General features: G+C 44.4%; 3 protein-coding genes, 2 long non-coding RNA genes and 1 pseudogene across 9 annotated transcripts in view; 3 read left to right on the top strand and 3 right to left on the bottom strand.

The window, feature by feature from the left end:
• The window catches only part of LOC146760894 (uncharacterized), a 4,261-nt gene extending 1,961 nt beyond the window's left edge, over positions 1-2,300 (top strand). For 2 of the 4 annotated variants that reach the window (XR_014945044.1, XR_014945043.1), the window contains exons 2-4: positions 23-169; positions 484-569; positions 1,174-1,518. This is a non-coding gene — a long non-coding RNA (uncharacterized LOC146760894). Of the gene's footprint in view, positions 170-483; positions 570-1,173; positions 1,519-1,589 lie in introns of those variants that run through there. The other 2 variants (XR_014945042.1, XR_014945041.1) reach the window with 2 other exon arrangements.
• An 8,582-nt stretch (positions 2,301-10,882) lies between these two features.
• LOC146760893 (uncharacterized) lies at positions 10,883-14,199 on the bottom strand. The gene is made up of 2 exons (XM_085544367.1): positions 13,516-14,199; positions 10,883-13,097 (listed from the first exon to the last, which is right to left on the bottom strand). Exons 1-2 carry the CDS (start codon positions 14,158-14,160, stop codon positions 11,430-11,432), a joined length of 2,313 nt encoding a protein of 770 aa, XP_085400493.1. The 5' UTR covers positions 14,161-14,199; the 3' UTR covers positions 10,883-11,429.
• Positions 14,200-14,342: 143 nt separating this feature from the next.
• On the bottom strand, positions 14,343-32,792 carry LOC146760892 (nuclear pore complex protein Nup153-like; annotated as a pseudogene). Its single transcript, XR_014945595.1, has 15 exons — positions 32,579-32,792; positions 29,995-30,243; positions 29,225-29,364; positions 29,014-29,142; positions 27,268-27,381; positions 27,047-27,154; positions 25,773-25,919; positions 24,737-24,821; positions 21,729-22,058; positions 20,627-20,819; positions 19,284-20,123; positions 17,389-17,757; positions 15,813-16,076; positions 15,101-15,260; positions 14,343-14,557 (listed from the first exon to the last, which is right to left on the bottom strand). The product of XR_014945595.1 is annotated as a nuclear pore complex protein Nup153-like (transcript).
• Positions 32,793-35,925: 3,133 nt separating this feature from the next.
• LOC146760891 (uncharacterized) lies at positions 35,926-44,358 on the top strand. The gene is made up of 5 exons (XM_085545960.1): positions 35,926-35,958; positions 39,992-40,151; positions 41,303-41,383; positions 41,887-42,963; positions 43,583-44,358. Exons 1-5 carry the CDS (start codon positions 35,926-35,928, stop codon positions 43,588-43,590), a joined length of 1,359 nt encoding a protein of 452 aa, XP_085402086.1. The 3' UTR covers positions 43,591-44,358.
• Positions 44,359-51,147: 6,789 nt separating this feature from the next.
• On the bottom strand, positions 51,148-52,778 carry LOC146760890 (uncharacterized). The gene is made up of 3 exons (XR_014945025.1): positions 52,639-52,778; positions 51,524-51,616; positions 51,148-51,287 (listed from the first exon to the last, which is right to left on the bottom strand). It is a non-coding gene; the product is annotated as an uncharacterized LOC146760890 (long non-coding RNA).
• Positions 52,779-68,709: 15,931 nt separating this feature from the next.
• LOC146760889 (uncharacterized) lies at positions 68,710-69,915 on the top strand. The gene has a single exon (XM_085547724.1). The coding sequence runs from the start codon at positions 68,985-68,987 to the stop codon at positions 69,840-69,842; it is 858 nt and encodes a 285-aa protein (XP_085403850.1). The 5' UTR covers positions 68,710-68,984; the 3' UTR covers positions 69,843-69,915.
• Positions 69,916-71,144: the final 1,229 nt, after the last annotated feature.

Genomic DNA, 71,144 nt, shown 5'->3' with positions numbered 1-71,144 from the left:
TCCTGCTTTCTCTTTTCCCCAGGTGGCATTGTGCTTCCCAAGGAGCATATGGACCTTTTAGATGGGAGTGCGCAGCAAGGAACACATGGGGTCTCAGCTTCCTTCCTGCCCTGCACCTGAGTGAGAAACATTGTGACCTGCTCAGGAGGCAAGATGTCATGTCAGGGAGGTGTGTTTACCTTGTTGTTTTTTGTCATCTGTGCTTTGCTTTGCTGTGTTATTTTTTTTCCTTTGCAGTTCTATGGTTTTCTTTCCTATTTGGTGTTTTCTATGTCGTGTTTTTTTTTTGTTTTTTTGTTTTTTGTTTTTTTTATAAGTTTTTTTCTGTTTTTCCTTGTCTTAGTTTTTTTCTTTTGTTTGAGTTATTATATTTTCTTTGCTTTTATTATTATTATTTTTTTTTAATTCTGTGTTATTTCCTAAAATCCTTCATGGTTTATTTGTTGTTGTGTTTTTCATCTATGCTCTGCTATTTTTCTTTAGATACGCTGTATGAGAACTGTTGAATCACAGTCTGAGCCACTGATTATCACCTAGGGAAGGGACCTGGTCAGCCCTGGTTAGTGCAGGTGAGGCCAATGCAGCTGAGTGACTGGAAGGGATGGAGCCTGGCTGCACCTCTCTTACAGCTCATTTTTGAAGGCTGACTGCCCCTGGGTGGAATTTTTTTTGATGGTTTCTCCTCTGTGGAGTTTGTTCTGTGCACTTCCATCCTCAGTGGTGGGTGAGCCATTCTTTCCTTACCTTTGTAGTATATTCACACTGTCCTAGTCTTTCTGTTGTTACAGATAGTATGTGGTTTTTTTCTGTTTGTTTTCTGTGGTTTTTTAAACTTTGATTCCCTGGTTTTTGGCTTGCTTTTATTCTTTATATTTCTTTTTTTTTTTTTTTCTTTCTTTTTTTTTTTTTTTTGCTGTGTCTTATTCTGCTTTACGGTGACATTTGCAAGAGACTGTGAATTCTCCTGGTTCAAATTGCAGTTGGCTTAATCAAATGTGTAAGAAATATATAAGGGCTGCTGAGGCCAGGCTGGAGTTGCATTTCTTTATGAACTGGGGTGTTGCTGCGGATGCGTTTCTCTCCTGTTTTGTCTCTTTTATGGCTGTTCAAGAATATTTGAACGTGCTATGTCAGTGTTTGTTGCCATCCTGCTTTCTCTTCTCTGTCTTGCAGGTCAGCTCGTGCTGGAAGTTGACGGTATCACTGTATGAATGGAGGTCAGTTTAGGAGCAGCTGCTGATGGAAGGAATCAAGACCAGGCTAATAAATGGAAGCATCTCCTGGTAAGGTGTCAGAGGTGGCAGTAATGATGTCTGTCATCGTTAAAACCAGAGGGCAGGCTCATCCGAGTGCTTGCTGACTGATACTTGGGAGTATCTCGTTCTCCAGCTGAACGATAAGAAAGCTAAACATGTTGAGCCGTTACAGCTTGTGCTGAAGTTGTGAATGTGCCCCCAGATGTTTCCTTTAGTGGTAAATCATGTTCTGGCACTGTGGTAGTCCTATCTCTGTCATGATCTGGAGCACCGTGTCTTGTTGCGAGCCTTGTGTGCCTGTTTCCATGAACCTTGCTTTCTTTCTCTCTTCAGAGTAAGGGCAGGGTGCTTCCTTGCTTTTGGTGGATTCATCCAGGAGGCTGTTAGAAGGCCAAATGCAATGTTCATTACATGAAGGGACATGATGGGAATGGACTGTCGTTGCCACCAGGCAAAAGTGAGTTTCTTATGTCATGAATGATATAATTTTGATTATTCAGAGCAGTTGCAGTGTGGTAGAGGATGTCACGAAACCATTTATTTGGGAGCGCAGGGAAGAGTCATGAGAACCGAAACCGTAGTTTCTGTTTTGGCTGTCAAAATGGTGGAGTTTCTTTGGGAGGGCAATAGCTGGGCTTCCTGTTAGCAGGCCCCCTCTGAGAGATTGGTCTTTGCTTGCTGCTTTGCTGTGCCTACCTGCCTGCTCCCTGTGCTTGTTCCTTTTACCTTTCAGTGCTTCTTTTCCCTTGCTTTGATGCTTTTCCCATTCAGGGCTCCTTTTCTCTTTCAGTGCTGCCTTTGCCCTTTATGTACTCCTTTTTCCTATCAGTGTTACTTTATGCTGTTCCTTTCCCTTTCGGAGCTGCTTTTTCCTTTCAGGGCTGCTTTTTTTTGCTTATTTTCTTTTTCAGGGCTGCTTTTCCCTTTCAGGGCTGCTTTTCTTTATCAGTTCTGCTTCTCCCTTTCAGGGCTGCATTTTCTTGTTCTTTTTCCCTTTCACTGCTGCTTTTCCCTTTCACTGCTGCTCTTCCCTTTCACTGCTGCTCTTCCCTTTCACTGCTGCTCTTCCCTTTCACTGCTGCTCTTCCCTTTCACTGCTGCTCTTCCCTTTCACTGCTGCTCTTCCCTTTCACTGCTGCTCTTCCCTTTCACTGCTGCTCTTCCCTTTCACTGCTGCTCTTCCCTTTCACTGCTGCTCTTCCCTTTCACTGCTGCTCTTCCCTTTCACTGCTGCTCTTCCCTTTCACTGCTGCTCTTCCCTTTCACTGCTGCTCTTCCCTTTCACTGCTGCTCTTCCCTTTCACTGCTGCTCTTCCCTTTCACTGCTGCTCTTCCCTTTCACTGCTGCTCTTCCCTTTCACTGCTGCTCTTCCCTTTCACTGCTGCTCTTCCCTTTCACTGCTGCTCTTCCCTTTCACTGCTGCTCTTCCCTTTCACTGCTGCTCTTCCCTTTCACTGCTGCTCTTCCCTTTCACTGCTGCTCTTCCCTTTCACTGCTGCTCTTCCCTTTCACTGCTGCTCTTCCCTTTCACTGCTGCTCTTCCCTTTCACTGCTGCTCTTCCCTTTCACTGCTGCTCTTCCCTTTCACTGCTGCTCTTCCCTTTCACTGCTGCTCTTCCCTTTCACTGCTGCTCTTCCCTTTCACTGCTGCTCTTCCCTTTCACTGCTGCTCTTCCCTTTCACTGCTGCTCTTCCCTTTCACTGCTGCTCTTCCCTTTCACTGCTGCTCTTCCCTTTCACTGCTGCTCTTCCCTTTTCACTGCTGCTTTTGAACTGTAACGTGTCAGATTCCACTCTGTCACCCTGTCAGCCCTCTACATCTTCTTCACTTGGCATTGGCAATCCTGGACTGTCTCTAGTAAAAGAAATAAAAGATTCTACCTCTCAGCACGATGATGATAACATCTCAACAACTAGTGGCTTCTCCTGTAGAGCATCTGAGAAAGGTAATTTTCATATTTTTTTTAGGCTTTAGTGTAATTTTTACATCATGTGAAATACTTTGCATCCATTCATATTCCTCATCAACTTAGTAAATAAGTGAATGTCAACTTTGGAAGTGAGAATTGCATTTTATTTTTAGTGTTTTAGAAGTATTTGTTTCAGTCACCGTTTTAATGTAACTGTGTTCAGAAGTGCATTATGAGACCTTGGTATTACAAAAAAAATCAGTTCTGATTTACCCACTCTCAGCTAGTTGTATGTAAATATTGAACTGGGATGGTAGCAAGTGAAAGTGAATTGCTTTAGCTCAACAACTAGGTTTATTGCTTAGAAGGAAGAGCTACTGTCCAACAGACAGCTAGTGAGTAACTACAGGTGACAAATGGCAATGCAGGTTGTTTTCTTGTGTTTCACAAAGAGCCGATAAAGGAACTATTCTCACTGTGCAAGTTTTGAGCTGCTTTTCTGGCCTTTCTTGAAAGAAGGCTTCAGCTGTCAGTGCTGCCGTGTTTTATGCCGAGTTCACTAAGGAATGATTTTTGTATTAAAGAGCTTAGGTCAGTGTGATCCTTAATAACGGGAGTTCTTTTTGTCCTCGAGGCTTTTATATCCAGTGTTTGTCTTTTTGGCAGATACCGCAGTTTCAAAAAATAATTCAGCAGCACTGCTCTGGTCCGCAGAAGCTGAAAGATCTCATTCCCTCACCCAACATTCTGCGTCTAGTTCAAAGAAACCTGCATTCAATTTATCTGCTTTTGGAGCTCTCTCTCCTGTAAGTTCTGCACAGTATTTGTTTTAATCATTTGAAATGCATACCCATTTTACTGACCAGTTACCATGCTATGTTTCTACAGACGCTTGGAAACACTTCTGTCTTTAAGACAAGCCAGCTTGGAGACTCTCCATTTTACCCTGGAAAGACCACTTATGGTGGAAGGGCTGCAGCTGCAAGGCAGACAAAAGTGCGAGCTGCTCCTTATCAGGTAAGAGAAAAACAGTGTGGTAAGAAATTGTGGTTGAAATATTAAAGTAGCACTGTAGCTTTGAGAGGGGAGCCAAGAATGTGGCAACAGCTCCTATTCTTCCCTCTTTGCCTACAAAGAAGTTTAAATGGCAATTGTTATTCAAATTATTTTAATGGTTATTATGTAAGTATTTGTTGGAATGAAGGAGAATGACTGTTAAAGCTAGATGTTTGTAGTTGGGATTTCCTCTGTTAAGTCTTTAAAAATATTCCATTTGAGTGCTGTTGTATACCTCTAACTGTATCACGTTAAAATAACGTCATGCAATTAGAACAATGACAGCACAACACTGAAAACTTGTGCTTATAGTAGCAAAAGCTGCAGTGGTCAGACCTGTCTGATATTTATCTGTAGAAATTACACAATCGTATCTATGCTCATGCTATGAATAAATTGTATGAGGCTGTTAGCTCTTTACTGTATCTAGAATTAGCATTACAGATCCTTTGTTCTAATACTGAGAGGAGCATGCAGGACTAAATGCCAATCAATACAGGCTATTCAGAGGCTGTCGAGTCTCTTCCTTGGAGGTCTCCCTAAGATGTCTGGATGCAGGCAAGAGAGTAGTAGAACTAAAAACTCCTGGTTGTGGTTATATACACTGATTTAAAGATGGTATTGTACCATCACGAAACTCCTGAGGTCTGTGTTGTTAGTGAAAGCGCTGTCTGGATCACAAGCCTTTGCTTCAGTTCAGTTTTCCTAATTACTGCTTCAGAGACACCGGCAGTCATAACATCTTCCATCTTTACTTTCTACACATATGGGCTTCTTGTTTTTGTTTTATCCCGTGTGCAAGATGTATTGGAGACACAGTTAAACTGCTATAACTCAGAATGTTTTTTCATTGTCTTGAGCTCCCAGCGAATGCGTTTTTCTCTGTCATCGGAGAATATTGGTTATATTGTTCGTGTAGCCTGGGGCCATAAAATACACGTGTGTTTAACTCAAAATTGAACAGCATGACAATTACAATGTTGTTTTTCAGACACCAGTAAGGCAAATGAAAGCTAAACAAGCAAACGTGCAATCCTATGGTGTGACGAGTTCCACAGCACGGCGCATCCTGCAGTCACTAGAGAAGATGTCAAGTCCTCTGGCAGTAAGCAGCACTCCTTTTAATATATTAGTAAAACTTAGTAGATGTGCCAGTAAAGAATGAAAGTCTTCCCTATGTTGAGCCCTGTTTAATTTATTGCATTATTTTTTCCACAGGATGCTAAAAGAATTCCATCTTCTGTTCTCTTGTTTCTAAAGATACCACCACTGTAAACAGCATCAGCAATAAAAAGGAAGAAGAAGAAGAATATGATGGTCCCTTCAGACCTGCGAAGGTCTTAAAGGAAGGGAGTGTGTTAGACATTCTTAGAAACCCTGGTGAGATAATGAACTTCTTTTTAAAATATACTGCAAAAAGAAAAAAAATGCTAACGTGGATTTAGAAAAATTAGAAAAGCTTATGTGATGGTTAGTGCAGTATTAGCTGCAAATACAAATGTAAGGAAACATTATGTTAAGTCTGTTAGGATGAATCAGCCCATTCAAAGTGGCTTTTATTACTGAAAGTAAAACTGCAACTTCCCTCTGAATGGACAGTCACTTTTTTCATCACTTTAAGAGAAGCAGGATATACAGCCTTGCTACTCAGAGGCTTCATTGCTGATGAAAAAATAAGCCAGCAAGACAGTATTTGTTTTATCTTTACAAGCAACTTGAGCTGCTACTGAAGATGCGCTTTCTTTAGTGTTTGTTAGTAGCATCTGTTTTCTGTTAGAATTGGCAACTTGAAATAAGAAGTCAGCCTGTGTCCAGTGCACTTTGAAGAAAGATTATAAAATTGACAGTGTTTGCTGCCCCCACACCTCCGTCGCCCCGCACCGCACATCTGATGGAAGAGGCGTGGCGGAGGCAGCCCCGGGTGCATCTCAGATGCCTGGCACTGCCACCCGGGTGCATCTCCTGCCGGCTGGCAGACAAGGACAAGCAGCACGGGGACAGCAGCCAGCCGGCCAAGCACCCCGTGCCTCCTCTGATGCAAACTGGACAGCTCATGGAGGAGGCACAGCGAAGGCAGCCCCGAGTGCTTCTCACCCGCCTGGCACTGCCCACCCCCCTGGCTGCCCCCGCACCTCCGTCGCCCTGCACTGCACACCTGATGGAGGAGGCACGGCGCAGGCAGCCCCGGGTGCTGCTCAGCCGCCTTTGACTGCCACCCAGCTGCATCTCCTGCCAAATGGCAGACAAGCAGCACAGGGACAGCAGCCAGCCGGCCAAGTGCCCAGCAACCACCTGCACCACCACAAGAGGCCAGAGCAGCGGGCACAAGCAGCACACTGGCAGCCAGTGTCCCCGCCACAACCAGGAAGCCACTGCGCTGCCAGCATGTTCCAGGCCACAACCACCGGCGCCAGGCGGAGCTGCCTGTGTCAGCATGGCGGCCGGCAGGAGGACTCGGTGCCCATCACACCCCAACAGCAGCTCCAGCAGGAGCGGACCAAGAAACCGGCCCACTTGGTGGAGCAGGAGACGTGGCCGTAACCGACCAAGGCGCTTCCCTGTAGCCCTGGGCTCCTGGCCGGCCCCCACCACACCCAGAGAGCAGCGGCAGTGTTCCAGGGGCACCAGCACCGGCCCCAGCCCTACCCCTCCCAAACTGGGCTGTCCGCAAAATGGCATCTTGGACTGGGGCACTGCGGGGCTCTGAAGCTGATGGACCGACAAAGCGTTGCACTGTCAAAGCTCCGGGCTGGGAAATGCTGGGTGGGGGGTGGGAAATGGTTGGGGGGGAAGGGGTGGGAATTCTTGGGGTGGCCAATATTAGGGTGGGAATTGGGGGTGGCTGGTGGGTGGGAATTGGGGGTGGGGAATTTTTGGGGTGGGGGAGTGGTTGGGGGGCGGGAGTTTGGGGTGGGAATTCGTGGGAATTGGCGGTGGGACCTTTTTGGGGTGGGCAATGAAATGGCTGTACTCTGCTACTGGTGGGGTGGGAATCTGGGGGGGCGTTGTAATACCAGAAGAATTTTACAGAGCAGCAGCCATGCATCAAGAGAAGGGCTTCACAGAGCAGCAGCTGTGGAGGGAGAAACAGCATGAGAACCAAGGACACCTCTAGGAAAAGAATGAGTAGCTCACGGCTTTCAAGGGGGAGTTTTTGAAGGGGGGGTCGTTATTGCGGTAGCTTTCCTCCAATTGGTGTGTATGGTTTTAAACGCCCTCGTCTGTCTGCTATAAAAGCATGGCTTTTCGGGCAGTCGATGGACGCAGCCATATTTAACCATACTGCTGTCTGGCTGTTTGTCCTAGCACGCTGACCTTTTGCCTTCAGGTTTGCCAACTACTGTCTCAGGAACCAGAGTTATTAGGCATTATCCAGGTTATCATGTGCTTCTACTAATTTAATAGATTGGATGTGAATCCAATGGGGTCTGATGTTACAAATGGTGCTGGAATCTGCGGCAATAATCATTGAATGTATTAGTAATGCTCGGTTATGATGCTATTACCTCTCTTATATCCAACTAATTTGGATTTTTCAAATATGACCACGCATCACTTGAGTGGAAGGCACACGCTCATAGAACTGAATGGGAGAGTTGATTTCATTTTCCAAGCAGGCGTTCCACTTGGGCTCTGTATCACGCACTGGCCATGCGGATATGGAGTACAACTGGAAGAAATCCCTCAGACCCTGAATGCAGGAGAGAATGTGTGGTGGGTGAGAGAGGAAAGGTGCACTTTGAAGCAGGGGATGCCCTGCTGGCACTGCCTGTCGCATCCACCACCAACACGGTTTGCTCTTTATCCTGCTCCACAGCTGCTACTTTGTCAAGTCCTTCTCTTGATCCATGGCTGCTGCCATTCTTCTTGGATTACAACAGGGGGCTGGGAGGCTTTTGGCAGAGGGAGGGAAGTCGATTGGGGGTGGGAGTTTTAGGGGGTGGGATCAGAACGGATTGTTAGGGTGGGAAATGGTTGGGAATACTGTCATTTCTTGACTGTTTGCTATGTTCAATTATTAAATGTCTTTGCCATATTTCTGCCTGCCTGCGGCCGTTCCTTCAGTTACAAAGCCCACCTCCCCAGGCCCCCGGGCCCACCTTCAGGGCAATGTGAAAGGGCAGCAGAAAGGGCAGTGTCCCAGATCTGCCACCACCATTGGACCCATCCCTCCCCTCCTCAGTCAGTTCTGCGTGGGAATGGAGGGATGAGAAAGGGGGATGGACGGGAATTCTGGGAGAGCTGAGTGGCTCAGCCTGGAGTGGAGGAGGCTCACTGCCATCCCAGACACAGCCATCAGTCCCCAGGTGCAGAGAGGACTGAGCCAGGCTGCACCCTGCAGCACCCAGCAGCAGGATCCCAGTCTGAGGCCTGCCTAGGTCGTGTGGCTGCGCTGCAGGCTGAGCTATGGAGAAAGCCCCACTTGGAGATTTCTTCGCTCCCTGAATGTTCCCCCCTTTCTCCATCTTGCTCTGCTCCATCCCCAGCCGCAGCCCGGCGTCCCCGACATGTTGCTGTGCTTGCAGAGCTGGACTTGGCCCTTGACCTGTACAGGCCCCTGTCCCCACCTGTCGGATATCCACCTTGCCTTCTCACCCCTCTCTCTAGATCCAGTTCATGCCCCATCTATCTCACCTCCATGTCCCACCTACGTCCTCTCTACGTCTTTTGGTCTCCCCCAAACCACCCTCACGGTGCCTTACCTCCTGGCAGGCTCAGGGAAGGAGCACCCGGTGCCCTGAGCCCACAGGCCCAGCCCTGCACAGCACTGCACACAGCACTGTCATGGCGGCGCCCGGTGCTGCCGCACAGCATCCTGGGAGTGGTAGTTCCTGCGGGGCCTGCAGCTCCCAGCAGGCCCTGCAGCTCCCAGCAGGCCCGGGCGAGGGCAGAGGGGAGCAGTGCTGTCAGCCGGGAGCTCGCCCAGAGAGCCCGATGTTCGGAGCACTTCACACCAGGAACTTTGGACTCGGCTGCTTCTGTCCACAATGTCCCTGAGCTGCTCAGGAAGCACAACTGTCTCACCCTCTGAGAGCTGGGCTGTGCAAAGGAGGCTGCAGTTGCAGGCTCAGCTCTGCCCTGTTCCAGCAATGCACTTCCTTACAACTGGAGCACTGTCACGCTTGCTTCTTGCTTCAACGGAGCAATCGCCCACCGCTTTGCACACCTCTGTGCTCGTGCAAATGGCCACCACCCCATCCCTGCACACACACACACACACACACACACACACACGTACCACCCCATCCCTGCACACACACACACACACACACACACACACACACACACACGTACCACCCCATCCCTGCACACACACACACACACACACACACACATGTACCACCCCATCCCTGCACACACACACACACACACACACACACACACATGTACCACCCCATCCCTGCACACACACACACACACACACACACACACATACACACACGTACCACCCCATCCTCACACACACACACACACACACACACATGTACCACCCCATCCTCACACACACACACACACACACACACACACGTACCACCCCATCCTTGCACACACACACACACACACACACACGTACCACCCCATCCTTGCACACACGCACACACACACACACACATGTACCACCTCATCCTTGCACACCCTCCCACATGCGTGCACTAATAGACTCACCCGTGCACACACACATGTGTGCAACCCCAGCACTGTCCACAGCTCCGTGCACGCTCATTTGTGCATTAAGATGTGCACAGCCTTGCTCACAGCCATGTGCATACACACAAGTGGGCAAGAACAAACAGTCCACTGGCGTCCCTCTGCCTGAGTCTCACCAGCTGTGTCACCAGAAGAGAATTCAACTCTCAAGAATGAAGAACTCACATCTGGCTCCAAGGAATGTAACTCTCCTGTCTCCCAGAGATCTCCACTGTCTCACCTGGTCGTGAGCGTCCCTCACAGCCAGCCAGAAAAGCAAGCAGAGGCTGAGACCAAGGAACCCCTCCCTGATGTGCAGCTCTCTGACAGTTTCTCCTTACACAGAGTGCTGGCCGCAGCCGTGTGCATTATCACACATACTTGTATGGGCAGTTAGTGTCTAGACGTGAAGGAGACTTGCTAATTGCCCTGCTGACATATAGGGAAAAGAAAATTTCAAGCAGGAGCTGGAGCATGTATATAAAGGATGCATGGACCTACAGTTAAGGATGTGGATTTGCATCTGAGTCCATGCCTGCAGACGATGCAAGCGCTATGCATTGTCACCCAATGGAAATGATCAAACAGCTGCTTTGGGACAGACTGTTTGTAGGGCTCAGGAACAGAGGCAAGCAGTGATGATTCCTCTCTCTCTTGATTCTAATACTTGTAGGTAGAGTGCTTGAGAAAGACTTTGGAGGCTTTCCTCAGCCTCTACCTTTCCTTGTACCTTTACAAAAGCAGACAGTCTAAAAACAAGAAAACTGGACACACTTTTTGGGTTTGGTTATTTTTATTAGTATTTTTTAAATATTATAATATATATAATATAATATAATTTATTATTGTATTTATTATATTATATATATTATGTATATAATGTATATAATGTATATTATAATATATATTATATAATCATATATTATAATATATATAATATATAAATAATGTATAATATAATTTTTTTTAAAGTTGTTTTGGTGGTTTTGGTGTTTTTTGTTGTTTTTTGTTGTTTTAGTCCAGTCCAGTGTAATAAATTCTCAGTCTTACAAGGGATGAATTTTTAAGGCCTTCCTGCTGATGGACCACACTCCACTTGAACATCAAATGGAGCATGAGGTAGCCTTCATCCAGAAAGGTGGAATCTTGATGGGATGTTGCTGTCTTATGGAGAGGAATCTCGGCATCCCCCAGGCTGAGCCAACACACGGACACAGATTTCTGGATGGTGACCATCACTTTCTGCCCCTGCTCCTGCTGCCTGGTCTCTCTTCGTCATCGGTATCCAGCAGGAGATCACGAAGCCCTGGAGGCACGGTGGTATCCAGGTCATCATCTGAAACTTCTTCCACCAGATTGGAAGGGACCAGTCCTCTTGTGCCGTCCGTCAGCTCTCCCAGAAACCAGCCATCCTCATCCATGTCTCCACAGATGTAAACGTATTGTCCAGCTGTCAGTGGAAGCTCGTTTTCTGGGTCCTCATTAGGGCCCTCATAAGGATTTTGTAGCTGTGACGAGCTAAGAATCTTTGTTTTGGTGGTGATGGTCTGCGAAGATGTAGATGCAGATTGCCACTGGCCACACTTCTGACTCCCCCGGCTTTTCCTGGGGATTGGGGCATTCCTGTTTGGGATTTCTGTGCAGCCTCAGCTTCTTCCCCATCTCCTGGAGCTGTGTGCATTTTTCCTCCAGACGCTTGCTGAGCGCTCCAAGCTTGATGTCAGCCTGCTGGAGGTCTCTCAGCAGGTGGTTCTGGGCCTTCAGGGCCTGGCACTGCCTCTCCAGGTTGCTCAGGGCTTGTTGGAGGTAGCTGCACTGCTCCAGCAGCTTGCTGCTTGTGCTGCCTGGGAACCCCGGGTCTTCCTTGGCCGTCTCATTCTCCTTTTCCACATGCTGTCCCTGCAGCTGGTTGATGTCCTCTGCCTTCTCTGTGGCCTCTTTGGATGTGGAAGAGGCCTCCTTGAGCTGCCGGACTCTTTCCAACAGCTGCTGGGTACGGAGGCAGAGCGTACGCGTCTTGTCCTTGAGCCGCTCTACCTCCTCCCACATCTGCTGAGAGCTTCTGCTCCTCAGCAGGCAGCACTTCTCTCCAAGGAGGCTGCACTGTCTATGCAGCTCCTTCAGCTTCCTCAGCAGGTGGGTGTTCTGCTCCTGCTGCTCTCTGTGCTCAGGTGGGCAGGCCTCTTGTTGCTCTGCAGCCTCCTTTTCCAAATGCTTTCCCTGCAGCTGGTTGATGTCCTCTGCCTTCTCTGTGGCGTCTTTGGATGCGGAAGAGGCCTCCTTGAGCTGCCAGACTATTTCCAGCAGCTGCTGGGTACGGAGGCAGAGCGTACGCATCTTGTCCTTGAGCCACTCCACCTCCTCCCACATCTGCTGAGAGCTTCTGCTTTTCTCTTCAAGGAGGCTGCACCGTCTCTGCAGCTCCTTCAGCTTACTCAGCAGATGGGTGTTCTGCTCCTGCTGCTCCCTGCGCTCAGGTGGGCAGGCCTCTTGTTGCTCTGTAGCCTGAACACCCACCTCTGCTACAGCCCAATGGCAGGCCCTGGCCCTGTTGAAGAAGACGCGTGGCTGCCCCTCCACGTGCTCCAGGATGTACTGCAGGAAGCGTCTTCTCTGCTCCTGCAGCTCACACTGGAGGCGCTTGCTCTCCACGGCCTGCTCTGCACGGGACTTCCAGCAGAGCTGCCACTGGACTTCCTGCTGCATTCTGCGGTCCGCTCTGCTGCTGTCGCTCCTCAGCAGCACCTCCACCAGCTGCCGCTGCAGATGCCATGCCTGGCGGATGGTGTCGTTGCGCCGCTTCTGCAGCAGCTCCTGCATCTGGCGCAGCTGGGCCTCCTTCTCCTGCAGCAGTTGGCAGATCTCTGCTTGCCACTGCCTCAGGCTCTGCTCCCGCAGGCGCTGCAGCTTTGACACCCGCACCCGCTCCCACTTGGAGCGCAGTTTGTTGGCCAGCAGCTGCCGCTCCCGCTCTGCCGCCTCCTGCCGCTCACGTCTCTCAGCAGCGCAGCGGCGCTGCAGCTCCTGGGAGCAGAGCCGCTCACCCTCCAGCTGGGCCTGCAGTGCCTTCAGCTCCTGCCTCTTCTCCTCCCGCTGCGCAGGGCAGGTGGGGAGCTGTGCCGGGCCCCGGCGGGGAGAGGGCCGGCTGCCCGGGAGCCCCAGGTCTTCCTTGGCTGTCTCTGGCACCTAGAACCAGAAAATCATAGAATAACAGAATGGTTTGTGTAGGAAGGGGCCTTCAAGACTCTCCCGTTCCAAGCCCATGCCAAGGGCAGGGACAGCTTCCACTAGGTCAGGTTGCCCAAAGGTGCGTCCAGCCTGGCCTGGGGCACTGCCAGGCATGTGGCAACCACAGCCTCTCTGGGCAGCCTGTGCCAGCGCCTCTGCCCCCTCATGGTGTCCCGTCTTCTTATATCTCATCCAGATCTCTCCTCTTCTACTTTCAGGGCATTGTCCTTTGTTGTATCACTACCCTCCCTTACAACCAGTACATCTCCAGCTTTCCCCAGTTCTCCTTCAGGCACTGGATGGCCGCTCTGTGGTTTCTCCAGAGCCTCCCCTCCCCAGGCTGAACAATCCCCACTCTCTCAGTGTGTCATCTCACCTGGACATGAGCATCCTTCACGGCAAGTCGACTGGAGCCCTGCTCTGCACGGTGGCGGTGCAGAGCTCCCTGTTTTTCCTGGGAGCAGGACATTGCGTTACGGAGCATGTATGCCCAGCTCCCCACGATGTAAAAGGTGAAGAGCCTCCTCTCCAGCTCCAGCTGACGCTGGAGGTGGCGGATGCAGGCGGGCTGCTCACCATCCCAGCGCAGCTTGCTGAGGACGTCCTGCAGCTGGGCATGGGCCGCCTCGCTGCTGGGGGGGTTCCTCAGCACCTTGGCCAGCTGCTGCTGCAGCTCCCGAGCCTGGCGCAGGGCTGCATCGCAATCACGCTGCAGCTGCTCCTTTGTCGCGCGCAGCTCGGCCTCTTTCCAGAGCAGCAGCTGCCGGGTCCCCGTCGCCCGCTGCCGCTGCACCCACTCCTTCAGCTGCTGCTCTTCCTGGGCCTGCTGCTTCTCCCAGGCACAGCGCAGTTGGTCGGTCAGCAGCTGCAGCTGCCGCTCTGCCGCCTTCTGCAGTTCACATCTCTCGGCAGCCCAGCGGCGCTGCAGCTCCTGGCAGTGGAGCCGCTCGCCCTCCAGCTGGGCCTGCAGCACCTCCAGCTCCCAGCTGTTCTTCTCCTGCTGCACAGGATGAGCGCACATAGTGGTGCAGATGAAGAGGTATTGTACAAGCCATTCATTGTGCGGGCTATATTCATCTCTATAGCCGAACCATGCCAAGTCAGTGAAAGAAGTAACTTGCTGGATTCTAAAATAGTTTCGCTTGAGAACGGCGCTGTTGCCAACTCTACTTGTTACAAAATGAACTACACCAGAGAGAGAAGGAAAGGGCAGCAAAGTTTTATATTTCTTTAGGCAGATCTGACTTCAGCTAACCCAGCACGAGGTACGATCCCAACAACTGAACAATGCAGGGCAGCAGCTGCTTTGAAAGTTGCTTTACCAATCTGCCGATTACTTTTTACGTCTAATTGCAGTCTTTATCTTCCGACCGGGAACTGAAGATCCGGAGGCAGAGAAAATATTTTTTCCATTAGTCCTATGAATAGAAACCGGTAGCACAGAGTTAGGACAACGCAGAGTTAGCGCAACGACACATCATCAGTAGGGTAAAACTAACCTGTCTCACGACGGTCTAAACCCAGCTGACGTTCCCTACTGTTAGCTGACAGTTCAGTAGCAGCACTGAGCAGATATTCCAGAACAACTGTTTTATAATCTGGCTGCTCACTGCTCAGCAGCTGGCAACAGACAACGTATGATGAACGGGAAGAGAGTTCCAGAAACCAAAAGCAATGAAATCTCTCTCATTCAGCAGGTAAGCAGCAGCGTAACAGCTCAATTCAGATCTTATTTTTCAAGAACACTTCTCATGGCTGCATGATATTTCTGAGAGCTGTGCTGCTATAAAGCCATCGTTGCCTACTTAGCCAGTCACACTAACAGAGCGAGGAGAGATGCTGTCCTTAGACATAAATTCCGAAGTACATCTGAGCACCTCACAATTTAACATCAGTAGAGGCTGCCTGCGCTCCACAGATAGTACCAAAAGCTCAAGTGAAAATCTGATTTGGTCTCTTACCCCACTGTAAACGTTGCAGGTTGGCTGAATGAAAATCCTGAAGAGCTGGAAGGTTGTACCGATGCTGCTGGTGCAGGAGGATTTGCACCAAAAGTAAATACTTCTGGGTTACTCGTGAAGTTGAAATTAGAAGTACTACTCCCAAACTGGAATACGGGACCTGAGAAAGACGGGGTAGAAGGAGAAGGGAATAAGAAAGTTGAAATTTGAGTTTGTTCTTTCCAGGAAAGTCCTCCCCTCCTTCCTCCCACCACCTCTAACATACATTGCTTAGACCTTGCTCAAGGCGGCACAGCTTGGGGTGGGAGGGAGGTTTACCAGAAATGCTAAGTTACAACAGGAACAACACCTAGACAACGTCATTTGTTTCAGTAGAGCATCATAAAGAGATTTTTAGACTGCTGGCAAATTGCTAAGGAACTGTCTGCTGCTACCTGTACTGCCATTAGTCTATGGCTGCATGCACCACAATATACAACAATGTACAACCTATTGGTGAAGGTAGTGTACCTCTCCGGCAGTAAGGAATCAGATGCAAAATACTTAACCCTGTGTCTACTCCCTCTATGGAGGGCAATTCTTACAGTAGAGTATGTACAAAAGGCAGAAGTAATTTCATTCACTAAACTTCAGCTGCACTTCATGGAAACCAACTCACTGACTAACCAAGCTCTCTTTGAGACCTGAAACGAAAAGGATGGTCAACACTCACCAGCATTGGAGGCGCTGGAGCCAAAACCTGGCTGTTGGCTCGATTGCTGTCCAAACACAGTACTGCTTGTCACAGAGCCGAAGGCAGAAGGCGCAGGCTGAGAGCCAGATGAAAACAGTGATGTCGACAAAGATCCAAAGGTGGGAGCATTTGGCTGGCCAGGGCCCTGGCTCTGGCCAAATGCTGGTAGCTGACTGGCACCAAATGCTGGTCCAGCAGCAGGCGCTGAAGACCCAGACCCAAAGACAAATGTAGAGGATGACCCTAAAGGAAAAGAAGAGAAATTTCAGTATGTGCTGAGTTGTTTTGTTTGTTACAGAGCTTTATGTTTGCAGCCAAGTAGGTAAAACAACAAACAGCACCTCATTCATGATAGGAATCCTACCTTTTCTTGTAAGTTACATGAAAAACAGCATACTTAAAGGAGTCAGACAACGCACACCTCAAACACGGGTTGTCTAGACTCAAATTACTGTTAGCCATTCATGCTCTAGAAGCAGGCTCCCACAAATAGCACAAGCTGATTTGTATTACTAAGACTTATTTATACCACGGGTAAAGAACACTCACTCACTTATTTGTATTATTTTAAGCGTTCAAAACACAGCTCCTGATCTATTAGAATGAGGAGAACGCTAATCTTTCCTCTCATAAGCAACTGCACCCCTTCCTCATCCAAATGTTTACAATTATCAATTTCTGGAGACCACATCAGGCTTGCAGGGACCTAACTGAGCTACCAGAATAATTCTGTCTCTCCATATAATAGCAAACAAGCTCATTCAATTAGCTGCTTTGGTTCTGCATAGCCAGCAGAAATAATGAGAAAAAAATACAGGACTGAGCTGTGACTTCAAACATACACACATCTGCTGAGCAAAAAGACCTTCTAAATAGCGCTATTAATCTAAATGCAATTTAAGCAGACGTCACGCAACATAAAAATACCAACTGCTGCAACGTAACTCAGAATGGCTGATTGTTTTTCCAGGAAGGAAAACAGAAGTTAAGACGGACTAAAAGGCATTCCAGTACTTTTATGAAGATTTGAAGATTACGAAGACCTAGAAAATGAAGGACTGGCTATCATGTTCATTAGAAGTCACGCTTTACAAAGCAGCAGCTGCATATATCAATACTGTGTTTGTAATATACACTTGCGAAGGGTGGATAGTACAAATCTTGATGTTATTTACAACGCTCGAAGAGTTTTAGGTATGGGAGGGAAAAATTCAAGTTATAACTAACTTTTAACCTTCAGCACTGGATTGATACTGAGAAGAGGGAAATTCATTCTCACAATGACAAGTTCCTATGCAAATGAAAGCCAGTAAAGGATTATCCAATGCACAAAATATCACCACAGCCAGTTGATCCCTAAACTGTATTTCCCAGACTGCCTCAAAACTTGACCTGAGCCCCAAGCATTAGCACTGTTTATATATTGTTGGATGTAAATATTCACTACTTTTCTCAATTTCCACGCATTTTCCCTACCTGTTCTCCAGGAAACACTCTTTCCCTGCTCCACTTTTGTGATCTAAGAGCAAAAACAAAAGCACCTGCTTAAATGTACCTGTTGAACTCGATGTGGCCGTGGCTCCAAAGGTAAAGCCAGAACTTGCTGCATTGCTACTGTTGGCTCCTGAACCGAAGACAAATGGATTAACTGCTGCACCAGTGGTGGAAGATGTGGTGGTGAGTTTGTTTTCTTGAGAGAAGCCAAATAACTGAGATGCTGTAGATTCTGCAGAATTGCCAAAAGCGGTGCTGCTCACAGTGTTGCTGGCTTGCCCAAACACAAAGGGAGTGGGAACTGGTGCAGGGTTGGAGGAAGAAGTGACGCTGCCAAACAGGCTGCTGCTGTTGGCTGAAGTGGCAGGTACGGCTGCGCTGGAGGAACTAGAGCTCAAGAAGCTGAAGGATGGCTTTGCTGCTCCTTGATCTGAGAGGGAGAACAGAACATAAAACGCTGCAAAATGGCAAACCAAGCGCAACAGAGAGACCCTGTTCCAGCCACTGTACAAGGAGAAATGCTGGACGATGTCTCAACTATTATCCAGCTACTGTGGATTACATAAAATCCAGGTTTAATACACTGATCGCTGCCATGTGCAATGAAAGGAATGGGAGAATTGTGAAGAATGATGACACCACCACAGTTCTAGGCTTTAGTAGTTACGGACACCAAGCACTGGCTATAACAACTGGAACCAGAATGAACCAGTACATCTCAGCTCTTCAAACAAAACTATTCTTCAGATGCTCTGAGAAGAACAACATGCATTACCTGCAACACTTCTGTAGTTTGCTAAATAACACAGCAAAAAAAAAACCCCCACAGTGGTACAGCTGCTTTTGTAGCCTCTCCTGAAATTACAGCCCTGTGCCTACAGCCCTAAAGCTGGCTAAGCCCATCATCCTGCAGCCTCACTCTTTTGGCTTAAGCTCACTGTACTTCAGTACTTTCAAGACCTGCTTTTGGGAGCCACAGAGAACAGCCCCCTGTTACAGAACTGTCACAAAGTACTGAGTGCAATTTTACATTTAAAGTTATCTTTTAAAGTATGCAGTTCTTCAGCTTTCCCTAAGCTTCTGCTCCCTCATTATTACACCTGACCCTGTTCTTGATTTCCCACTGCTGTTTTTTCCAGAAGTTACGGACCCTTTTCATCTATGCCACTTTTAAGGGACTCTCTACTGTGCTGAAGAAGGCTCGTTAAAATCTCATTTTTACACAAGGTGTTTCATCAAATTTCCATGGTTAAATTAAACTCCAGAACTTCAACTCAATCATAAGAACCATAACCCCATGCGTTGCTTTTATTCTCTCTGTTCCTTCCCTTATAACTTCCAAAGTTAGTAGAAGTGAGTAATGAACGCTGTTCTGCAAACCATGGCTGATAAGTCATGAAATCAGAATCAGAATTCTTCCACATGGCAATTGTTACTAAAATCTTTCAGCCCGCTCTTTCAGAAGGTTAAAGATGCACAAAACTGTGCAGTACCTATTAAGCAATTTCCACACCTTCATGGCAGTAAATTGCAGCAGGACAGCTGCAAGAACACATGAATGAGACACCTCCTCACATCCCCTTTCACTATGAAAACCATCGCATGAGGCCTCTGTCACCACGCTAAAGACTGTACCACCAACTATGCTGCTAGCACAGAAACCATACAAACCATCCATGCTCATGTGGGATGCAATACAGGTTCCTTAATGTGTGACAATATGTATATATTTTTTGTCTAAACCTAGTCTTAAAACTCACTGAAATCAAAACAGGAATTCTACTAATTGTCTATACGTCAACAACTGGAACACAAATCACACTGCACAGAGTAATTAAGCTTTTTCTAAAGCTCCAGTACATGAACCCAGCAACTCCTACAGATTCTGTAACTTATGACTTCAGAGGTACCATCTGAGGGACTTAGACAACTGAAGACAAAAGATATTCTGCTTACCTGAAGTATTGGCTTGGGCCCCAAATGAAAAAGTTGGCTTTGCCTGCTCAGTTTCTTTCTCCGATGGTTTAACAAAGCTGAAGTTGAACATAGGTTTTGCTGTGCTTTCTTCTTTGGTATGTTCAGGCTGCCCAACGGAAAAGACAGGTTGTGCCTTTGACTCTTCATTCTCAACTTTCTTCCCAAACAGTAACGGAGGAGCAGAACTGACAGAATCCTGTTTCTCTTCTGTCCTTCCCAAAACAAACTGCGAGGCAGGAGCCGACTCCACGTTACCAAAAGAGAAGCCTCTCTTTGCTGCAGGAGTTTCGTCCTTTTTCTCATCTGATTTCTTAAATGCAAAAGAAGTTGATGCAACTTCATTTTCTGCCACAGTTCCAAAAGTGAAGCCAGTGACTCCAGTTTTATTCTCACTGGTAGTTATGGAAGTAGAACTTGAACCAAAACTGAAATCCCTCAGTATGGGTTGTTGCTCTTTCTTTTCCTGCTGTCCCATGCTTGCTGTCCCAAACTGAAATGTTAAAGGAGCTGGACTACTTGTAGATGGAAGGCCAAAGGTAAAGTTGTTACTTTTCTCTTCATTTTTACTCTCTTCTGGTTTAGAGTCCGAGGATGAAACTCCAAATTTAAAGTTCCCTGAACTGCTTGGAAACTTGAACCCCCCAGGTGCAGAGTTGGAAGATGCAGTTTCAGCTGCAGTGCCAAACTTGAAGCCCCCTTGTTCTCCAAATTTAAAACTTTCTGTGACACTCGATGTTTGAGAATCAGAGGATGACGACTGAACACCAAATGTAAATGATGGCAATGGAGCATTTGTGGACACAGCAGGAGCATCAAAACCTGCAGAAGTGAGAAATAACGTTTAGCTTATAACCTATGTCACAACATCTGTGGCACATGAAGGCTTTAGCTACTTAGCTGTGGTTCCATTCCCAGACTTCCCAATCAAACAACTAAAATCAACCTAAAATCGAAACAGAAAACAAAATTCCCTCACAAATCTCTGTAAATTAACCTTTTCACAGTGGCATTTTTCTGTCTGCAGCTTGGCTTTCAGATGTGTACTGGTATGGGATGTAATGCACATAACATGATTATTACACTTCTTGTCTAAACTGCAAATGAACATCATGGAAGATGATGCGTGTCATTAAAAACTAAAAAGTGTATGTTTTTATTCTTGGGAAAACGTGTGGAAATGTACACATGTGACCTTATCTAGACAATATTCCTACAGGAAAAAATGAACAGATTTGCCATAGCTTTAAGGGAAAAAATAATTCAGCTTTAAAAGAAGTCGAAGCAAAACAAACTGCATCCTCATTTCAATCATGAAGTATTACCTTTGAACTCTGCTTTGGTGCCTGGCTTCGCACTCTCACAGGCTACACACTTGGTGGCCTCTGCTTTGTTTTGGACCAAGCAGACCTCACAATCCCCCTTCAGGCTTCTTGAATTTGTCTAAATCCAGGAGATCTCCAGAAGGAGCAGCAAATGCAGACGTGCTGCTGCTGCTGGTCACAGGCACTGAACTCCCTGGGAGATAAGCAATAATTAAACACTCTGCTTGAGTTACAAAGTGAATGTGAAGGTTTTTTTTTCAGAACCTCTCAAATGCTCTTTAGTTTACATACCGGACAAACACAACAGTAAAACAACAACAGCAACTCATATAATACAGCAACACAGCCAATTTCAGATGTAATTCGTGGATATTCTTATCAACTAAAATCATGACAATAATTCCTGCTTGCACAAGTAACCCACCGTCAATGTTAGCACACATAAATTGATGATGAGAGTAAAGTGACATGAAGCTGAAAATTCATCAGATTTGCTTATCTCCAAATTCCAAAGTCAGACATGTTCAAAACGATACCGTTAGGAAACAAAAAAAGCCCAGAGAGGAACTCAAAGCTCCCAGGCTCACAGCTCTGTTCAGCACATAAGCTGCGCTGTCATCAAGAGCAGCAGAAACCTCCATAAAAGAGACCTGAAAGACACTGCTTTCCTTCTGATTTTTCTCGCCTGTAAGGGAATTGTTGCCATTTGATGCTGCAGCAGAAAACTTCTAGCTCTGTAAGCACGAGGATTGAAGCAGTTACCCAGAAGGCACAAAAGCATCACAGTGACATCTTCACTCCAACTGTTTTAAATCACTGAGGGCAACTTTTAAAAGAGTAGAAGAAGAAAATACCTTGTATTTGAAACAATAAAGACGGGGTCCTCTCTTTCATGGTATACCCAGCAGATTTTATCCTCATCTTACTTGCAATGCTCTTCCCCTTCACAGACATAACATATCCATGCAGATCCCTGCACCAGGAGGATAATGGTAAGCCCCTCATGTTTTATACACACAGTTTGGGTATTTTTAGTCTGTGATTTTTGTTATGGAATAAGACGGAAACAACACAAGCTTAAAAAAAGAAGAAAAGGCCATACCTGGTTTCTCAGACTGACAGGCTACACATTTGCTGTCTTCTGCCTTATTTGATACTAAGCAGGTTGCACATTCCCAAGAGCCTTTTGGCTTCTTAAACTTGTCTCCAAAGCCCAGACTGACAGTGGTGTCAGTGCTGCTAGAGGAGGATGTCACAGTCACCGAGCTCTCTGTGGTCACTGGCAATGCCAGAGTAGGCATCACTCCCATTCCAGGCTTTGGTGTCTCACATGCTACACATTTGGTAGCTTCAGGTTTGTTCTGGACCAGACAAGTATCACAATCCCATGTTCCAGGCGCTGCTTTGAATTTGTCTCCGAAGCCCAACACCCCTACAGGAGGGTTGGGGTTTAAAAAAAAAAAAAAAAAAGGAAAGAAAAATAAGAAAAAATTGTCAATTTCTTTTTGAGCTATTGTAGCCATCATTAGTCCTTGAAATGAAACCTCTTCATCAGAATCAGAAGAAACAGTTAAGCTACTTCAAAAGTTCCTAAATGCCGGTAAATACAATTACTGCTATATAGAAAATCAAGTTTTAAAAAAGAACAGGAAGGAAAATGACATACATAAAGTTGCAACATCCATATGGAAATAATGACTAAGCCAGAAGACCTGAAATAGAACAGCTGATTCATATTGATATTTCTAATGTTTCTTTTAATTAGCCCAGACGTGGACTGGTTCTCCAGTTCTGTGATAAACATTAACTCTGCAAGGATATAAAAAGAACAACTCATGAAAATACACAAAAAGTGCACATATGCACATAAGGGAAACACCGCCAACAGCAGAGCAAGCCTTTAAGACGGCAAGAAGTTTGAGAAGCAGCTCAGGCTTTTATGTGGCCATCAGCAGGAACAGCAGAGGTGTTTGGCTATGCCAACATTCCAGAAGTCTTTTCAGACACGATCACAGATCCTTTTTGTAATGCATACAAAGGCATTTCTCTGTTTATTATGAAAGCCTAGATCAAAACCAGAAAGATTTCCCAATGCAAGTGGTTAAGAGAAGAAAACGTACCCCAAACCAGTAGTGAAATAAGAAATAACATCAGAAGTACTGTGGCAACAAAATGAAATATCCCTGGGAAAAAAAAAAAAATCATTATATCAATGCTTATCCAATCAGTTGTTAAAGTAATCTATTAGTTGACATTGGAAGACACCAGGTCCAGTTTCTGGAAGACTGAGGAAAAGAATCAGTCTAAACTTGTCAGACGCTTGAAAGCAGCTTGATTAGCACTGTAACTGTTGAGGGGAAGCCAGATCCCTAAGGCCATAAAGCTCAGGCTTTTCTCTAAACCAAACTGTCAGTCAATCAGAATTCTGAAAAAAGTCTTATGTCAAAATAGATATTTGTACAGACAACTATAGCCTGCATATAATAGTCTGTTATCCCTCTTTCTCTTAACACGTATCAGCTTCAAGGGGCAAAGACATTTGTCAGGCTTCAAGTAAATCCATCCCACAACCAGGCAAGTTTAAAGAACAAATAGCCCTTGGTAGGTTGAAAATAGTTTAACCAGTATGCCAGCTTATCTACTCTATGGACAAAAAGTAAGACACTGCAAAATTGCAATAGTGCAATAAACATTGCGTACAAAATAAAATGCAGTATGTATTCTGAATCTCTACATGGAGGAGTAGAATGGATTTCAACAAAAGACAATTCAGAGCTGTTTGGAATGAAACCACAAGTCAAACTGAACGCCTCTTTTCATTAAGACCAAAACCTTAAAGCCAACCTCTCACACCCCTGACAAGGCAGCTGCTGTGAAGTCATACTTTTAAATGCCAAATCAAAGCGTTGAGGTGTTGTTTTGTTGGTTGTTTCGTTTTGTTTTTTATTATGAGCCAAAGAATGCCCCAGGCCACACTGGAATTGCTTGGCAGATGAACAGAGCCCTGTTACTGTTGTTTGAAGAGAAAAATCCACACCCTAAAAGGTAACCTTAGAGTGCAAAGTGCCTTCAGTCAAGCTTTACAGAACAAACTATTAGTCCAGAAAGGAAAGCTATTGACGTTATCTGGAGAACTCATCCTACCTACCTAAACCAAGTAAGCAGTATAGTACAGATCAATCTCCTCTGGACAATTACAACTGTTAACTCCCTGAGAACTTCGTTTTAGGAACAAGCTGGCACTTGGCCTCAAAAGGTTCTGTAAAGCTCCGGGTTCTCATCCTAACTAAAACTAATAGGTCTTACTCCAGAGAATATCAAGATGGATAAATGGTTCCATTGCCAATAAGTAAACTGATAAACTACAGAATATCTGCCAAAGTGAAATTTCTTACACTGTAGACTTCATTGAAGTGAAAACTAAACTGTCTTTACTTCCTAAAGAAAAAAAGGCCTCCAATAGCAAATACTCTTTCTGCAGATACAGCATCGTAACTATAATGCTACAGTGCAATGGAAAACACAGCAATGACAGCAGGGTAGCTAAGTTCTAGGCTACAGAAAGTGAAGATAATCCCAAATGCAGCAGCCATGGATGTAGAAACAAAGTAAAAAAGCTGCTTGCCCTTGGAAGGCCTCAGGCAGGCAGGGATCTCCAGCAAGATACCCTCACCTCCACTGCCAACCCTTAAATAAGGTCTGGCTCCACACTCCTTCTGGTCACTGAGGTGCACTGCAGGTACCTGAGCTCACCTGGGTTGGCCCTGCCTCCCCCATCAGGTGCTCAATCACTGCTTCAGGCTTTGACTTAGCATTTCCACTACAATGACATACCTTGTTTCCAATCTTCCTATCCTACTAAGGATATAGACATGGGAAAGAAATCATTTCTGATACATCGCCGATAATCTAATTTTCTTCTTGTTTATCTTCCTTCTAATCTTAAAAACAAATTTTTTTTTTCAAACTTATATTGATCTTCAAATGTGATTTAGACTTTACAGCTCTCAAAATACAGAATTCTTGTTCCCATTACTGAGAACTGTTACTGCGTTTTCTAAGAGACATACAGGCAGAACATAGTGACAAAGGAGACAGTTTTCTTCATACAAGTTAGTCTTAAATTAATAGATCTGTCATACCTTTCAGATGGTTCTACACGCTGTTCTTCAGGCAAACTCTTCTCTTTCATTTCCTGCAAATTATTTCAAGATTTAGCTGAAGATATATACTATATGCAAAGTAAAGACAATGACTCGTATTGTTTTTTTGTATTTTTGTTTGCTAGCTTTTTAATTTATACCACTAAATACACCTCTAGCTAATAAATCTCGTTCCCTAATTCAGTATTCTAGGTACAGCTCAGCTACATTTGGGGGCTAAAACAAGTACTGCTGCTTCTCTTTGCATCGAGGATGAACTGACAGAACAGTTCACCACATCTGTCAAACTCTCTACCAAAGAACATAATTAAACAAAACATAACGATAATAGTATTGCATGGTAGGGAATCAAATCAAGTTGTTAATAAAGCTAGTGCTAGTTTACCGACCCTTAAAAAGGGCTTCAGTTATATCATTTATCAAAGAACAAAACAGAACAGTACAACCTTCCCTCCCCAAAAAAACCCAAGCAGTTGCAGCTATGCTCTTTTTTAGAACTCTTCTAAAGAAAGATTATGCTGGCTAAATGATACAGAGATTGAGAGGTTTCAAAGCAGTAATTAATCAGAAATGACCGTCCACTTTCATCTCTTCCCTATAAGGTCCACAGATTTAACACCGGGCTATTTTTACACTCAGACCAATACTGGGAATGCGGTGGTTTTTCAGAAAGAAAAACATAAAGAAAACTTTGTGTACAGGAGGATACAAAAGGAAAATGTCGCTTCTGTCTTTTAATATTCTTTCACTGAAAACAACCTGATCCTACAGTACATCGTTACATTGTGAAACAACCACAAGCCACTTAATCATTCCAAAAATGTAATTAAATCCAGAAAAACTCAACCTATTTCTCAGTAGTTCCTACAGTTTTAATGCATATCCCAAATGTACTAGCAGTACACTCTGCAAAGAAAGAACATCTCGGTATAGGAATTGGTCAGAAACATTCCAGGCAGGTAAGGGCTGCAAAATTTACTTACTTTGTGCTTTGTATCTACTCTCTGGTGAATTTTGCTAGAATCAGCAGATGGAGTCAGAGATGGCTTGACATAACGGGCCAGAACTCCTGACAGAGAGATTGTCTTTGGTGTCACTGCTCTTTGAACAGGTGGATGCTGAGATTCCATCTTAGAAAGGGAAGCGATAATCAATTTATTCTTTCATGCACCAAAACTAACTGCAATATTTATGGATGAAAACATTTACAGAACTATGAACATCCTATTAGTCTTGGAACTCAACTCTAAATGCATTCAACTCACAGAGGGAAATCACCAGAAAACCAGAGATCAAGTCCAGAAAGCTACACAGAAGCTACATAGAAGTAGCCAAAGCTTGACTAAATCTCATTTCAAACTTTGGCACTTAGTTTCATAGACAAAACAATTCACACTACCATAACCAAAATAACTCATGTTCCTACAATACTCCCCTCTTTTCCTCTGCCTACACTGTGATAGTTTTTACTAGCTTAACCCATTGATTTATCATTCAAAGCATTAAGCAACTGATAGGGCCTTCTGAGCTACATACTACATAGATTTTCCTCCTACAGAGCCAAACAAACAGTAGAGCAAAAAGTAAAAAATGTTGTCAAATAATATTAAATTAATCTCATTCACTAATATGTCATCTAACATTTTAGATTTGTACTAAATAGATTTAAAGTACTTTAACTTCCCTGTTCAAAGTATTGCCCAGTTAGCTGTTCAGTACACCAAGAGCTATTCTGTCTGGTGCAGATCCTTGAAATAAGTGAAATGCCACATACATCACTGCTACCCACTGCAAAAGTTTTGCCTGAGCGTACAAGAGCTCTGTCAACCACACGCTCACTTCAGCAGGAAAACGGAGAGCCATGTCCTTCACAAATAATTGTTTTCATCACGGGCCACGCTTCTCCTGCCAAATATTATGAATCCTAGTATTGTGAACAGACAGTCTATCTCCTTTTACCCAGTGACAGCTGTGTGCAACATTCGTTTACTGCCTGACAACTTCAAGCTCCCTGTTGCAAATTTGGCAGATCTTTCTTAATGCCTTATCACAGGTGTGGTTCTACAATTTGACTGAGAATTCACACCAGATTTGCTTGCAGTTAATTGGGTAACAAGCTGTACTTTATTTTCAATAATCTTGCAATTTAGCACACGGCAAAAAGAAGGTGCAGGAAGTCTCAGATGTTTGGAAACTCTGAAGTGATTGTAAACTTAATTATACACCGATCAAGGGATTGTATAAAGGACAGAAATTAACAGTTTTCTTTCTCGTTATCTGGATGGTGACAGTAAACAGAAGTATTCTTTTTCTGTGCTTGAATCAACAGAGAAGCCTGCACAAAATCTGGAATTCTTCTAGCATCCTGTGGAAAAAATAATGCAATAAATTAAACAGGGCTCAACATAGGGAAGACTTTCATTCTTTACTGGCACATCTACTAAGTTTTACTAATATATTAAAAGGAGTGCTGCTTACTGCCAGAGGACTTGACATCTTCTCTAGTGACTGCAGGATGCGCCGTGCTGTGGAACTCATCACACGATAGGATTGCACGTTTGCTTGTTTAGCTTTCATTTGCCTTACTGGTGTCTGAAAAAACAACATTGTAATTGTCATGCTGTTCAATTTTGAGTTAAACACACGTGTATTTTATGGCCCCAGGCTACACGAACAATATAACCAATATTCTCCGATGACAGAGAAAAACGCATTCGCTGGGAGCTCAAGACAATGAAAAAACATTCTGAGTTATAGCAGTTTAACTGTGTCTCCAATACATCTTGCACACGGGATAAAACAAAAACAAGAAGCCCATATGTGTAGAAAGTAAAGATGGAAGATGTTATGACTGCCGGTGTCTCTGAAGCAGTAATTAGGAAAACTGAACTGAAGCAAAGGCTTGTGATCCAGACAGCGCTTTCACTAACAACACAGACCTCAGGAGTTTCATGATGGTACAATACCATCTTTAAATCAGTGTATATAACCACAACCAGGAGTTTTTAGTTCTACTTCTCTCTTGCCTGCATCCAGACATCTTAGGGAGACCTCCAAGGAAGAGACTCGACAGCCTCTGAATAGCCTGTATCAATGTTCCATCACCTGCACAGCACAGAAGTGCTTCCTGGTATCTACATGGAACCTCCAGTGTTCCAGTTTGTGCCCAATGACTCCTGTCCCAGCACTAGGCAACACTGAAAAGAGACCAGTGCTTCACCCTTTTGGCATCCACTCTTCAAGGATTTACAGACACTGATGAGATCTCCCTAAACAGGCCCGGCTCTCTCAGCCTCTTCCCACAAGAGAGGTGTTCCAAACCCCTCATCACCTTGGTGGCCTTCTGGACTCTCCTCAGTATGTTGCTGTAATCCACAGCATACAGGAATAAGTAAGCTACTGTCTCCTTTAAAAGCCTAATATTTTGGTTCCTATTTTCAGTATAACCTACAGTTACACTGCAAAAAGTTTAAATAACTGATCATAGAGGGCTCCCAGCTTTCAGGAAGTTTTAAAAACAAGTTTTCAAGGTTTCCCATACATCAGAAACTTGCACTCTAGCTATTAAGAGTTGTCAGCATTCATTTACAGCTTCATTTCAGAACACCAAGAACTCTTATGGGCAAATAACTCTCTTCAAGAACAGTGCGAAACATTAAAAGAAAAAAGAATGCTACTGTTCACCTCGAGATTGGCATTTAGTCCTGCATGCTCCTCTCAGTATTAGAACAAAGGATCTGTAATGCTAATTCTAGATACAGTAAAGAGCTAACAGCCTCATACAATTTATTCATAGCATGAGCATAGATATGATTGTGTAATTTCTACAGATAAATATCAGACAGGTCTGACCACTGCAGCTTTTGCTACTATAAGCACAAGTTTTCAGTGTTGTGCTGTCATTGTTCTAATTGCATGACGTTATTTTAACGTGATACAGTTAGAGGTATACAACAGCACTCAAATGGAATATTTTTAAAGACTTAACAGAGGAAATCCCAACTACAAACATCTAGCTTTAACAGTCATTCTCCTTCATTCCAACAAATACTTACATAATAACCATTAAAATAATTTGAATAACAATTGCCATTTAAACTTCTACTCTTGTAGGCAAAGAGGGAAGAATAGGAGCTGTTGCCACATTCTTGGCTCCCCTCTCAAAGCTACAGTGCTACTTTAATATTTCAACCACAATTTCTTACCACACTGTTTTTCTCTTACCTGATAAGGAGCAGCTTGCACTTTTGTCTGCCGTGCAGCTGCAGCCCTTCCACCATAAGTGGTCTTTCCAGGGTAAAATGGAGAGTCTCCAAGCTGGCGTGTCTTAAAGACAGAAGTGTTTCCAAGCGTCTATAGAAACATAGCATGGTAACTGGTCAGTAAAATGGGTATGCATTTCAAATGATTAAAACAAATACTGTGCAGTACTTACAGGAGAGAGAGCTCCAAAAGCAGATAAATTGAATGCAGGTTTCTTTGAACTAGACGCAGAATGTTGGGTGAGGGAATGAGATCTTTCAGCTTCTGTGGACCAGAGCAGTGGTGCTGAATTATTTTTTGAAACTGCGGTATCTGCCAAAAAGACAAACACTGGATATAAAAGCCTCGAGGACAAAAAGAACTCCCGTTATTAAGGATCACACTGACCTAAGCTCTTTAATACAAAAATCATTTCTTAGTGAACTCGGCATAAAACACGGCAGCACTGACAGCTGAAGCCTTCTTTCAAGAAAGGCCAGAAAAGCAGCTCAAAACTTGCACAGTCAGAATAGTTCCTTTATCGGCTCTTTGTGAAACACAAGAAAACAACCTGCATTGCCATTTGTCACCTGTAGTTACTCACTAGCTGTCTGTTGGACAGTAGCTCTTCCTTCTAAGCAATAAACCTAGTTGTTGAGCTAAAGCAATTCACTTTCACTTGCTACCATCCCAGTTCAATATTTACATACAACTAGCTGAGAGTGGGTAAATCAGAACTGATTTTTTTTGTAATACCAAGGTCTCATAATGCACTTCTGAACACAGTTACATTAAAACGTTGACTGAAACAAATACTTCTAAAACACTAAAAATAAAATGCAATTCTCACTTCCAAAGTTGACATTCACTTATTTACTAAGTTGATGAGGAATATGAATGGATGCAAAGTATTTCACATGATGTAAAAATTACACTAAAGCCTAAAAAAAATAGGAAAATTACCTTTCTCAGATGCTCTACAGGAGAAGCCACTAGTTGTTGCGATGTTATCATCATCGTGCTGAGAGGTAGAATCTTTTATTTCTTTTACTAGAGACAGTCCAGGATTGCCAATGCCAAGTGAAGAAGATGTAGAGGGCTGACAGGGTGGCACAGTGGAATCTGACATGTTACAGTTCAAATGGTCCCGATGAAGAGAGGGCCTCGTTAATACAGCTGAACAGTTCAATGCTGATCTACTCGTGGATGGTTCTAAATACAAACAGGGAGACGATTAGCTTTCCTATAGACGAGCTCATAGAAGCCAAAATCTGTTTTCTATCAACAGTCAAGCTATTGCCAAGATCTAAGCACAAAAATAGAGAAGCCAAATTTAACTTCTTCCTCATCCAGATAGAGTTTCAACTGTGTGACTATAACAGCAACACTACTTGCAATTCTGAGTATTAATATCACATTAAGAAGAAGTTGATTACGGGGCTTTACAACACCGGGCCCTGACTTCATGCTCAAGTACTTCAACACTGGATCTTTAACTAAATCAAACATGCAGACTCCTTCCTCTTGCATGAAAAGCTTGCAATAAACTTTCCAAAATTTGAGACCATGCAGCAAATTGCAGACAACACTGCCATTTACATAATCTCAGTACATTAGTTTGAATACAACATGAATGTTTGCAGTACTTTTTATTTTTCCTTTCCAAACAAATCTACAAATCAGGTCATGCCACATGTAAACATTATCTCCTATCCATAAACTTTGGAGATTTTAAGTCAAGAAACAAGTAAGCATGTTTTCCTCTGGAACCAAAGGGTCAACAAACACTGCCAGTGGCCTGGAGGGGGTGGCCTCACAGCTCCAAGTTGCTGAATGAACAGGACTACTAATAAATATCACTCTCTCAGGAATCCTGGGAATTCAAAAGATTCTGAGCCGCTCTCCCCTTGATACTTGCACTGAAGCTTAAACTAGCTAGTTCAATCCTCATTACTACTGCTGTAGCACTAATCAGTTCTCTGAAACATTAGCAGATTATGAGGACAGTATTGCTTGACAGTTTATTGGCCAAGCAAGGAATACATGCTGTAGCACGTAGGTATCTCAGAGCTGAAGAAATACATATTTCTAAAATTGCAGTAATAACTAATCTTAAACAAAAAACTGAAATATAGCAAGTAACATACACAGACAGCAACATAAGCTAGCAGAGGTCCCACACGGTCCACCTGCTTCCGATATTCTGGACTTAATAAGTTTGCTGTGCAGCTGTTCTTACTAAAAGGTCCTTTCACACAGTCCTGTAGAAAAGCCAACACACGCTCCTCAGTCATGAAGACATTATCTATTCCTTTATTCATACTTATTTCCTCAGGTCCTGTTTGTCACCTGGGAGAAGAGGCCAAACCCCTCCTCATCACAACCTCCCTTCAGGAAGTTGTAGAGTGCAATGAGGTCTCCCCTGAACCTCCTCTTCTCCAGGCTAAACAATCCCAGCTCCCTGAGCTGCTCCACATAAAACTTGTGCTCCAGACCCCTCACCAGTTTTGTTGCCCTTCTCCGGATGTGTTCCAGGGCCTTGATGTCTTTCTTGTAGCGAGGAGCCCAAAACTGAACACAGTATCAAGATGTGGCCTCACCAGTGCTGAGTACCATTGTTTACAATTACATGGCATTGGAGGCAAAGATACTTCCTCATTGTTTTTGACTCTGACAACAGAAGCAACCGACTTTCCACATTATCTACGATTACCTTTACATGCTCAGACTAAACTACTTTCCTTATTAAAAGATAAGTTCCCCCAACAGCTATCAAAGAGGAACCCAACTGAAAGCACACGCAAATTCACACAGCACGACTACAGAACCAGTGGGAGGAACCTGATTTAAAACAAAGATGAATTTTTAACATAGTACAGAGGCTGCAAGTCTCTGCCAAGAGTCCAAATATCTTTTCAAAGACAACAGCCTAGATACTAACACATATCTTAATTTTATTGAATATTCTAAAAATAATGTAATATATCACATGCATGAGTTCCTCAGCTCGCTATTAAGCTAACAAGGAGCTTTACTAAATCGATCAAAGTCCAAAAAGTAATAAACAAATAAAAAAATAAATAAAATTTTAAAAATCAAGACATGAGAAGAAATGTTTCCTCTGCCATTCTGGAATCTACTTTTTGTTTCCAGGACTTCAAAACAAATTAATGTTTTTAACTGCCTAAGGCAGTTAGACAAAGTCTAACAGGTCTTCTAAAAAATAAAACAGAAAATACAATTTAGCACACTTGTGAGTATTTTCAACGTTTCCTCCCTGACTAATAGAGTACATGAAGTCAACGGACGGCTTCCAAGAGTTGTAAGTTCCGTGCTTTACAACTCTATTTACAGTTTAAAGCTAAGAGACAGTTTCACAAACTGTTGTTTTGAGGTTTGGGTGGTTTTTTTGTTAACTTGCGGAGGAGGGGCTGATTTTAATTACATCAAAAACCCTCTTAGCAAATTCCTTTGGTTATTTAGATTTGAAACCAGAAATCTGTGAGGAAACAGAAATAACCAGAACACTACATGATTTTTCACATACCTTCCAGGTTAATTCCTACTGGTTCAGGCATGACTCTCCCATCAGTCATTATGGTATCTTCATCTCCACAATCGTGATGATAATTTACTGGATTCTCTTCCTGGTTTGTAGATTCATTTTTATCTGCACATTCATCTTCACATTTATTAAAATACTTCTGTAGCCATCCTGGTACAATGTTTTTCACCGACTCCGTCATTCTGCTAATGATTTCCTGCTTGAAAGAAGAAATGCTTCTTTAATTACAGAAACAGACAACAGCATATGCTGGGATACAATCTTCCACAAACCTCAAAGACAAGAGTAAGATGCAAGAGTTTGATCCTAAGTGTAGGATTGCTATGCTTCTGGGATGCCTAAAATTTCCCTAATATTAATTTCTGACTAACTATTAATATTCAAAGTTTCGAAGCTTCCATCAGAGTCAATTCACAAGGCCACCAGGAAACTATTTCTACATAACTCCTCATCTACATACTTGTTTCACAACTCTTCCTCCACACACTCCATTGGAAACCACCTAAAACAGAAGCTCAGCAGTTATCTGCAGTGATAGTGAGGATCATTGTATCTGCTATCGTTCCCTGAAAACTTTAGCATCCCTTTCTGTCAAATCTCAACCACAGGCAGACAATCACTTGCAGCACTCCTTCTCGCACTGCTGACAACCATGGAGCTGCTTGGCTCCTTACACTACAAGCAAACATGAAGGCTGACTCAGCAACTCCAACACTGAAAACCAAGAAGTGACACAAGAGTGAATGGAATTCAGCAACAAAAATCTGTTGCTAACGGGTACATCCAGGTTTTGGCTGGTTCTGTACCAACAGGCCTGCTCTACCACTTTTCTGGGTTTGGGAAATAGAATTCCCCAGCTGAACTTGTTATTTGGGTGTAGAAAATTGATAATATGCTTTGAACGTGCTGAAGCTAGCTACAGTCTAACAAAATTCTGAGATAACAACCATGCACACACATAACAACAACAACAAAAAACCCAAATAACCAAAATAAAACCCTGTATCATTGAAGTATTCCACAGAAGACAGTGCAAAAACCGAGATACAAGAATTATAAACACCGATACATCCTTGAATCCAGAGCTGAGAGGGAGGTAAGAGAAGAGGAAAAAGTAGAAAACAAAAAGCCTTTTCGCAGGAAGAAAGTCATCCTAATTCACAATTAGACATTTTTCCTAATGATCTGTAATTCTATTGTTTATTTGCACAAGGACAGAATAAATACCCGTGGACAGTTTGAACCACACAGGATACCATGGAATGAACACATCCATCACAATTACTACCTTAAAATGCACACGACTACGAAATGCTCAGAATGATGCTATTCTCTTATATGCTAAGCCTCAGCTTCCCTGCAGAAACCACAAATGCAGATGATGCCAGAGTTCACAAGCAGTCCAATGCAAGGTGTCAGCAGAGCGGCTCCTTCTAATCCCCCAGCCCCTTATTTACACCCTTTTCCCTGACACACTTCACTTTTTACCAGGGCTACCAATGAAAGAGCATTGGGACAAATCAGACGGGATAATATTTGCAAAAAAGAGCAAATGCTCAGGACACAAACAGCACCCAGGGCTGCGTTCCTTCACAAAAGGCACTGCTTCATGTAGTCAGTAGAAACTGACTCAACAACTTGAGTTCAAGAAAGAGAAGAACTGGTCCTGCAGAGGCAGGGCAATGAGCAGGTTTACCCGCTTCCCTTCATGGCATCTTACTGAGGAGAGGGTGCACAACCACCAGAGGCCGTTGTCAAAAACTCTGTTATCTTCTAGAACTCCCTTGCTGAACAGATGTGAGGGACCTGCCACCTCAACGGCATCCTCTAAACGACTGGAATACTTGATGGTGAACACACACATTTAGTTGTTGGCTGAGTCTCCACCCACAGAGCAAGGCTCCAACTCAAGACAACACTGGATCCAAGAATGTGGTGGAAAATCTCTTTCACCTTTGTTTCGTCTATTCTTTCACTGTTTCTCCCCTCGATCTCTTTCCATTTGTTTCCATCACCTCCAGGGATAATGACTCCACCACCTTCATGGGCAGCCTGTTCCAATGCCTCATCACTATTTTAGAGGAGAAATTTTTCTTAATATCCAACCTGAACTTCCCCAGGTGCAACTTAAGACCATTACCTCTCATTCTATCACTAGTTACCTGGGAGAAGAGCCCAACTCCCACCTGGCTACAACGTCCACTCAGGTCACTGTAGAGAGAAATGAGGTCTCTCCTGAGTAGCCTTCTCCAGACAGAACAATACCCCAGTTCCCACAGACATTCCCCATAAGACCTGTGCTCCAAATCCTTCACAGCTTTGTTGCCCTTCTCCGGATGTGCTCCAGGGCCTCAACATCTCTCTTGTAGTGAGGGGCCCAAAGCCAAACACAGTATTTGAGGTGCGGCCTCATCAGAGAGACGATCACTCCCCTACTCCTGCTGGCAACGCTAGTTCTGATACAAGCTGGGATGCCATTTGCCTTCTTGGCCACCTGGAGACACTGCTGGCTCACGTTCAGCCAGCTGTTGACTAGCACTTCCAGATCATTTTCTTCCTTACAGCTTGCCAGCCATACTGCCCCAAGCCTGTAGCACTGCATGGGGCTGTTGTGAGCAAAATTGGTCTCAATGAACCTCATACAACTGGCCTGAGCCCATCAATCCACGTGGTGACCAATGCATATGGTGAAGTAAATCAAATACAAGTAAAACGCTACCTGTGTTTATTTCACTTACAACTTCCAAGCTGATTTCATTACAAAAAAAATACATAATGAATCTTACAATTCCTGGAATATACTGGGCAATGCATGCAAAGCAGAAAAAAGGAAACAACCCAAGAAACAGACGTGCTTCATTTTATAACAAGACTTGTGAAATGCTCACCCCTCACCTCTTCACACCACAGTTACTTACCAGGCCCTCCCTTGTCACCTGAACTCACTAGACATACGCCCAATGTGTTGCCGCACAAAAACTCTTCTGGTGCCAGCCCTGTGCTCAGAGGAAGGGCAGCTCTGTAGTTCCTCATTGCTACTGGTCTGGGAGGCTCTGAAACGTGATACGGTGACAGGGAGAATCCAAACCGTGAGTAGCAGCAATCTGGTCAGTGAATACGTTTTGGTCCTTCAGCAGATTCAGAATTAACTCACTGATTTCAGCAGTTTGAAAGCTGCTCTCAGTTCCAGCAGTTGTCTGCTGATGTTAAATGCACTCACACGCTAAGCTCATCTGAAAACAGCAGCGGCAGGAAAGCAGAACAAAACACAGAACGTGGAGAAGAGATCCAATAGCTTATGAACAGGTATTTACAACAGCTCCTCGAACATGGTACCCCCCAAGCACCTGCAGCACTGCTGGGTATGTCTCCACCAACACATACATGCACCACCACAGCAACAGTAACTACAGCTGCAGCTCAGAGGCTCGCTGCCTTGGGATGCGACTCCAAACAAATGATGTGCTGTAGGCACCCAAGAGTAAGCAAGCAGGTGGCCTAATTTACTACTTTGAAACACCATTTTCTGAAATGGTTGATATAAAGAAATAAAAGCCAATAGCCAACAGAACTCAGGCTCCTTCCATCCCCCACATTACCCAGTGCCAGCTCTGGCGCAGCAGGCTGCTCTCCTTACTAGCTGAATTTGTTAATCTGGCAAAAAGCGCATGTTTCTCTGCTGGACTAATGAGTTCAGCTGGTGCAGTGCAACGAAAATGGCTCAGGAGAAAGAGAAATATCGGGCAGCAGGACAAGATAAAGAAGCAGCAAGACCTTCCTTTGAGCAAATATCCACAGATACACAACCATGGACAGCCGTACCAGGCCTGCTTCAAACCAACTCAGCCAGAATTTCACCTTCAGCTTGCAACAGCTCACTATTTAGTTACAGTGGTGATAATGCAAAAGCAAGGACAGAAATGGAAATGTGACATGGTTGTCTCCTGCAGCAGCACAGATGCAGAATGGCTCCGAACTCGCCGTGCTCTTTTCCTTTAGGGCGTGGTTTCAATCTGGATGTAGGACAGCAGAGTTTGATATTTCATTTAGAAAACAGACAATAAAACTTATGACTTAATAAGAACAATATGTTACAGGAATGTCATCAATTATACGACAGTGGAAAAAAACAACTATTTAAGGCAACTGGACTAGTACAACTTTACTTCCAAAGACCACGAAGAAGGGTTTATGCTTTCAGATGCCAGTACTTCCTTCTTATAGTGATAAACGAGCCTTTCTTAGTCCAGCTCTAGAATGAACACCCAGGGACACTGGTGCTGTTCTGCATTCTGGCACTGCCTGCAGATTTCCAGCAGGAAGACGACAGCCCATCATCATCACTTCCATCCGAGTGCAAAAAGCCAGTGTATGGTGTGCTCCTGTATGTAAACCAGCATGTAACTATAGCTTAAATCCTAGTGACACCATGGATGCCCCGTCCTTGGAGGTGTTCAAGACCAGGTTGGACGGGGCCCTGGGCAACATATTTCTGGCCACGTGCCTTCTCCACAGTTCATCTGACAGAATCAAGAGCATCTCTCAAATGTAAGTGGATCTCTAAATACCATTATCTTACCACTACCAAACAAAAAAGATTGTCACTGCACAGAGATTTACTCAGTGGCTGTAGATAACAGCATACAGTTCTACAAATCTGTATGTATTCTGCAGCTTTGCATACTATCATAGTGAATACTTAAGGCTGATATTACAGCAGCTGTGATATTAGAATGACCACATGCCTGGTGCAGATGAAGAGTTTTAATCTTTGGTTGATACCTCAGAGACAAGCAGAGGTAGAGCACTAAGAGGGGAAGGAGCCACGAGACCCAGTTCACACAGAAAAGAGTTTGTCTCAAAGCAGAGCTACAGCTTCAAAGCAAAGTCAGCTATTTTTTCAGGACACACTTGCACAACTCCTTCCAACAGCAGCGTTATGGAGACAATAATAAACAACCTTACCAAGGAGAAAGAAAATTTTCTGCTGGCACAGGTATTTGCAAAGCAAGCATGTGTGTTAAAACTGTAGCTTTAAGCCTAGTTCCAGAGGTATAAATGTTAACACACACATTTTTTTCTGCAACAAAAGTAGAGATTATCATGAGCCTATGCTTACTTTAAAAAAGATCACAGAATCACAGAATTGTAGGGGTTGGAAGGGACCTCTAGAGATCATCGAGTCCAACCCCCCTGCCAAAGCAGGCTCCCTACACCACGTTGCACAGGTAGGCGTCCAGTCGGGTCTTGAGTATCTCCAGAGAAGGAGACTCCACCACCTCCCTGGGCAGCCTGTTCCAGTGCTCCGTCACCCTCACCGTAAAGAAGTTCTTGCGCACATTCGTGCAGAACTTCCTATGCTGTAGTTTCAACCCATTACCCCTAGTCTTATCCCCATGCACTAGATGGCAATCACAACCATGCCAAGCACGCACAGAGACACTATAATTAAATGCCAAGTGCAATTAGAAGATGAGTTACAGAATCTCAAAAGGAACTGCCGCCCTGAAAACGTCAGTGCTACCGCCCCACCACAATAGCTTTAGTGCTGTGCCACTTCCTAGACAGCAGAAAAATGACTTCAGGTCTTCTCTTGTCAAAAGAAGGGGAATATATCTGTATTCCCTCCAATAACAACAAAGAAAAGCAAACGTTATAGTTGAGAGGATCTTTTAATTAATGAGTGTTTTTTGTAAAATAATCTAGAATACCACTATGACAAACACTGCATCAGCAAGTTGCAAAATGACTTACGCTTCAGGCAGTCAAACAAGCTAGTTCCTGCTCGCCTTGGCCCCATTTTCAGATGACCCATCTGCCTTGGCTTTAAAGGGCTCTGTAATCTTCCAGTCCCTTTCACTAACAGAGGTGAGGGAGTAACAGCCTGAAGTGGTGATGCATAGACGTGAGTACGAAGCTTATGCAGACCAGGATGTCATTGGTGTCCTTGGCCACACTGATGGCTCATGTTCATCTGCCCGTTGACTAACACCTCCAGTTCTTTTTCTGCTGGACAGCTTTACAGCCACACTTTCCCCAACCTGTACCACTGCATGGGGTTGTTATACCCCAACAAAACAAGGTTCCTGTCAGCCCACTACTGTCAAGAAACACTGCAGCCTTGCCCTTCAGCATTCGGACACTGCCCCCTTAAGTTTGCTGTCACCCAGGAGCCAGCTGGGGGTGCATGCCCTTCTCTTGTCCCTGTTGCTTCCTAAAGACCTAAAACAGAATTAGTCCAAATATCAACCCCCAGGAGATTCTTAACAATTGGCTGTCAGTGTCCCTCAGCAGCACAGATCACAACCCTTTAAGGCCAATGGTCAGCTAGTCTGGCCCAACCACCTGGCAGTCTACTTGATGAGCATGTATTTCACCAATCTGTCTACACAAATAATAGAGAAGACCATGCTGAGGTCCTTGCTGATCTCCGGGTGAGCCATGCTGACTGAGCCAGCCATCCATCCTGCTTATGTTAAATTTGTTACACAGTGCTGCCGTAGCAGTCGTGCTGATCCAAAATAGCTCCGCTCAAACTTCTTCAGGTAAGCAGAAGAAATGTGGTGCTCTACCCTCAGTCTTCTGAATCAGCAGCTCAGTTCCCACACAGCAGGGAAGCAAGAAGCAATGCTAATTACCGACTGGAGGAATAAACAACACGGAGGAAATGATGAGCCGCTGGCAAATGAAGGCCGTATCAGTGTCCCAGCTAAGGGACCATTCTTTCATCTACTTTAAAATCTTCTGTCTGAAGACACCGCTCACTAAGATTGCTCTCCTCCAACACTTAGCCCCCAAGGCTGTCATGAAAACACTTTGCAAGACAGAAATCAAAATATTCATAAAATGGGACAGCAATCAGATTCTACTGCTTGTCGTACCACTGACAGCACTGCCAGCTTCAGTGAGGGAAAACTGTCAGCATCTCAGCTAAGGTCTTCCCAACCAGGATACAACGCCGCTCCAAAGCCAAGTATTAGATTTAAACACCTGTTTTGCTAATACAATTTGATATTGTTGGAACAGAGACGAAACATCATTTAAGGATGATGATTCAATTAGTTCTGGAAGTTCACAAACATTGAGCCCGATGTGCTCACCTGCTACTAAATCAAAACCAGCAGAGAGACATACAAGTGTAAACACAACCACTTCAGCACACTTTGCGGTATAATCCTATTGGTAAGAATGAAACCGATAGCCATACTTGCTTAGCTCTCCATGGACATTCTTAATAGATTAAGTATTTTTATAGATTAAGGTTTTCCCTCCTAAGATTTACAAGAACTAACTTACATTACTCAACAGGATATTCTAGGAACTTTCTGCATGATTTCAAGATCTCATCCCCAAATAAACCCAGCAGTTTATAAAACTCCTGCCCACTGCTTGCAGGCACTGCACACCACGGAAATCCCAGACATAAATCAAGTGCGAGTTTATAACTGGCCCATGTTCATTATAGAATCTAGTGATAATGCAATGATTCAGGCATTGCTGCAGACAGTGGAAGTTCCCAATCCCATAACTACTCTGTCCTTACGTGACATCGCATGTGACACTAAACTTCATCCATCCAAGCAGAGCTGCTTTACAATCAGGACACACAGAAAATGCACCTCTCATCTTTCTGGTATCATCCCAAGGACGTCAGAATCAGACTGATCACAAATATGTAGCAACTCCTGCTGGTTTCTTCCACGCTAATCAGTACATCTACACAAAACAGCAAAGCTAAACCTAAAACTAACAATAAGAACACAGAGATATCATATAGATATTTAATAAGTTAATAATGTCAACAGATATCCCATTAACACACCCACCCTAGTAATTGCAGTCATCATCCTACTTAAATGACCAGGACAACCCAGCATTTAAAGCACTTCCAGCCACATCCAGGAGATGAAACCCACATGCCAGGAACAACAGGTCTCTTGCTGTACCATACTGAGCCCTCAGAGCAAATACATGACTTTAGGCCAAGTGTCCACACTCTTCAGGTAGTGCTGAATGAGGATGGATGTTTCAGCACGAGGCAGCTGACTGAACAGGTCGTTTGCCAAGTATGGCGTTACCAAAAGTCAACACAAACAGCATGGAGCTGTCGTCATTCAGCCATTAGGAAAACCCAGTCGCTGAGAGGAACTCCTAAATGTTACCTGCAGAATGCCTCACCTAGAAATACAGAAGGGCCCTTTTGGCTCTGAGGACTGCCAACCAGGAATCCTTCACAGTGGAAGAGTCTGTATCCCCTTTACTTAGTAAGGCTGCTACTTCTCATTTGTTTGATAACAAAGCCACTGACGGTGCCCTTTGTTGTAAGGCAGGAGGGAAAGCACCATGGTTTAAGTTCCTTCACTTCTGGGACAATCAGCATCCGTATCTCCATCCCCCAGGACAGCACATGAATTGCAAGTCACCAGCGTTCTTCTCCAGACTGCATCTGCTCACCTTTCCTATTACGGCTGATTTTACAAAGGCACTAGACTTTAAAACAAACAAATAAAAGCATAATGAAGCATTGTTCGAAAGATTAATCATCAAGCATATGGGCAGGAAATACTAGGCTTTGGATGCTCGCTGCAGGAACATCTAATGTAAAATGAGTAACAAGTTCTGAAACTGTGGACCAGAGCCTGCACACCTCCATTCTTATATATCCTCTTTCTGGCTCAGTGAATCACGCTTTCTTTTTCTGGATAGCAGCACAGCTTCAACCAGGAGAGCTGAAGCTAACACGCAGCTTGACGGCTGGGATATCTGCCTGCAAAGTGGAAGATGTGGGTTGATTGCTCCAGGCAAAAAAAGGAAACTGAAGCGGGGTCTACCACATTTTGAACAAACGCTATAACTAATAGCCTTTAAAAAGCATCAGCACCTCCTCTTGCAAACGCCTTCCTAAGCTGTGACTGTGTTTTGTAAAAGACTGACTGCAGCATATATTGGAGACGATCGGAGAATTCCCACCTGACTAAAATCCCCAAGAACAACAGTTAAATTACAACACCCAGAAAGTAGATGGTGATGAGCTTGGCATCCTGCTAATCATCCCCCTAATCATCCCCATACAAGTGGGGAAAAAAGAAGGAATTGGATTTCCCAGAGATTCAAAGCTGCCTGCTATGCTGCCCAGAGTGCCCAGTCACCCTCAGAGCTTGACAGTAAGAGACCAAGGGTTTTTGGGGCCACTATTTTGACCGTGAGCATCTCAAGCAGGTCTACTCAAGTGAATCTACTTAATGATAAAAGCTGGAAGGGGAATGATCAGAATCAGGTATGACTTCAAGATAAAATTGCGCTGATAGCGCAAAATAGCGAGGAAACTCAGACTGAGCCCCCAACCCAAGATGCTGGTGTGCAGGTCTCTGGCTGTACTGAGTGCCAGAGCCTGGCCCTTGCAGGGCTGGGTGAGGGAGGCAGTGATTGTGTTCACTGCGACCAGGTGAACTACTTGCTCAGCCTTGTAGTTGACCTGAAGGAGGAAGTGGAGAGGCTGAGGACTATAAAAGAGTGTGAGAGGGAGATTGACTGGTGGTGTCAGTCCCTCTCGGCCTCAAGTTCTCATCACACAGTCGAGGCTCCTAATGGAGCATGTCAGCCCCTGCCACCTCAGAAACAGGTGGTAAAGGGGAACCAGCCAGCTGGCAACACTGCAGCCGGCCCCCTGTCCTCTCTTCCCCCCAGCAGTAACTTGAGAAGGGAGGAGGAGTGGAAACGGGTACCTGCTCGACGGAAGGGGCATCCTCCATCACGACGATCCCCGGCTCCCCAGGTGCCTCTGCGAAACCGGTTTGAGGCCCTGGAACTTGAGGGGGGGACTAGTGAGAGTATGGAAACAGGTGCACCCATGAGGTTGCCACAGGTGAAGCGGTCACCCCGAAGACTCAAGACTGCTTCTACACGTAAGGACAGAAGGGTGATTGTTGTAGGTGACTCCCTTCTGCAAGGAACAGAAGGCCCTATATGCCGGCCTGACCCTACCCGCAGAGAAGTGTGCTGCCTTCCTGGGGCACGGGTCAGGGACATTTCAAAGAAAATTTCTAGATTGATTCATCCTTCAGACTACTACCCACTTTTAATAATTCAGGCTGGCAGTGAGGAAGTTGGCAAGCAAAGCCTGAGGTCCATCAAGAAAGACTTCAGGGAAATGGGGCGAATACTTGAAGGAGCTGGGGTGCAGGTGATCTTTTCTTCTATGCCCGTGGTGTCAGGAAAAGACACAGGGTGGATCCAAAAAACCCATCTCTTAAACAGATGGCTTAAGAGCTGGTGCAAACACAAGAATTTCGGCTATTTTGACCATGGGGCAATCTACACTGCACCTGGAATGATGGCTGCTGATGCAAGCAGCCTGTCCCTGAGGGGTAAGAGGGTATTAGTTGAAGAATTAGCGGGACTCATTGATAGGTCTTTAAACTAGGAACGAAGGGGGAAGGGGGCAAAATAAGGGCTACTGGGGTTGAACGGTGCATTCGAGGGATTGTACCAAACTCTGTGGGCAAAGACTGCAGAGTGCAAAAGGAGGGAGTAGGGCAGGGGGATGCTGGGGATGCCACTGTTCTAGTGGATCCTGGATCGCTTATGAAGGTGGTGAGACGGACAGCCCGGCTGAAGTGCCTTTATACTAATGCACGGAGCCTGAGTAACAAGCAGGAGGAACTGGAAACTGTGATGCACTCTGAAAATTATGACATTGTTGCTATCACAGAAACATGGTGGGATGACTCCCACAATTGGGATACTACCATCGATGGCTATAGGCTCTTTAGGAGAGACAGGCGAGGTAGGAAGGGTGGGGGAGTCGCCCTTTATGTCAGAGATTGGATAAACTGTGAGGAGCTCCCCATGAGAAACAGTCAAGAACAGGTTGAGAGCCTGTGGGTTAGGATTAGAGATGGGACTAATAAAGGTCAGCTGGTATTAGGGGTATACTACAGGCCACCTGATCAAGGGGAGGCTGCTGATGAGGCTTTCTTGCTCCAGATGCGTGAGGCGTCTGGCTCACGGGCTCTTGTCCTGGTGGGGGACTTCAACCATCCTGACATCTGTTGGGAAAACCACACGGCGAGCTGCAAGAGCTCCAGAAGGCTCTTAGAATCCATTGATGATAGCTTTCTGGTTCAGGTATTGGACAGACCGACCAGAGGTCAAGCGTTGCTGGACCTGCTGCTCACCAACGCTGAGGAGATCATCAAAGGCGTCAAGGTTGGAGGCTGCCTGGGCTCCAGCGATCATGCCTTGGTTCAGTTTGTGATCTCAAGCGATGTGGGCCTGGCAAAGAGCAGGACCAGGATGCTCAACTTTAGAAGAGCAGACTTCAAGCTTCTCAATGGAATGCTGGCCAAGATCCCCTGGCGCGCTGCCCTCAAAGATAAGGACGTTGAGGAGAGCTGGCTACTGTTCAAGGATGCCCTCCTGGCAGCACAAGAGGTCTCCATTCCCCTGATTAAGAAAGTGGGCAGGAGAGGTAGAAAACCGGCATGGCTCAGCAAGGACCTGCTAAGAGAACTGAGGGTGAAGAAAGGGGTGTACAAGCTCTGGAAACAAGGCTGTGTCACCCGGGAAGAATACAGGGATGCCGTCCGAACTTGCAGATGTGGGATCAGGAAAGCCAAGGCGCAGGCAGAACTGAACTTGGCGAGGGATGTGAAAAACAACAAGAAAACCTTCTACAGGTACATTGGCCAGAAGAGACAGGCCAAAATGGGCGTGCCTACTCTGGTAAATTTAAAAGGAGAAATGGCTTCAACAGATGAAGAGAAAGCTGAGGTGCTGAATGAGTTCTTCACCTCGGTCTTCACTGGTGGCCAGGATTCTAGTCTTTTTCACGTCCCTAAGTCTTGCACCCCCATACCTCCATGTGGGGACCAAGGAGGTAAATCCCTCCCCACTGTAAGGGTAGAGCAAGTCCGAGAGTGCCTCCTTAGACTGAATGAGTATAAGTCTATGGGGCCAGATGGCGTGCATCCCAGGGTCCTGAAGGAGCTGGCTGAGGTGGTTGCTGAGCCGCTCTCCATCATATTTGAGAAGTCGTGGCTGTCAGGTGAGGTCCCGGATGATTGGAGGAAGGGTCACGTCACTCCCATTTACAAGAAGGGGAGCAGGGACGACCCGGGTAACTACAGGCCGGTGAGTCTCACCTCTGTGCCTGGGAAGATTATGGAACAGATCCTCCTGGACAACATGCTTGATCACATAAAGAACGAGCACATGATCCTAGACAGCCAGCATGGCTTCACCAGGGGAAGGTCATGCTTAACTAATCTTGTGGCCTTCTATGATGGAGTGACGGAGTTGGTGGATGAAGGGAAGGCGACCGATGTCATTTACCTGGACCTGAGCAAGGCCTTTGACATGGTCCCCCATCACATCCTCATCTCCAAATTGGAGGGAGGTGGATTTGATGGGTGGACAACTAGATGGATAAGCAATTGGTTGAAAGGCCGCAGACAGAGGGTGGTGGTCAATGGCTCTATGTCCAGGTGGAGGCCGGTAACAAGCGGCGTCCCTCAAGGGTCTGTCTTGGGACCGGTGCTCTTTAACATCTTTATTAATGACATCGATGAGGGAATGGAGTGCACCCTCAGCAAGTTTGCTGACGACACCAAGCTGAGTGGTGCAGTCGATACGGTGGAGGGAACAGATGCCATTCAGAGGGACCTTGACAGGCTGGAAAGCTGGGCTCGGGTGAACCTAATGAGGTTCAACACGGCAAAGTGCAAGGTTTTGCACTTGGGCCGGAAGAACCCCAGGCACCTGTACAGGCTGGGAGGAGTTGTCCTTGAGAGCAGCTCGGCTGAAAAAGACCTAGGGGTCCTGATAGATGAGAAACTTAACATGAGCCAGCAGTGCGCTCTGGCAGCCCGGAAAGCAAATGGGATCCTGGGCTCCATCAGGAGAGGGGTGGTCAGCAGGGATAGGGAGGTGATCGTCCCTCTCTACTCTGCTCTTGTGAGGCCCCATCTGGAGTACTGTGTCCAGGTGTGGAGCCCTCAGTACAAAAAAGATATGGAAATTTTGGAAAGGGTCCAGAGGAGGGCCACAAAGATGATCAGGGGGCTGGAGCACCTCCCCTATGAGGACAGGCTGAGGGAGTTGGGTTTGTTCAGCCTGGAGAAGAGAAGGTTGCGAGGTGACCTCATTGCAGCCTTTCAATACCTGAAGGGAACTTACTCCCAGGAGGGGAGTAAACTCTTCGAAAGGGCTGATAATAGCAGGACTAGGGGAAATGGTTTTAAGTTGAAGGAGGGAAGATTTAGGTTGGATGTTAGGGGAAAGTTCTTTACTAGAAGGGTGGTTAGGTCCTGGAACAGGCTGCCCAGTGAGGTTGTGGATGCCCCGTCCTTGGAGGTGTTCAAGACCAGGTTGGACGGGGCCCTGGGCAACCTGATCTAGTAAATGTGTATGTTTGGTGGCCCTGCCAGGCAGGGGGGTTGGAACTACATGATCCTTGAGGTCCCTTCCAACCCGGGTAATTCTGTGATTCTGTGATTCTGTGATTCTGTGATCGCTTTCGAGTCCTCCTGAATGCATCACTGAGACTAATAAATCACAGATCCCCTGTGGAGAGCAAACCTTATATCGAAAACAGGAACATATGTTCATTAATTTCACTTTCAACTTCGTTGTCAGTTAGCTACCTACCTAGAGCTCATTCTTTTATGTAATATGAGTTTACACTACTCATACGGTTAAAAAGCTATTCACTATAATAAGAGCATCTCTCAGTCCATCATTTACTAACCCACTACAGCTTCCCGCTCCAACAAGCTACTCTTGATCTAGTCTACACATTGGCTCTGCAGCACCCACTACCAGGGCAGAACCCACAGACATAGAATCACAGAATCATAGAATGGCCTGGGTTGAAAAGGACCACAATGATCATGTAGTTTCAACCCCCCTGCTGTGTGCATCCAGCCTGGCCTTGAATGCCTCCAGGGATGGGGCATCCACAGCCTCCTTGGGCAACCTGTTCCAGTGTGGCACAAACCCTCTGCGTGAAAAACTTCCTCCTAATATCTAACCTAAACCTTCCCTATCTCAGTTTAAAACCATTCCCCTTTATCCTATCGCTATCCACCCTTGTAAACAGCCATTAAACATCCATCTCTCAGCACAGGTTTATGCTTAAACAAACCTACTGAGAAATTCCTCTAGATATCAGACAACAGCAGAGCTAGGAAGCCACCTCTGCCGATTACTTTAAACACAAGCACGAAGCTTATCAGACGCACTATCAGTGCAGGAAATACACAGCAACTTCAACACTGATTCAGTCAGAGCTTTCAGCACTGTCAGCGCGGCGATGCTCCACACAAAGTGCTGCCAGCCTCACGTGGACAGCATCGCTCAGTCAATGGAGCACGCGAGACTCAGCGCTCCTTTAAAGAACAGGACGCAGATCGGGCACAACCATACGAAGCCAGAGGGCACTGGACACCCACAGGCACTGGGTACCAACATACTCCCCTCCCGCTCCTCGGGCCGCTCGGAAGGGCTGTAACCTCCCGGCCTTTGTTCCCCGCCCCCTCCATTCCCGGGCTGCACGCGGAGCGCGGGGCGGGCGAAGATGAGGGAAGGGCCGCTCCCGTCCCCGCTCCCTCCCGCCGGGCGGTGAGGCCTCTTCCCTGCCAGTCCCGCCGCCGGCACCGAGGGGAACAAAAGGGGCCGCCCTCCCGCCCCTCACCCGCCGCCTCGCACGTGGGGACCGAGAGAGGGTCGGCCCCGCTCCGCCGCTCCTCACCTGCCTGCTCCTGTGGTACGGAGGATTCGCGGTGCCCAGGTGGTACCGCCGGGTCCGGATCTTGCCGCCGCCGCCGCCACCGCCGCCGGCTCCTCCTCCCGCTCCTCCGCCGCCACCCGAGGCCATGCTGGGACGCGGCCCCTCGGCTGCCCTCCTTTCCGCCGGGCCGCTCCCTCGCTCTGCACCTTCACCACCCGCCAAGCCACACGCCGCGCGGCCTGGAAGGCGCGGGGGCCCCTGTCGGCCTGCCCCTGCTCCTCCCCTCCGCCCCACTCTCCAAAGCTCCGCTCCACCAGCCTTTCCACTCCGCCTCTCCTCAGCCGGGCGCGCCTCAACCCCGAGCCCCGCTGCCTCGCGACTTTCACCGCTGCCGCCTCGTGCTCTGGGCGCCGGCCGGCCCCGCGCTGCCCGCCCGCCCGCTCGCCCCCACCCCCCTCCGGGCTCCGGCTCCGACCAACCTCACCAAGCCGCCCGCTTGTCACCGGGAAGCGCCAAAGTGTCAGCAACCGCGACGGACTGGCGTGCACAGCGAACACGGGTGGAGGCGGGGCTGCGTGGGAAAGCACGGCGAGAACGTGGGCGAGTGGGCCGCAAACACACAGAAATTGAAGCGCCTCAGAAAACGCGTCCGGCACGGGACTCGGCCTGAAGTGCGCCTTTCCCCTGTGAAGTGGGAAAGAATAGAACGTTCGATTGTGCCGTTGTGTTGCCGTGGTGTTGGAAGGGCAACGGTGCGGCTCTACCGCCCGTTTAGAACGCTGCTTTGGGGAGTGGGCACAGCAGGGAGGCACGGCGCCTACAGTGCACAGAATTCAACACAGAATCAACAAGGTTGGAAAAGACCTTCTTCTAGGTCTTTTCCAACCATTCCCAATACTTCCCAGCTAAATCATATTCCTCAACACCACATCCAAACGTTTCTTGAACACTCTCATGGTCGGTGACTCCACCACCTCCCTGGGCAGTGCATTCCAATGCCTGACTACCCTTTATGAGAAGTAATATTTCCTAATGTCCAGCCTGAATCTCCCCTGGCACAGCAGGGGAAGCAGAGGAAGCACTCAAACGTGCTTCCTCGTGCACAGAACACGCTCAAAGTTGTGTGGAATGAGACAGCGAGCATAGAATATCTTCATGTGGAAGGGACACAGAAGGTGACTGAGGCCATCACAGGGAGCCCTTGGATTGCTCGCAGCCCTCCCACCTTTCCCCAGTCAAAGTCCACACAAAGTGAGCACTGAAGGAACTGCTGCAGGAGTCTCAGTCCAAAGCTTTGCAATAAATTCTCGCTTGTAGTTGCATGCTTTTTTGTTGCTGTCATTTTAAACCCCCCTCCGGTGTTTTCAGGGTCATCCTCCAGGATCTGTTAGCTCTCAGTTCTCGTGTACTGCCATACAAAGCACTTTTGAAACCCCTGGTGAGCAGAATTACACCCTGCACTTTCAGAGCTTCCCCCCCACACACACTGTCAATACACGTTGAGCAGCAGCAGGATGGCTCCTATCAACACCCTCCCTGCAGAACATGGAAGGCCTCATCTTTAGTCAATAGTCAAGAACACGACTATCATGCTCAACTCTAATTTCCTCTGTAAATTCAAACGCTGCTTTATTTATTTCACTTCCGTTTTTCCCATTTAGAACAATTTCTAAACAAGTGACCTTGAATGACACTCACGACTCCGAAATATCTGCAGGTGTAGTCAGTGCCCGTTAACACGTGTCACTTCAGTTAATTGTTGCTAAAAGTGAGCCGAAACAAAAAAAAAAAAAAAGGCAAATATATATATGCATCCAGCAGAATGATAGTGATCATCGCCATTTGATCAGTCTTCCCTGTGAGTTATATCTGCACGTTACTTTGAGGTAGCGCTAGAAAGAAGCGGTTGGTCCAGAGCATCCCTGCAAAAAGAAACATTCATGGCTTAAGTACCATTTACTATTCATGCATCCTCTTAAGAACCCTTTAACCTTTCTCCATAGCTGTTTTTTCCTCTCTCATTGACTTAGAGATTAATAGTAGCCCCTCAAACCTTCCTGATCAGAGAAGAGATAGGAAACACCCCACTACTATTCTTGAAGAAACTAGCAGGTTTTGTGTAAAGATACCCCCTGCTGCAGCTGTATCCAATGGAAAGAGTTTACGAAACCATTACTGGATACTCCTATAGGAAACCTCAAACAATGGGGTGGCCACAGACTTTTTCTCTGAGGCTCACATGCTTTGGTCATAGGCCACAACTGCACCAGACTAAGTGAAATCACATACACATAAAGTGGCAAACCTTGTAAGCTTTTGAAGCTGTAACACTGCCATCCAAATTCAAGAGGCCTACACCTACTGTCTTGAGTTTCTCCCCTTCAACAACTCCATATATACACACAAGCAAGTTATTTCCCTCTAGATTCTCTCTGCTTTATCTCTCACCTCTAGCTCAAGTCATGCTCCTGTTACTAAATCCCCTCAACCTAATCCTTTAAAGATCACCAGCTCACACAAGGGAATGGCCCAACAAATTCCTGTGCCCAGCTCCAGTGCTTCTCTGCTTTAGAGAGAGTCAGCTGCAATTGCTGAAACTGATGCCCCTACCCCACCTCCATATATGTATACCTACATCACACATAGTAGTAGGGAACTGCCTCACCTGGCATTAGCAGCTTCCACAGCTACTGCCACAGCAATTTCTGCTCTTAGAATATTCTGTTTCCAACCTGACCTATTTATCATTATATATATTGTGAAGTAACAAGTAATCCAATACACAGAGGGTTAACTAGATCCAAGGCCTAGAAAATCATTGATACCTTCCAAGATGAGTAGTTTAAAGGCACAAGATTGCTAGCTCAAAGCTAAGTTTTCCTCCCTTCTCTCACCTGCTTTGAATACAGTCATCACTTAAGGTTTTGTAACTTCATAACTAAAACACCTAGTCATCAGGAATACCACAGAAATAATCAAGGACAGGCAGGAAATTAAAGCACTGTTATTAGGATATTTGTGTTTATGGTTGCCTCCTTTAAGTCAACAAGTTATCTCCAATAATTTCCAGGTTGAAAAGCATATTGTATACATGCGTATACAATATGTATATTGTAAATGTACAAAGTGTGAGCTGAGAAGTCTAACACTAAGGAGGGTAAGCAAAAGCTGAATGCTGAGGCTGAGATTGACAGCGGGGATCATCCTTAGTCCACAGAACTTTTACAGCTATGGCAGCTGAAGCCTGCACTTCTGTATGCTTAAAATATCAGATTTATAAACCAATTTGAACTGACTTTCACATTAATAATGGTGCCAGACTCCTGCAGGAGGAAGGGAACACAAGGATTTTCATGACAAAACCCAGGAACAATCTCCCAACTTATGCTGTTACGCTAAACAAGTAGTCTACAAGTGAGTGTTAGGTTTTGCCAGTGTCCTAACACACTCATATAAAAATAAAGATGAATGAGATATCTTTACTACCCCAATTAAATGCCATAAGCCAGAAGAGAACGTCCTACACATACATAAGAGTGAAGTCCCTTGCTGGCAGGTTTGCAGGTTTGTTTCTTTAGAAACAAGAGTAAACAAAAACATCTTTCGTGGCACAATCCAACAAGAACAGAACACATCCACTTCTGCCACAAACTACAACTTCCAACCTTCATGATTCTAAGAATCTTTAACATTCAGCCCACTTTACAACTTTTAGTTACACTTTATAAAGCAGATCTGTCACTGAAAAAAGGACTGTGGAAGCCCAACACTGTCTGCAATTGCTAACATGCTCAGAAAGGACAGATTTAGTATTTGATACCCAAAAAAAGAAAACCTGCACTTCAGAACTGAAATGCTAAAGTTGCAGTTACCACGGGTAAGTAAGGATGTCACTGGTGTATCGCTGGATCCAGAACGCTTTGCCGATTTTACAACAGGAACACTAAAGGTAAACCCAGTCTGCTACAAAAAAGAAAGGTTTTTCAGAGTCAGAAACCTAAGAAACTTTAATGAAATTCACACACAAGCACAGATCTGAAAGCAAGTCTCCAAATTTTTGCTATACATACTGGATGATTAATTATAAGGCAGAAAGCCACATAATTGTTTTCCCCACTAGCACAGCCACCTCTGTCTTAATGGTCCGCAATACTCTACTAAATATCTGATAAAAAGTTGAGCTTTTTCATTTTACTTACAGACAATGGAGGTAGCACTTCTGCCTCAGTAGATTTCACAATTGGAGATGAAAATCTGAACACAGGACTGCCAACGTTACTTGTTGGTTGTACCTGTATTTTCAAAAGAATGAAAGGTTTGTATCTAAGAGCAGCAACTACCTGAATTCAGAATGCAACACAAGTTTTGCAGTGAAGTTCAGAAATCTGGTGTATTAGTTATTTCTAATCCACAGATTAGAGGAATAATAAAACAAAATGAAGTCTGCTAGTGAGTCTACAAGACATCATCTTTAAAACCAAATCACACAAACCAAGAGAAAAAGATGAGATGCTAATTAGGTCTAAATAGATGGAAAAGCAGGAAATTGAAGACATCTCTAAACTCAGCTCTACTAAAGAACTTCCTCAACAGGTTAAAGCAGATATTTGCTTCAAAAAATGCAAAACTATTTCAAGTATTCTAGAACAATTAATGTTTTTTCCTATATAGTAATATTCCAATTATTGCACCCTAGGCTCATTCTATGCAAGGCTTGAATGATCACCTTATGCCACCTCTAATTCAGTAACTTCATATCATGGCGTAACCATAGTAGGCAGTTACTCACTCCCTCAAACATACTCCCATTATTCCCCCTTCCCTCCTGGCCCCATGTTTAGTGCCAAGCATGATGCTATCGGTATGGCTCATCCCTTTGGTCACACGGGACCGAGCCCTCTTCCAGCCCTTGTGCACCACAGCCTTCTTGTTGCCAGGGCTGCTTGAGAAGCAGAAATGGCCTTGATGCTGCGTAAGCACTACACAACAACAGCTGAACACCGGTCTGTTATCAACACTGTTTTCATCACAGACTGGCAACTTTTCATAGCTACTATAAAGAAAATTAACTCTATCTCTGACAAAACCACTATGAAGAACTTGGCATAAAACCCCACCTCCCTAAAATTCCATAGTGTTTGACTGACAATCAAAAAACTGCATTTTTCTCTCCAAACTGCAATACAACTCTGACTTACTCAACTCAGTATGAACTAACACCAGTTAATTTCATGAGCACCACAGAAGTTAACTTGCAAAAGAGCAGATACAGACTCATACAGGAAAGCATTTATAGCATACAACATAGATTCACCTTGTTCATCACTGATGTTGAAACAGTGCTTGGTGACGATGAGACAGTACTGCTAGTCAGAAAACTAAAGTTGAATGGAGCCAGAGATGCAGTACTGATGGGTAGGGATATTTTTGGGAGTACCGGTTCCTCCACTTCCTAGAGTTGTAAAGTAAAATTTTTCTCTTTTACAAAACATGCTACTTTCTCATCCTGCTCCGCTCTGATTCGCTACAACAGCGAATTTGGAACAAATATAACATTTAAAGTATTGTGTACTGAACCCACACAACAAAACACAAAATACCTACAAAGAAAACTACAGATGAAAGAACATTTACTCTGGTAAATCCAGCCTATACCACATGTAAGGATGCAAATCATATATCAGTACATCTTAAAAACAACAGCGTTTGTTCTTGCCTTTTAAGCTATTTGATAACCAAGACTGAATGAGTTAGGGTTTAAATGAGAACTGCCAATCTAATCACAGGCTGCACAGAAGCACCAAGATCTAAATAGAAATGAATGACTAAGCAGAGGGATAAATTGGTACTACAGACATTCAAGCGTATCCTACGACTTACAAGTGTTTCACTATTATGGTCTGAAAAGTTAATGGAACTTAGCTGTTTTTATCTGCATCACTATTTTATTTGAATTACATAAACATACTCCATTGTTTATGATTTCTTTATATTGCATCAGCTAAAAGACCAACATAAAGACTGACACTAAAGATACAGTCATAGGCAGCTCAGATAACATCCAATCAGAAAAATAATCTTGAATATTTGTGGCTACAGTTTGATAAAATAGATCTTTTCCCCTTAAAACAGGAAAAAGAACCTTTCACTACAAGTTCAGTAAGTATCAGCAATCCTAAGTCATCATTAGCAGACATGCAGAACACCATTTTCTAATTCTCTTTTGGACTCCTGGCCCGTACAAGACTTAAACAGGAAAGAATAAATTCAATAAGCTTTGTTTACATACTTGACACTTGTTTCAAGTATCGCTGCATTATAGAAACCATACAAACCTCCACCAAAACATTCCTACTCTTTGGATACCTTGAAAATTGTAATACCAGGCAGAGGAGAGACATGGTTAAGCAGATAAATCAGCATATTCTTTCATATAATTTAAACTATAGAAATGAAATTGCAGTGAAATTCATGGCTTCCATAGCAGTTGTTACAAGATTTCCTCTTCTTGTATGGTATTCATGGGAAAAAGAAAGAAAGAAAAAAAAAAAAAAAAGTGTGTTATTAAAAGCAATGGGAGATTTAGTTGAGCAGTGAAAATATTTAGTTCAGCATCTTGTTATGCTACACACTATTTTTGAGTTCCCTCTAAGCATTTCCTATGGTGGAACATGATGAAGAACTGGGCCCCCTACTTAACATATTTCCCATTGCTACCAAGGTAAAAGGTCACCAATACACAGGAATGTTCACCTAACAACATGAGTCATGCAAATATCATCCTTTACCTGAAGGCAAATTCCTGCCCCTTAATATTTAAATCCCATCTAGCTTTCACTGATTTCTAAACATCACATCCTTCAAATATTCAGAACACACTGAGGGACAAAAAGTCCCTCTCTTTTTTCCTTCCCCTGTCTAATAGGATTTTTCACTTATTTTACCAAAGCAAAATGTTGGCAGAGAAAAAAAAGTCTATTAAAACAAGTTCCCTCCTTTGGCAAAGATGTTCACACTAAAGACAGAGCTGAAGACAGCCACTACTATATCTGACTTTAGAGACCTCAACTCTACTGAGACATCTTGTCTAGTACATGGTGCATTTAATGCATAATAGCAGTATATAATGCACTCAAGCTCACTAACCAAGGGACCATGTAAAATCCACTCTCCTCCACCCTTAGCTAACAACTATTCAGTAAGGATAGAGTAATTCTTAAATCTGCATTCTCCTCCAACTTTCTCATGGCCGTAGTTGATGCCACTGTCTCCTTGGAATTCACAGCTCAAAAATTTCTCTTTAAGACTGGTGCCCTTTCTCTCTCTTCTGAAGAAATGAGACAAGTAGGTTTGATTATTTGTTTTTAAATCGCTGCCAAGTGGTACAACTTTTCAGATGACCTTCTTGGAACAGGACCAATATGGGAAGTTGGTTCAGAGCCTTGCCAGGGTAGTCTGCTCTTAGACAGGTGAGGGAGAGCAACGAATGAGTTGAATTCCAAAGAAATATTCCATTTACCTATATTTGTCCCCAGAAGCTCTGTTCTTGTTCTGACACTGTTAGAAACAAACAATAATACAGCCACAGAAGCCTGCTGGCATAAACACATCAGATGGAGAGCAGAATCAAGCCCACTGAATCTTTTATTGCAGTCACTGAGATGATACAGCTACATGGCAGTGCTATAGCTATCAGCTGCAACAAAGCTACCTGGAACACAGTCATTTTTCATAAAACATTCTCTATCCAAACAGTGGAAGAAAATAGGAACAAAGAACCGTTTCTTCCAGATCAGCAGAACTTCGCTTCTACCAGGTCTGAACCACAGTGCAAGTCTGCTTTCACAGACACAAAGGTTAGTCCACAAAATACTAGTCCAGTTTCTAAGGCAGAGACAAAGCTTGCAGTGGTGATAGAGTGTTTAACTTGGGTTTCCAGTATGGTAGCACCACAAAGGTCCAAAGGCTTTTGGCCCTGAAGACCTTTTACTCCATTTTGAGTATAACATACAGAAATCCTTCCTTTAGACTTAACACCAAAACTTTGGAGAGCTCCAAATAGTTCGGGGAATAACAAAACCCAGCAAAGAAAAGTCAGGCCAATTACAAGCATGCCTTGCTCACTGTAGATTCAACCAAGTGCTTGGATCAGATCAAGAAAAAGCAGAACGATACACTTTTCACCGATACTTCTGTCTGCTCATTCCCTCTCTGCCCTGGAGCAGTCAATTACGCATTAAGAGAGCACAGCAAAGACACCACTCTCAGCTGTAACTGCTTTTGCAAGGCCACATCTTCTGTCTCAGAAATCCCAGGCCACAGTCTGCTAATTGCTAACAGGCTGAAGAGAGCTTTGCAACCCCTTAATGATAATAACCCTGACAAGCCAAAGAACAAGGCCGACAGTGAAAGGAAAGAGACCTAAGTGTCACTCGTTTCCTTGCAGAGGCATTGCCAAGGAGAAAGTGTTTAAGAATTTGCAAATGCAACTGAGCAGTACAGCTTGCAGAGGTGTTGGAGAGTGTTCACAGTCAGCCTAAGGCATGGTGGCAGCACCCAGGCAGGCATGGAGGACATGGGGACAGCACCACTGTGCTACGTGGGGCTCTTACACCTCATCCTGAGATTGCTCTAAGGGTCAGCACCACTCATTCCTGCCTTATCCCTGTTTCTGACCACATTTTGCTTTGGTTGTGATGGCTTTGGGATCCTTTGACTGACTTCCAATTGTTTTTCGGCCACTCCATATCTGACATTTTGACTCCTCAGATGTTTGATTTTGGCTTGTATGTTCTGCAATGCCCTATTCCTACATCCACCCTCACTGTGCTTTCCTGTGTTTCTTTGAGTCCTAATCAGGAGGCTGTCTGAACTGATAAATGCCCCCCAAGGCATGGTCCCAGCTGCAGGAATACAGTTCTGCAACCTTTTACTTTTATGTTTCAGCTGCATCCTATTCTGTCTCAACTCAATTTATAAGCCAGTGTTCATGGAACACCTGTGGAATTTCTGAAGTGCATTTACATGTGATTGTTGGCTTGTACTTCAGGCAACAGAAGCAAATAAAAACTGAAATTCATTGCAATGACCTAGAGGTACAGGCAAGCAGACCTTGAGTCTTAATCACTTGAACACGCCATGAATGACTTAACAAATTAATATTAAAAACTGTAGGAAATACAAATCCTTCTCAAAATAATGTTCTAAACAGCAGAGAGTGGTAAAGAAGAGTATTTATGCTTCTGTTCTACACAATTAATATTATTTACTACTTCAAAAGAAAATCACTGACAAAGCTGGCTACAACATAAACATAATCTAAATTTGTTGTCAGCTAATAGAGGCCATGTGCGCCATCACTTGGATGTGAGAAAATGATCAATTTTCCTGTTACTTCTGACTACAATGTCTCAGCAAGATACAGAAAATAAGAAGTTTTCCTGCCTTGTCCTTCTCCTTCAGAGCATTTTCATTTAGTTCATATTCACATTGTTTAAAAACAGAGCAAACTCACGCTGGTCATGCTGGAACCACTTGACCACTCTAGTGTTTTACTGGAGCCTATTCTCCCTCTGCATTGGAGACTTCTGAGCTATAGGGAAGCTGGAAGAAGATTCAAAACACTGAACAAAAACAGATGGTTGAGAATGGTGTGCTAGAATAACTCCCAAACACAAACACATAGGAGAAAAGTCATGTTAGGTTTAAAAAGAGAGAATACTAACCAGGTCCCAGAAAAGTCTGAAAAGCTGTATTATGTTTTTAAGTATAAGAAACAATAATTCACCAAACTTTCCAGACATAATTTGATGATGCTTCTGTCTCAGGTGCAGAGAGAAGAAGAATTTGTTTAAAGTGTGCCAAATAATTCACCATGATATTAAGTTATGCCATCTGGAAATGGGATATAGAACTCAGATTTCTCTCAAGATCAGATTTAGAGAAAGCATCTCATACTTTGATAGGCCATTTAAAAGCAAACATCTTACAGCCGACCCCAGATGCTTTCTCTATTTGTATCAAGTGCTTATTAAAGCTCCTCATCATAAGTAGGTTTTTGTTTTCCAGTCTTTTTATTTCTAAGGGCAAACACAGATGGTGCACAGCAGCATAATGCAGGAAGGACTCAGGCTGAGAATGAGCAGCAGTGTGGCAGAGGGCTGTCCCACGTGGGGTGAAGCTCAGGCCTTGCAAGCAGGAAGATTTCTGGTCATGCAGCATTTGCTAATAAGCAAATGTCCTGTAAGCACAATCTCGTGGCTTCAAGGTACTGCAGTTTTTCCTCAGAGTCCAATAAAGACCCATCAGGGATAAGCAGCATCAAAGAAAATTCTAGTTAAATAATAGTGAAAAATGTGGATCAGAACTGAAACTGGAGCCCATAAAGGGTATGGAATACTCATCCTTGGAGATTTTTAAAACTTGATTAGACAAGAATTCCAGTAACCTGGTTTAGCTTTGAAGCGTACCCTCCTTTGAGCAAGGCATTGGACCAGAGGACCCAAAGGTCCCTTCCAACCTGAATTATTCAATACAGCTAAACGGCACTAGCTGTACTGATGCAGAGCATTGGGAAAAGACAGGCAGGTAAGATTTGCAAAATCTGTCAGCCTCAAGATATCAAACTTACACTTGCAGGGCAAAGCAACAATGGAAGTAAGTTTCATCATCCTTCCCCACCAACAGCAGTATCACAGGTATCCCACTGATCCTTCTCCCCAGCCTCTGACTCATCCATAGCATGCTCTTTATGGCAGGGCTGAAGTAAGAAAATCCATTTCCCTATACCCTTTCTCTGCTCTTTCCTCCAGTACCTCCCCAGCAAAATTTTCACATTCCCACTGCATTCACCTGAGCTCTGAATGCCTAACAAGAAATGCAAAAGCATCTAGCAATCATAATAGGTGTTAAAATCCTGCACGTTGTTTTTACCTGGTGTAACAAGCAACCATGAGGCATTATGCAACTGACCCAATTTGAGGCATTTAACATACCAAGGCTTAGCAAAGAGTGCCTGCTACAATCTACAGATTCTGTTCCCAATGAAAATCAGTAACCCTGTTACTGGAGGCAGAGCCAGACCCTACATGTCAGTGCCGCCTATCCATATTTCTAAATAAGTTGTACAGGAAACATATTAGTTTCTAATCTTGGTGCTTCAGTGCCTAAATGAGCCTCATCACCATAGCAACAGATGGCTTCACAATCTTTAATGCCTTTATTTTCACAAGTCCTCTGAAAAATAGAGGAGGACAGCTGTCCCCATTTCACAACTGTGTAACTGCCAGGCAAAGAGGCAAAGTAATTTGCCCCAAATCCTGCAGGAAATGTATGGAGAGCAGGATGTCAGGGCATCAGGTTTCCCAGCCTTCCTACGCATGCTCCAACCTACCCCATCCTTACTGCTAAAAGTACTTCCTACATCTATGGATACAGGAGCATGGCCTTTAAAAAAATGGCTTTTCTATTTGAAAGCTTGGGTCTCCTAAAAGGGTGGCCTGTCTCTGCAGGGAGATGACCTACAGAGGAGGTCCAAAGGGCAGTGGAAAATGGACTTGGCCAATTCATTAAGCCGGAAAGCAGTGATGCCATGTGTAAATCTCACAAGTTTCATAGTGTTTTAAGAGGCTGCTAAGGGTTCTAATTCTGTAATTCCTTTCTGTTGTATTTGGCAAGCATCTGGCTTTTACTCTGTCCACAGTGTGCACTCCAGGGAACAACACATTAAGGAAGCCAGCAAAACCAATACTTGTCCAGTTGTTCTGGATGTGTCAGATCACAGCAGATTTTCCCAGGCAGGCGCAAACTCTGACGAAAGCCATATCTCCCCTTCCAATGTCATCTGAACTTGTATTTTGTTTTAATTCAGTCTATTCTCCTTCCCAGGCATAAAACTTAAATTTCCAAATTTGGGATATTCTGATCATGTCCTTCTATGTTGAGCTGTTTCAGCACAATTCATTGCCCAATCAAGATAGGTTTCTAAACCCATTTTACGTTGTTCCGTTTCCTCTCAAAGTTCAGACATTCTCTTGATTCTCTTATTTATAATGGCTTATAGGTAAAACAAATTTAACTCATGCAATTTGTACCTCTATTTTATGAGGGGGAAAAAAAAAAAAAAAGAAGAAGAAGAAGAAGAAAAAAAGAAGTAAGACAAGGTTCATTTATCAATATAATCTTTTTCGTTTACAATTAGCATCGGAGTTGTATACAAAACATCTCAGCCCTAAAATGCCTCTACTTATCACAGCAGTCTACACTGTTTATATTTATGAGGCAATTTGCACAAATGCCTTCAGATTGATGCGGCATTTATATTTATTTCATTTTTCTACTTCTGGTATTTTGTGTTCCTCTTCCCTTTATATTGCCTTTTTGAGAAACCTGCTTCATTCATCTCTCAGGAAGAACTGCTTTAAGAGAGGCAGATGGGAGCACCTATAAAGTGAAATATCGAAACTGTCTCTACATGACATAAGCGTCCTCCTGGTACTGCTGAATATTACAGCTTTTAAAAGTCATGTTTTACTTTGGAAATAGAAGCAATTACTTTTAATTGTAGTTCTCAGCATGAAAAACTTGGAAAAGGGATGTTTTTCTCCTCTTCAAGTCAGATCCTTATATTAAAAACAGAAACACTTCAGCACACACTGAGAAACAGGCCATAGTTACCCTAGGAATATGCAGCAGCAGCACCGTTAAGCATGACTGCATTAAAAAGATATGTTAAGTGTGAAGTTGCCTTAGGTTTATCTTGGCTGTCTTAACTCTGATGAGATTAGAGTTGCAGAAGCAAATGCAAATTGCCTGTCCCTGTTTTACTACAATAAACTTGGAGCTTCTTTAAACTACCAAAACATGTCAGTGCTTCACTGTATTGCCCTGTTCTGAATGTTATAACTTGGTTCTTCAGTTATGGAGAAGGAGTTGAAAACCACGACAGATGCTTTAAACTAAAGATGGATTGCAGAGCTACACCACTCAAGACAACTGATGCTAGGAACAGAGTTCAGCTCAGGCTACGCAATTGACCTCTTCAGTTCAAATATGTTGTGATGAAGTCTATCAAGCAGTCTGCTACCAAAGAAAAAAAAGTCAAGGCAGCACAGAGGACAACACGAGGATGCTGTGGAAAAAATAGACATAGAAACCAAAGGATTCATGTCTATGGTGTGGAACAGTTAAACAAATGGACTTCTTGATGGATGTCCCAGCAATGGGGATTAGTGTTGCTTTTGTAACACTAAACTGAAGGTTTAGTTCAAAGGTTGAATGTCCACATGCTCATATACAGAAAGTGTAAAAATGACCTGTCTCCCTTCATAGGGGTGGAAATTAAACAGCATTAACTAGTAACTACTTACTGTGGCATCACACACCATCGAAGAGAGAAAATAGAAGTACTTTAAAACATATGAGGCGCATAACAATTTGATGAACAGGCAAATTCAGCAGCCTTTGCCTGAAGTTGAACAAAACAGGTTTCACGTGTCAGTTTGCATTTATGGTTACTAACAACAGCTATTGGCAAGGATTAGGTCACCAAAAGTAATTTAGATGATAGAGCACGGCTGGAGTGGCATACTCCCAATCCATTTTCATTCTGTGTATTAAAACAAACTTCCCTTAGATTTCTACTTGCATTTCTCTGAAACAGTCTCACTAGAAGATAGCACGATTGAATTAACAACTGCTTATATCAAATGCATTTTTCTTGCATGTTCTACCTGCCCAGAGGTATGTCTGAAAGTGGACCAGAGTTTAATGGAGATGAATTTAAAGAGCACCTAGAGACAAGCAACCACTAGTCACCATTATCCTTCATTTAAATAGGTATTGGAAAACAGTATCAAAATAAATTGCTTATTTGAAAGACCTTGGAATCAGTTTCCTATCCGTATTCCGTAGTATTTAATTAAGGAACAATACCATTAAAGTGTGGGTTGTCACCCTCCGACACTGTGTTCAACAGAAAATTGAAAACCAGAATGCCTGCCTATGCTGTTGAAACCCAGTGTCAAACACATTAGAGATTTGCTGATTTATAAAGCAACAGACAGAGAAAAACAAAAAATAATACAATTAGAAGCCTTAGAAACTATCCTATTTCATGAAAATAGTTCTGTGTATCTCAATAAAGAGAAACAATGGTTGTAAAAAGAGATAGTGTCTCAAGAGGTTGCCCTCATTTATATGAGATTGTCATCACAGACGCATTTTATGAAGGAGTAGACAACTTATTCTCACAAACACACAAAGAAAGGATATACGTGGCACTCAGTCTGCCCTCTTGCCTGAATGGGACTGGGAGAAAACAGCTGGTGCAGACTGAGACTATGAACATGGAACAGCCAAAACAGATGCATCTGTCAATTCCTGACAGTCTAAATGCTATTGAGAATATCTCACACGTTGGAAGGAGCAGTGCAGAGCATCTCAAACATAAGTCAAGCACTTTGAGCAGAGCTGCCTACTAAGTTGAGCATAGTGGCTTTGGTTAGAAGGTGACAGTGAGCAGCACACTGAAGGTCACCTCTTGATACACTTTCTCAAAAGAGACACATCTGAAAAGATTTACATGTATGGTTGGTGTTAGGAACAATGGAAATTTAGAGCTGGTACAGTAGAAAAGCCTGTTCAGGTAAAGGTTCAGATGCTGTACTCCCTAGTATTAATTCAGAATCTCTGTTTTATTCTGTGGCCTAAATTCACACTCATACTGATGAAAGCAGTAGAAAACTTCTTGATTTACTTATTTTTCAATCTTGCTCCTCACAACAAAAAGCAAACTTAGCAGCTTCTGACCAAAGCAAATTGGAGGTTCTGAAGTTAATATTGCCTTCACATTAGTGCACATACATAAAATGCCCCTTGCTCTTCCCACTGCTCATGCAGTCACATTTTGCAGTCTATTCAGCAGGTGATGCAGTAACAACTGAACACTGATAAAACCTTGACACTAGCTTACCAAGAAGGCTTGGGCGCAAAGCTAAGCAGCAGCACGTATCCTTACTTTCAGCAGATGGACAGAACTACTTCCAGAGAGCTCCCTGGGGAGCCCTTGGCCAAGAAAAGCTGCAGATTTCTAAATGGGCTTTACCAGTTACTCTGCTCTTGCTGTCACAAAGGTCCTTCTCTCAGTTGCTTTCCTCTTTAAGCCAGCAGTAAGGCACCTCAGCAAACGTCCAACCACGTGAGATGGCAAAAATTCTGCAAACATCTATGAAGATTACAGGCATGTCATGGGGAGGTGCTACAGAGGAGAAATTTCTTCACTAGTTTAGTTGGTTTGGATGAAGTAGGTAATGAAGTAGATAATACTCATAACAAGCTTTCCTGGTATTCTGCAGGCATAGACATAACTGACTTCAGAGATGAGCTGAAAATAGTGACATAACTGAGCATACTTCCAGTATAAGTGATACAAATATTTCAGCTTTATTACATCTGCTGCTTAGCAATCGGGGAGGTAAAAATCCATGCTTCTTTGGCTTCAGAGTGACTTCGCATGCTGAACTGCCTTCAGTTCTAGTTAGTAGATAGCAAATTTTGCTTTATGTTAATAAAATGGACAGAGTTTTAAGACAAGTAAGACACATGAAGTAAAGGAACTCATCTATAAGGGAGAATTAAGAGCCTCCATAACCTGTCCAAACCACTGGATGACACACTTTTGCTTCATCTGCACTTCCATGCCAGAAACCACTTTGTTAGTCTGCCCTTCTGCTTCTATCTGTCACACAGCAACAAAATGCAATGGAATATTGGTGGGAATTTTCATTCTCTACTGCCGTACCACCACCATCTGCCTCTAATGTTGTAGGCCAACAAAGTAGGAAGCATTATTTTTGAAGCAGACCTCATATTTCACCAATGTGGATGAATTATCATTAGTTTTGTTCAAAATTAATTTTAGGTGGAATATATGCAGCAAAATAAGAAACCTTTTCCTCTGATGAGAACCTTCCTGTGAACTCCAGAAGCATGAAGCTCAGACTGAGCTTCCCTGTGTCGATGGATCAGCACGAGTTCCATACAGAGCAATTTCATACACTGCTGCATCAGATCTCTTAGAAACAGTACACTTGATATCTTAAGTATTTCTTGATAGTGATTCGTATTAGGCAGTAGAACATCCTCCTGAGAAAAGATAAGGCAGCCTTATTGTTGAGAGCATATCAAACCAGGAGAGCACAATACTAGAAACCATAGTCCAGAGAATAAAACCTGTAACAGCCTTGTTGATGACTGAATAAGGCTATTCCATCTTTAATATCTCCAGCGATGCACAAGCCCTTAGGAAAGCAAAACGGATTCATATCTAACAAGTCACAATATTAAATTCATATTTTGGAGGAAAGAAAAAAAAAAAAAAAAAGGGAATTCTTCTTGCTATCCTAAAGATAAAATGAGGTCTATCTAACTACTAGCACTACTGTGGGACTTTAGGACTAAATTTTAAACAATCTGCCATTCTAATATAAAATATGAACAAAACTACTGAATGCTAATTTTTTCTGAACTAATACTTGACATATTTCTCCTTCCTTTATTCACATTTTTCTTCTCCTTCTTTTCCACTGTAAGTGGACTCACATAAATACTGTTCCATTACCTAAATTCCCAGTCCAAATTACAGCAGTTATTCCTCTAAGGAATTGCTGAGTTCTGAATAATAAGATCTTAGTGAGCTTTCAGCAAGAAACCAGAGAACAAGGTGCTCCTCTAAAGCAATATCAGAATTGATTTCTTTACATTTGTCAGAAACAACTGGAAAGAAAATGTATTAAGTACAGCACTGTCAGCCACAATCGACTGAAAGCCTGGGGGAAAGAAATTGCTAATCCAGGACCCTCAGAGTCTTCTTGACGCCTACTTTTCACAGAAGATCCAGCTGTTCTAGAATTCAAGCTGACCAAAGCTTTCAGAAAGAAGACTGCGAAAAACTGTGGCCAACCCAATATTCAGAAATATGGAACAAACAGATGCCAAGAACCCAATCTACCCTTTTCAGAAAACATGCCAAATATCGTTCTCTACTTTCCTGTATTCCCTCCTGTATAAACTTGCTTTTTTTATTTTTATTTTTTTTTAAGAAGGATAAAGAAATGGTTATATAAAAGCACACAGAAAATGGTTTAATTTAAAGAAAAGCTGTGCTCTAAAAGACCAGGAATACTTCACTTATGCTTGTAGAAAAGCATCATAAGCTACTCAAGTAACTCCCAGACCATTTAATTTCAGTAAAAATCACCTGAAGGAAAAACCTGTGAATGAATATCATGATTCCTAGCAGAAACAGCTGGCTTTACACCAGAGCTAAGCCCTCCATCTCCATCCACTACATAGAGTGAAGCAAGACCAAGGAATGCAGATCATGCCCAGAAAACAACCTCAAAATACAAGCGTGAAATAACCACAGCCTATGCCATTTCCTCCCCTTACTTCAATCTTTTACCAACTTCTGATAAATTAAATTAATTTTAAAAAGCAAGAGAAGTTAAAGCATCGGAATGAACATACTGAGTTGATCTCTCTCTTCCCAGATGTACTGGTTGCTACCAATTTCCCGTGAACTTATCTATGTTAGCCAAATAGGCACCTGAATAGCAACAGGTTCTCCTTATGCCACAGAAAATGAGAGTGCAGAGTGCATAAAACTGTTATTAAATGGAGCCAGAATCTGTCAAACAGTCCTTAGATAAGTGACTCAAGAGGAAAAATGATTTGGGACAAAGGCTATGCCTTTTTTGTTACTGTTGTTCCAAAACACTTTCCTTGTGGGTATTAACAGTTCAACGTGAGTTCCTCCTGTTTCAATCCTTAGCTGCTTTTTTCTTCCTTTTGAAGTTTTGCCCAATCACTTATAATAATAATGAATAATTTACTAAAAGAAAATCAAAGAAAACATAAGTCTGTCTTAATATTGGCATGTCAAATGATGTTTAACAGTTGCTTAGCACCACGGATTTCAGTAGAGCATTTCCTCATCCTCATTAGTGTAAGTCAGAGAAGCAGCAGCAACACAATGAAACATTTGCAGAATTTTCTAAGTGGCTTACTTCATCTAAGAGGAACAGCACTTCACTATAATAGGAATGATTATATGTGGATTTAGCTCAATTAAGCATCACCTTGGTAATGCTCTCTCTTTTGTTATCCAAACATCCTTGTGTATGTTTATCAGGACGACTGAAGTTTGCCCAGGAAGCCAAGTTAAATTTCTAGCTTTATAGTTAAAGGAGCCAAGTTTAAAGAAACATTTCAAACACGTACTGGCTGTATTCCCTGACAAATCCCTTCCACCTTTTTTCTGAACCTTACCCACGAAATTAAATATATTAGGTTGCATGATCAGAGAAAGAGTGGCTGGTCATGCATTCCCACTAAGCATACAAGGTACCTATAGAAACTAAGAAAGACTTCTCCCAGGCAGCTGCACAGATAAACTCATTTTTCAGAGTTGTTCTGGACTCTATGCTTCTGTAAAAGATAATACACATTTCCAGATAAAAATCTCATTTCCCATCTGTGCTGCATCCGATGCATCATGACAAACATCTTGAATAAAAAGAAATCTAAGGGACTCCTAGAAATAAAGTATAAACTCAAAGGGCATTTGATGGAAACTTCAAGAACAACTTGTGAGTGGTTTTTTCATGTTTTGTATTTGCACCTATGTGGCATATTAACTTGGTACCAGCCTGCACATGCAGACCCCAGAAAATTATGCATGAATGCTCTGTGTCCTATCATTTATAGGGAGCAAGTTCCAAACACACTGCCTACTTTTTCCTTGTCAAATGGCATACACAAGAGGCAATGTTTACCATATTTATAACACAATGTTCAGGTTTGTAAGGCTTAAATCCTACCTATGGCAGCAAAATTATTCTGTGCTCAAGTTACTCATGTCCCCTCGTTAACTCTTTACTACAATTGGTGCCTCATGGCAGACAAGCAAAAATCTAAATTCCTGCATTAAGGTGTCATAAATCACAGTGTGGCAGACTCAGATTACACCAGGATTCATGCAGGCTTTTAAAAAATTGCATAGTCAGAATGAGCAAGCTAACTGCTGGGAGGTTAAAAACCATGGCATCTCTTTGCGGCAGCTTTTCCTCTTCTGGTCTGTGTCCGGACAGTTTCTTAAAGCTGATCACACATTCATGTGTTCAAAACTAATAGTGACAAAAGCAAAAAGATAAACAAAGAGACATAGCAAGTTCTCTTAAAGCATTCTGAATTCATAAAAAATTAAGGTGATAAACAAGAAGTACAAAGATCATGCTCCTTTAAAATAAGAAGGCTCATCACGAAAGAAAACTCAAACGACAGTCACCTCACAACAGAAATATCCTGGTTTTCAATGTTTCTTTAACTATTCAAGCGCTCCAACAGCCAATAAGATCAAAACACAATGTATTTTTAGTAAGGTACCCAAACTTGACGTATTTCATAACAAAAACTCTCAGAGAGCATTCTTGTTCTTCTATGTCAGCTACTGCATTTGCATCAGTTTAAGGGCAAAGTTCTTCTAGTTCAGAAGAGAGCAAGCAGTGCGTCATAGAATGGCTCAGGTTGGAAAGGACCTTAAAGAAAATCCAGTTCTAATTCTCCTTAATATTCTTAATATTTTTTTCCCCACTGAAAAGGACCGTGCTTAGTAGAAAAAGGTTTAGATACCAGTCCCATGAGGTCCTTCGACAGTGCTAGTACTTATTTTTCTCCTTCACAAGGTCATTTAAATTTCAAACATTAATTGACGTGGTCCTTCATGTCAAAAGAAAACAAACTTGTTGTCACTCAGTCCATAGGTTTCAGATTACTTCTCAATGAAACATCTTCTTAGACATTTTATATACATTCACCCAAAATGGTACATGAAAAGAGGTAGATGTTCCTATCTTCAAGGAGCTTAATTCATCTTGCATTTTATACCCCTCTGGACAGGAATTAAATAAAAAATACCCAAAAAGAAGCATAGAACTTTCATATGACACGGGAGGAAGAAGGCCCAAAACGAAATTATACTCCAAATAGAACAGAAATACAAGCAAGCACTAGCGAGGGGACAGTTCATCTTTTTGCAGTAGAATTTTCACCTTCAGCCAGGAATTGCTGCCCCTGAGCCTTCAAAGCTAGCTGAAAGAGAGAAGCCTCAAAACCACTTGCTGGGAGACAGCATCAATTCAGCCACAACTCAAATAGGACAGTCCTTATGCAAGTCACAAGGCAAGTCTGATACTCAGTAGCACTTTGAAAGCAGTAACAAAACATCCATTCACTTATGTGGGTGCCATTTTCTACATAGTGCCAGTACAGCATTCAATTGGGCGATATTCTGTGACAGTAGATATGCTCTCCATACAAGTGAAGGTGTAAGAATCATAAAGTACCTTTGTCTGGAGATCAGCTAGAGCTGAACTGTTGTTGGTAATGCACTACATTTTCTCCACTGAGTGCTAATAACTTGATGTATGTGCATTTGACTTCTGTTTTGTATCTCTTCCAAAACAGAAAAACAAGACACTGGATGTAAGAAGTAACTTTTTTACTCTAAGATAAATCTACTCCAAGATGGCTTATGAAAATGGCTAAAGCACAGTGTTATGTACAGGAATAAAATTTATACACTTACTAATACAAACTTCACTTTACTAAAAAACAGAAAAAAAATATATATTTTTAATCTTGCATAATAAAAAACCATGTAACTTTCCTTTACACCAGCAGCATATGTCCAACTAAATACTTGGATAGAAAATTGTTTCTTATTTTACCTTCTTCAAACTACTTGATAAACAAATCTTAAAACAGATTCCATACACTGGCAGTGAAAATTCATTAACAAAGGTTTCCCTCAGCATCTAAATCAGAGTGATCGTGGGTAACACAAAATCATAGATTCATAAAGGCCGAAAAAGATCTCCAAGATCACCAACATCAAGAGACAGAGGGAAGCAGGAAATTTTATTGAATAATAAAACGTGCAGCACGTGAGGCTGGCGCATAGTGATGAGCAAGCAGTGGATGACGGCGTCGCTGTGGGACGGGTGGTGATGTCCCCCAGTGAAGGAGAGGCCCAGCAACACGGCCAAGCCCTGGTCTGTGACATCTCCGTGCGATGGATTGTGACTGCTTGGCCCACGCTGCTCCAATGCGGGCTCAGCAGCCCAGCCCAGCAGTTCGTGCCTGGCCTCCAACCGAGCGAGTGCGCGAGGACTGGAGTGTGGACAGGGCGAGTTTTGGAGCTGGAACGTGATCTGGGTGTTGCTTGCGCAGCACTCAGCCGCCGTCCCAGAGCCTCTTGAGCTGTACCCCGACCCTGCTGGTTGCAGGCGTCTGGGACATCTAGGAGAGGAGCGTGCAGCAGCGCAGGTGGGCAGCGTGGCAATGCCTGACGCCAGAAGCTGGGGGTGCTTCTTGAGGGCCCCTCCCCAGGCCGGCCTATGCCCGTGGGGACATGGCCCCCGCAGTGGCAGGAGGGGAACAGGGACCGGGAGGGTTTGCTGATGAGAGACTGGGACAGTGAGTGACCGTGGCCTCTCTCTGTCTTTTGCAGTTGGTGACACCGTCTTTCTGCCTGCTGCAGCACCTGTGAGGGGAGCAGCTTCCCGACCTCAGCTCTCCCCAGCCCACCGAACAGCCCGGGCCATGGATGCGACATCCGACTGGACCTGCCCCATCTGTGGGCAAGTACGGGAGGATGTGGCTTACGTGACCCCCTGCCAGCACCAGCTGTGCTACGGCTGTGCCGTCTGGTGGGCACAGAAGAAGCCGAGTTGTGCCATATGCGGGCACAAAGTCGCCACCATCCGATACTCGGTGAGGTCGGACGAGGATTACCTGGAGTGTGCTGTCCCGCAGCCCGCAGCGCACTCAGGTGACGGCCTGCAGGACGAGCAGGGGCCTGCAGAGCCGGTGCTCATCCCAGCTGAGCACAACTTCCCAGCCGAGGTCTGGGCTGCCTTCTTCCAGCAACATCCGGAAGACCTCGGACCCCTGCTCCGATGGCTGCAGGGAGAGATCCATGAGGTGTCCAGCGATGACTGGTGGGAAGTCTACGTGGCACAGTGCACCACCGTGAACTTCCTGTGCCAGCACGGGCTGGACCAGGAGGCCTTGGTGCAGGCGCTGCAGATGACCACCAGTGGTGACGTGGTGCCCTTCGTCAGAAGGCTCATCGGCATCGCTGCAGCCCTGTACGGCCCCACCATCCGCCACCAGCTGGACCACCAGGACACCCGTGCTGCTGGAGGGAGGGAGGACAGTCCTGCAGCCAGCACCAGCACCAGCACCTCCCATCAGGAGCCTCCTGCCTCGGGCCCAGGCCGCTCCACCAGCACCGCAGGGCCCAGCACGGAGCCAGGGCAGGCGGCCACAGCGGGTCCCTCTTCCCAGGGCAGGGACCGCTCGTCTGGGGGGCCCCGGCGCCCCCCGAAGAGGAAGGCCCGCAGCAGCCCCCAGGACTCTGCGCCGCCCTGCAAGAGGCGGCCCCGGCGGCGGCACTAGGCCGGCACCGCAATGCTGTCACAGCACGGCTCCGGCAGGCCGGGAGCCCAACATCTGCCTCTCGGCCTGCTGCTTATAATACCTAATAAACATCCCTTAAAACTTAGAACAAAAAGTCTCTGTGTTATTGACAAGACTGCTGGCGCTGCTGTTCCTACCCATGCTACCCATGCTGCTTTCTCCATATTTCTGTCCTTATAGATAGAGGGTGTTAAATTTCATCTTTGAAATTTAGGACCGTAAATCAGCACTCCTGATATTACTAATAAAAGAGACAAAGACCCTAATAAGCAGAAGATGGGCCAATTATGATTGCATGTGATGACACTGCGTGATGACATCACAAAATCAGACCCCGTCCCAAACCATCCCACTGTGAGTAATGCAGGAACTCATCAGAGGAAGGAAAACACACGAAACACTAAAGAATCAAACTCCAATCCAATAGCAGCACATAGCCTTGAGTGATACCCTTGGTTTTTGAAACATTTAAGTTACATCATGATCTTTTTTTACTTGAATCCCCCGATTTTTTTAAAATGGAGAACAGCTTCATATGTGATACCTCAATTTGCTTTTAAAAAAACTCCAAATAGCACAAGGCTCCTGTGGCTGTTCAAGGGAACACAGGAAAAATGAGAATTAATCTCGTATTATTCAATGAAGTGAAACACCGTAGCAAGCACACCTGTAATAGACTTTCTGCCCAGTTCAGCAGCCCGACCAGCTTCAACAGGGATGAGGTGCCAACCATGGCAGAAGAGCTGCATCTATTCCACCTTCATTGTGGATCACGCATCATCTGGTGATGAACTGGCAGAGCCTACGGCAGGGCCCTGTGGCATCAGCCCATCTGGGGGGACCCAATGAGCCTCCAAGAGGAAGGCCAGTAACTACTAGGATCTGCCATCACCAAGGAAGACTCCACCCCGCCAGCAGCAGCAATACAACAGTGGTGGAGCTGGCAAGACTGGGGCTGTGTGGCAGCTGGGACACAAATCAGCTCCCATGGACTCCTGTCATTGCTGTCCACTTCCACCATGGAAATCAAGCAGAAACAGAGATGCAGAATCGTGTTGGTGCTGCCAACAGCATAGTGGTCATTGCCTCCCTACCCCAAATGCTTTCTCCCCTTTTTCCTGCTGCTGTGCCACTGTTACATTTCAGGCAGGATCCCCGTGGGTCTCAGTGAAGGGAAGAGCAAATTTCTGCAACTGAGGAGAAAAATCACCAGGCTCTTTCATAGATGGTGCCAACCATCTGGACAGTAAGTCAGAGTTCTGCTGGACACTAGGCAGAACC

The sequence above is a fragment of the Coturnix japonica genome, chromosome 4 (assembly GCF_054131305.1).
Source record: "Coturnix japonica strain WE chromosome 4, WE-NBRP24, whole genome shotgun sequence".
In the NCBI taxonomy this organism is placed as follows: Eukaryota; Metazoa; Chordata; class Aves; order Galliformes; family Phasianidae; genus Coturnix; species Coturnix japonica.
Note: the sequence above shows the minus strand (reverse complement) of the source record. Positions and strands in the feature narration are given on the sequence as shown.

Excerpts from the sequence above, each read along its gene's own strand:
- LOC146760893 (XM_085544367.1), bottom strand. The coding sequence starts at position 14,160 with ATGTGCGCTCATCCTGTGCAGCAGGAGAAGAACAGCTGGGAGCTGGAG. Across the intron at positions 13,098-13,515 it reads TGAAGGATGCTCATGTCCAG|GTGCCAGAGACAGCCAAGGA; the intron begins GTGAGATGACAC and ends TTCTGGTTCTAG.
- LOC146760891 (XM_085545960.1), top strand. The coding sequence starts at position 35,926 with ATGGTACCCCCCAAGCACCTGCAGCACTGCTGG. Across the intron at positions 35,959-39,991 it reads AGCACCTGCAGCACTGCTGG|GCACTGCACACCACGGAAAT; the intron begins GTATGTCTCCAC and ends CACTGCTTGCAG. Across the intron at positions 41,384-41,886 it reads CTGCAAAGTGGAAGATGTGG|ATAAAATTGCGCTGATAGCG; the intron begins GTTGATTGCTCC and ends TATGACTTCAAG.
- LOC146760889 (XM_085547724.1), top strand. The coding sequence starts at position 68,985 with ATGGATGCGACATCCGACTGGACCTGCCCCATCTGTGGGCAAGTACGG.